The sequence below is a fragment of the Mytilus californianus genome, unplaced genomic scaffold, assembly GCF_021869535.1.
Source record: "Mytilus californianus isolate M0D057914Y unplaced genomic scaffold, xbMytCali1.0.p SCAF_7, whole genome shotgun sequence".
In the NCBI taxonomy this organism is placed as follows: Eukaryota; Metazoa; Mollusca; class Bivalvia; order Mytilida; family Mytilidae; genus Mytilus; species Mytilus californianus.
Window position 1 is genome coordinate 43041094 of NW_026262723.1, and position 72089 is coordinate 43113182.

The 72089-nt window shown below is 31.8% G+C and overlaps 2 protein-coding genes across 2 annotated transcripts; one reads left to right on the forward strand and one right to left on the reverse strand.

Moving 5' to 3' along the window:
• Positions 1 to 3953: 3953 nt before the first annotated feature.
• LOC127709435 (cysteine and tyrosine-rich protein 1-like) lies at positions 3954 to 32860 on the reverse strand. The gene is made up of 4 exons (XM_052214977.1): positions 32735 to 32860; positions 28537 to 28678; positions 26926 to 27101; positions 3954 to 4345 (listed from the first exon to the last, which is right to left on the reverse strand). Exons 1-4 carry the CDS (start codon positions 32769 to 32771, stop codon positions 4239 to 4241), a joined length of 462 nt encoding a protein of 153 aa, XP_052070937.1. The 5' UTR covers positions 32772 to 32860; the 3' UTR covers positions 3954 to 4238.
• Positions 32861 to 42187: 9327 nt separating this feature from the next.
• On the forward strand, positions 42188 to 58273 carry LOC127708424 (uncharacterized). Its single transcript, XM_052213294.1, has 9 exons — positions 42188 to 42312; positions 43309 to 43569; positions 45704 to 45847; positions 46937 to 47290; positions 47914 to 48231; positions 51101 to 51283; positions 51675 to 51731; positions 52576 to 52645; positions 55162 to 58273. The coding sequence occupies exons 1-9, from the start codon at positions 42258 to 42260 to the stop codon at positions 55904 to 55906; spliced, it is 2187 nt and encodes a 728-aa protein (XP_052069254.1). The 5' UTR covers positions 42188 to 42257; the 3' UTR covers positions 55907 to 58273.
• Positions 58274 to 72089: the final 13816 nt, after the last annotated feature.

Here is a 72089-nt window from a genome sequence, read left to right on the forward strand (position 1 = left end):
TGGCAAAATAAAAAAAAACCAAACACATCAAACGAATGGATAACAACTGTCATATTCCTGACTTGGTACAGGCATTTTCTTATGTAGAAAATGGTGGATTGAACCTGGTTTTATAGCTGGCTAAACCTCTCACTTGTATGACAGTCGCATCTAATTCCATTATATTGACAACGATGCGTGAACAAAACAAACAGACACAATAGGTAAAAATGTCAAAAATAGGGATACAGCAGTCAACATTGTGTTATCATTTTAATCACTATAAATACAAACAAATGTAACGAAGAAGCACAAAAAGGCATACATCAAATTTAAAATCCTCATTTTGCTTATATTATAGTGTATCTGATCGGAGAGATTTTCATTTGATGTTTTGTCAGAAGCATTCAGGAAATTGATACACTTAGTTATTTAAAATCAAAATTGAAAATTATGTTCAAGTGACATGATAGTGACAATTAAATAAAGAAACAAAAACAAGTTCATGAATTAAATTATAAAGATTTAAAAAAAAAAAACTCGACTAAACCATCACGAAACAAAGATTTCGAATAAAATCGAGGATCAAAACCATAAGTGTTGAAAAGTTATTACATCTTCTTTAAGATAAAGTCGTCTTTCTTTTTCTTTCTGGAAGCTACACATTTTCAGATACACAAATACTCGCTCTCGTAAAATATATGATACCCTAAATTGAAATTACATAGATTGTAACGAGAGAAAAAATAGATTTGTATTATAGGAATCTACTATACAAATCGTTGGAAAAACCAAACAAAGAGTTTCTTTTCAAATTGAATGAGAACTGTCAATTTTGACATTACATTTTGACAAGACAAAACCCTATCCGTATATAATTAAAAACATCAATCGAAAGAGAATTTCACGAAGAATGTCCACATAGATATACGTTTTGAGAAAAGGCTTACTCACTCTCACTTCATTTTACGTTGAATTTTGGTATCCTTCACTTAAATTAAACAGATGGTATTGGGAAAAAATCCAAAAGAAGGGCTTTCAATAGTCAATTTCGAAAATAATTTTGACGAGACTAAATGAATAATTCTGCGGGATACAAGTTATCGCACATGCATATATTATTACTGTCGCATTTTCCCTATAATGTCCTGCGCCCAAAGTATCAGACGGACGCGTTCATTTTTATAATACATGTAATTTATCGTACATAGAAAACAATATGTATTTGTGTGAGGCAAACAAAAATAGTTGTAAAAACAAAAAACAAAATACAAACTATATCTTACAAAAGACATACACTAAAATGACCATAGTATATAATAAATGACAGAATGTGTCTAGATGGCTATATAGAAATAAAAAGATGAGGTATGATTGCCAATGAGACAACTCTCCACCAGAGGTCAAATAACGTAGAAGTTAGCAACTATAGGTCACTGTACGTCCTCCGACAATGAGCAAAACCCATACTGCATATCAATCGATAAAAGGTCCCGAAATGACAAACGTAAAACAATCAAAACAAGAAAACTAACGGCCTGATTTATGTACAAGACAATAAATGAAAAATAAATGTGGTATACATCAACAAACAACAACCACTGAAACACATGTACAAGAAATAGGGTTATGATCTGTAAATCGGTTTGTATCAACGGTTTTTGATAACGGAAAAGGTATGATCTGACAGATCCTGTTTGGCCTTTAAAGTTCAACATCAATACGTGTCCAATGCCAATTGAATAATATTCTTCAGAAGTTTACAAATCATTTGCCATTTAATCCACCATTTTCTACATAAGGCAATGTCTGTACCAAGTCAGGAATATGACAGTTGTTTTCCATTCGTTTGATGTGTTTGATGTGTTTGAGCTTTTGATTTTGACATTAATTTTGTTTAGGGACTTTCCGTTTTGAATTTTCCTTGGCGTTCGATATTTTTGTTATTTTACTTTTTAGATGCGACTTTATCCAAAATGATATTTTTCTAATATGTCTTATCAACCTATCTACTTATCTTTAAAACTCACATGATTTTGAATTATATCGTAGATGGCATTTTTGCTGTTTCGCAATTACGTGGACCCAATAATGGCTGTTATATAACATTCTTTTTATTTTAAGATATTAATACTACTAGTAGAATGAACACTATTTTTAACATCCCTTAATGGCATAGTATGTAGAACCACGAACAGTTTATGCAAATAGATGGAATAATAACTTGCAATAATAAATTTTATTTATCAAAATGTCACATATTGATTGTCATAAAACATCTACAAAATTTGTAATATTTACACATAAAACAATCAATATCCAGCCATAAAAATTTAACTTATGAGACACTAACAATATAAAACTTTATACAATAATGATCAAAGTTAAAACAACTAAACATTTCTAATTAAAAGTGTTTCTTATATCTGTAAAATTGTTAAAAAAAAAAAAGAAAAAAAAAGAGAAAGTTATAAAAAATCTAAATATATAAAAATGTCTTGACTATGGTTGAACTAGACGTATAACAAGTTTTAAAATTACTGTCTGTAATTAAAAATTTCTACGGATAAAAAATATTTGCGTTTAAGAACAGTTATAAATTCTGAATAAAATATATACTATAAAATAACTCTCTGCGAATAAAAAACTTATGTAATATTTTACCAAAATAGTGTTGGATATTTGAACAGTTCATGATTTTTATAAATTTATCGTCCATATTAAGGTTGTTAAAGTGATCGATATATTTAGAGCATTCGGAAAATAAATTATAAGGTGTCACCATACAGTTCGCATTCAAGAAGGAAATAATTTTCATTTTTTACACAACCAAGGTTGCAAAAAACACAGAATCTTTCTTCTACCGGGATTGGCGGCCTGGAGTACCTGCCAGTCTCATAGGCCAAGGGTAGTGTACCGGACCGAAACAGAGCCATAGTACGTATTTCAGGGCTGGCGAACATACGGTTCAGTTTTTACATTATCTTCAAACATTCTATTTGTGCGTAACTTATTTCCATTATGTATATTGCGCCGATCATTAAAAAGTTCTCTGTGCCATACTGTATTGTCGAGTTCTACCAACTTTTCAATAACAGTTCCCATAACAGTTTTTGTGGAAAACGACAAGTCGTATACAATATCTCTAAAGTTTAAACTATTCACAATTTTGTCAACTTCAAAAGACCAACCTTTTTTCCTCCTAGATGTCCATTTTAATATTTTATAAAATATTCTATTTTGTTCGGTACGAAGAAGTCTACACAATAGCCTACAGTAATGTATTCGTTGTTTTGTATGACAAGATGTCCATCCCATATCACCACGAGTAGCTACATTCGAGGTCAGTTTTCCAACGGAAAGAAACTGTTTTGTACAGCTGAAATGGCACTAAACGATTCAGTGCCCCACATGGCACTACCGTATAGTAATATCGGTTCGACCGTAGCTGTATAACGTTTGGTGTACATCCTATGAGTCATTCCTCCTGCTAATATCACTTTCGTCATTAAACTACCCAGAGCACGGCTAGCTACCTTTGCGTATTATTAAACTAGTTATTTTTCTGTGTCACCATAATATATTTAAAAAAATCGATAAAAAGTATACACAAACGAGGCAGGGCCAATTTACCCTGTATATGTTTCACTCGCAGAGTCAAGAATTTAAAAGTAAGGCAAATCTTTTTGGAATTTGAATGCAAAGAAGCTATAATACCATTTATTTAAAAAAACATTTTGAACAAATTTTTTACCTAGACACAAACCGTCGGTTAACCACAACTACTACCAGTATGTAAAAAGTAAAAATAAGAAGATGTGGTATGACTGCCAATGAGACAACTTTCCAAAGGTGACAAATGACGTAGCCGTTAGAAACTATAGATCACCGTACGACCTTCAACAATGAAAAAAACCCAAACCGCCTTGCAAGCTATAAAAGGCCACGATAGGGAAAATGTAAAACAAATCAAACAAGAAAACTAACGGTCTGATTTATATAAACAAAGATAAAAAAAAACAATAAACGAAAAACAAATATGATATACAGCAACACTATGTCATTATATAGATATAAGAAGATGTGGTATGAGTGCCAATGAGACAACTCTCCATCCAAGTCAAAAGTTATAAAAGTATAGTCTATTTTGATATTTGACATATAGATAAATCTGTATGATTAGCATTAATTTCAAAATACTCAAAGCAATTTTAAAATGTCATTATACTATGCTTATATAATATTTAATAATTAAATAGTTAACTGGGATGCTGGCCAGGCATAGCTGCTTGATTATATGCCGGTGGTGGGACAAATCCACTGTTGTCATTGACACCATACGGCTGACTGAACCCTGCTTGCATACCTGAAATGACATAAAATCTGCTTATACAATAACTTAATACGCATGCATAAGTTTGTGAACGATAAAAATGATTAAAACAGTCCTAACGTACACATATTGTGTGATATGCACAAAATATTGTCCATGTAAAGCACTGACTATTCATCTTTTCTTCTTCTTTTGTAAAAAAAGGGGGGGTCAAGGTTTTTTTTCTCAGGACAAACATTTTTTTATCTACTTCAATAATAAGCAATTTTTTTTAATAAAATACAGATTCAAGATTCAATATAATTACAAACAATAATACTTAACGAGACAGGACAGACAAAACACAAATATATAATATGGTTTAAAAGACATTTGATTAGATTAGACCGTTGGTTTTCTCGTTTGAATGGTTTTACACTAGTAATCTTTGGGGCCCTTTATAGCTTACTGTTCGGTGTGAGCCAAGGCTCCGTGTTGAAGACCGTACTGTGACATATAATGGTTTACTTTTATAAATTTTGACTTGGATAGAGAGTTGTCTCATCGGCACTCATACCACATCTTCTTATATCTATTTGGTATTTCATAATTTCCTTTACGAAAATTGATAATTTCTTTTGCACTTATGCGTAACATAAAGACAGCAGACAAGTAAATTTGTCCATGCATGGATTAACACGCATTGATTAATGTTCAAAATAACGTGAATTGAATGATTTCCAAACAAACCCCTTTGAATCTATAGTATTTTTTGAATTTACACATGGTATTGCATAACGTCACACGTGTAATATACCACTCTGAACATGATTGTCTATCGTGCACAATACCAGTAACCCGAGTAACAATATTGTCACTTGAAACCTTCCCAAAACCCCTTGGATTCAAAACTTTAAACTTGAAACTTTTATTTCTCAAGACTCCATTAGGAGTGTGTGACTATTAACAGTAATAATAACAATAACATAATTACAAAACAATGAAATGATTGAAATGACATGGTTACATATACAATGGTATAAAGTGCATGTTCTATGAAATCTACAGTGGGAGACAAACCTACTCTATAACAGACAAAACAATTTGGCAAAATTTTGCAAGTTTGACAAGTATGTTGTATAAGGACATCATTCGTAAATATAACTCAGCATACAGTCATCTTATACGTTCGGGTATTTCACATCCAATCTTTTATGGTAATATTCTTTACAAAGCACAAAAAATGTCAGTATTCACCTCAAAAGCTAACAAAACCTTTAAACAGACTTATTAAGAAGGGATATAGTTACGATACTGTTGTCAGGTCATTAGAGATTGCATATTTTGGCTTTAATATTGATTCACTTATATAGGGTTAAAAAATACAACATACAGAATTTCACAAAATCTGGTTTATCGCAGAGATTTTAAAGAATTTAACTCAAATATGAAGTTTTATAAATATTTCATGAAGATTGAGAAAATCCTGAGCCTTAACTATGATGACTCAGCATAAATTCACAGTTTACAGTATGCATGGTTTACTTAAGGCCCTGATTTCAAAATAAATTCATAATATATGCCTATTTGTGATTTAAATTGTTTAGAAGTGCTTATATTTAATGACATGTGAGGCCCCAGGCGGCAAAAAACAGAAAAAAAATGCCTACCCTGGGTCATAAAACAGATAATTTAACTTGTAAATGCTATGATTTTATTATTTTCAAGGTCTTTTGTAAACAAAACAATAACTGTGCTGGAAAGTTATGCAAAAATAAGATGTAAGCATTCTTTTCTATCAAGCTTTTATTGAATTTATGCACCAAACTGATATCTTCTTAAATACAATTTTGCAAATATGGCTTTGTTTAGACACTTCTAGTTCATACATTAACTAAATTATGTTAGTTATATGGTTAGAGATGAAACTGTTGTGACAAGAATTCTTAACTGACCATTTGAGACAGAAATTGTGAACTTTCATTGACAAATAGGCATACAGTAGGATGTGGACTGGAGACACAGGCAGGATTGGATACTTTGTATAATCTGGAATCATGTTGAAATGATTAACTACTAAACAATACATTTATAGTATTCTAAAATGCTTTCAATTTGTTATTAGAATAGTTTCAAACATGTTTTATACATTTCATGTCAGAAAACATGCACATAGGGTAAGCTGGCAATAATTAAAGTCTTGTTTTCAAATTCTTTAAAAAACTGAAACAGGGGTAGAGGTATGAAATGTACTGTAAATGGAAACTTAGAGTATATGCAGTGATTTCCTTAAGGCTACAATTCTGATAAATAAGTATTGTTGTGAGAAAAAGTGTTTTTAGAAGGTTTTCTATTTGAATAAATGTTTGTATAGGTTGCACTTTGTAAATACAGCTGTTTCTCAAACCACGCCTCTTTTGGGGAGATATATAATATTCATAGATATGTTAATTTGTTAATGTACTGGTTCCCATTTATGATCCCTGTGTTTCATGTCATAGAGACATCACTTGGGAATGTAACCAGTACAGAAAAACATGGTAGCGCCTAAATTTTAATTCTTAGGAGATCCAAATATGAAGGTAAGGGTTGTATAGCATTTTAGTATAAGTTTAAACTCATAGAAGTTCGGGTCATATAAATGTTGAAAATATGCCGCACAGCCCTATATTTTGACCTTTGAATAAAATAGTAGTGCATATAAACTTTCCGTTCTGGGATATTTTTTTTCACGAAACTTCATAGTAAAAGTGTCACAGTTTTAGCCGCAATGGGAGTTCCTATGGGAAATTGCATTGTCTATATTTACAGAATTGCAACCTATATAGGGTTAAAAAATAGAACATGCAGAATTTCACAAAATCTGGTTTATCGCAGAGATTTTAAAGAATTTAACTCAAATATGAAGTTTTATAAATATTTCATGAAGATTGAGAAAATCCTGAGCCTTAACTATGATGACTCAGCATAAATTCACAGTTTACAGTATGCATGGTTTACTTAAGGCCCTGAATTCAAAATAAATTCATAATATATGCCTATTTGTGATTTAAATTGTTTAGAAGTGCTTATATTTACTCTTCGCAGTCATTGCAACTCATTGATCCTTCCTAAATAATTTTGTTGGGTTATTTTTGTCCTGTCGATAACCCAAAAGTAAGCCGTAACACCTAAATATGTTTTTTTGTGACCGCAGCATTAAAAAGTACAAGCTAGAATTACAAAATGACCTCAATAAAACTTACAATAGTGTGTTCTATCCTAAATATATACTAAATATTCCACATTGCTAGAAACAGGGAAAATATTTAGGAAATGTGAGGCCCCAGGGGGCAAAAAACAGGAAAAAAATGCCTACCCTGGGTCATAAAACAGATAATATCACTTGTAAATGCTATGATTTTATTATTTTCAAGGTCTTTTGTAAACAAAACAATAACTGTGCTGGAAAGTTATGCAAAAATAAGATGAAAGCAGTCTTTTCTATCAAGCTTTTATTGAATTTATGCACCAAACTGATATCTTCTCAAATACAATTTTGCAAATATGGCTTTGTATAGACACTTCTAGTTCATACATTAACTAAATTATGTTAGTTATATGGTTAGAGATGAAACTGTTGTGACAAGAATTCTTAACTGACCATTTGAGACAGAAATTGTGAACTTTCATTGACAAATAGGCATACAGTAGGATGTGGACTGGAGACACAGGCAGGATTGGATACTTTGTATAATCTGGAATCATGTTGAAATGATTAACTACTAAACAATACATTTATAGTATTCTAAAATGCTTTCAATTTGTTATTAGAATAGTTTCAAACATGTTTTATACATTTCATGTCAGAAAACATGCACATAGGGTAAGCTGGCAATAATTAAAGTCTTGTTTTCAAATTCTTTAAAAAACTGAAACAGGGGTAGAGGTATGAAATGTACTGTAAATGGAAACTTAGAGTATATGCAGTGATTTCCTTAAGGCTACAATTCTGATAAATAAGTATTGTTGTGAGAAAAAGTGTTTTTAGAAGGTTTTCTATTTGAATAAATGTTTGTATAGGTTGCACTTTGTAAATACAGCTGTTTCTCAAACCACGCCTCTTTGGGGAGATATATAATATTCATAGATATGTTAATTTGTTAATGTACTGGTTCCCATTTATGATCTCTGTGTTTCATCTCATAGAGACATCACTTGGGAATGTAACCAGTACAGAAAAACATGGTAGCGCCTAAATTTTAATTCTTAGGAGATCCAAATATGAAGGTAAGGGTTGTATAGCATTTTAGTATAAGTTTAAACTCATAGAAGTTCGGGTCATATAAATGTTGAAAATATGCCGCACAGCCCTATATTTTGACCTTTGAATAAAATAGTAGTGCATATAAACTTTCCGTTCTGGGATATTTTTTTTCACGAAACTTCATAGTAAAAGTGTCACAGTTTTAGCCGCAAAGGGAGTTCCTATGGGAAATTGCATTGTCTATATTTACAGAATTGCAACCTATATAGGGTTAAAAAATAGAACATGCAGAATTTCACAAAATCTGGTTTATCGCAGAGATTTTAAAGAATTTAACTCAAATATGAAGTTTTATAAATATTTCATGAAGATTGAGAAAATCCTGAGCCTTAACTATGATGACTCAGCATAAATTCACAGTTTACAGTATGCATGGTTTACTTAAGGCCCTGAATTCAAAATAAATTCATAATATATGCCTATTTGTGATTTAAATTGTTTAGAAGTGCTTATATTTACTCTTCGCAGTCATTGCAACTCATTGATCCTTCCTAAATAATTTTGTTGGGTTATTTTTGTCCTGTCGATAACCCAAAAGTAAGCCGTAACACCTAAATATGTTTTTTTGTGACCGCAGCATTAAAAAGTACAAGCTAGAATTACAAAATGACCTCAATAAAACTTACAATAGTGTGTTCTATCCTAAATATATACTAAATATTCCACATTGCTAGAAACAGGGAAAATATTTAGGAAATGTGAGGCCCCAGGGGGCAAAAAACAGGAAAAAAATGCCTACCCTGGGTCATAAAACAGATAATATCACTTGTAAATGCTATGATTTTATTATTTTCAAGGTCTTTTGTAAACAAAACAATAACTGTGCTGGAAAGTTATGCAAAAATAAGATGAAAGCAGTCTTTTCTATCAAGCTTTTATTGAATTTATGCACCAAACTGATATCTTCTCAAATACAATTTTGCAAATATGGCTTTGTATAGACACTTCTAGTTCATACATTAACTAAATTATGTTAGTTATATGGTTAGAGATGAAACTGTTGTGACAAGAATTCTTAACTGACCATTTGAGACAGAAATTGTGAACTTTCATTGACAAATAGGCATACAGTAGGATGTGGACTGGAGACACAGGCAGGATTGGATACTTTGTATAATCTGGAATCATGTTGAAATGATTAACTACTAAACAATACATTTATAGTATTCTAAAATGCTTTCAATTTGTTATTAGAATAGTTTCAAACATGTTTTATACATTTCATGTCAGAAAACATGCACATAGGGTAAGCTGGCAATAATTAAAGTCTTGTTTTCAAATTCTTTAAAAAACTGAAACAGGGGTAGAGGTATGAAATGTACTGTAAATGGAAACTTAGAGTATATGCAGTGATTTCCTTAAGGCTACAATTCTGATAAATAAGTATTGTTGTGAGAAAAAGTGTTTTTAGAAGGTTTTCTATTTGAATAAATGTTTGTATAGGTTGCACTTTGTAAATACAGCTGTTTCTCAAACCACGCCTCTTTGGGGAGATATATAATATTCATAGATATGTTAATTTGTTAATGTACTGGTTCCCATTTATGATCTCTGTGTTTCATCTCATAGAGACATCACTTGGGAATGTAACCAGTACAGAAAAACATGGTAGCGCCTAAATTTTAATTCTTAGGAGATCCAAATATGAAGGTAAGGGTTGTATAGCATTTTAGTATAAGTTTAAACTCATAGAAGTTCGGGTCATATAAATGTTGAAAATATGCCGCACAGCCCTATATTTTGACCTTTGAATAAAATAGTAGTGCATATAAACTTTCCGTTCTGGGATATTTTTTTTCACGAAACTTCATAGTAAAAGTGTCACAGTTTTAGCCGCAAAGGGAGTTCCTATGGGAAATTGCATTGTCTATATTTACAGAATTGCAACCTATATAGGGTTAAAAAATAGAACATGCAGAATTTCACAAAATCTGGTTTATCGCAGAGATTTTAAAGAATTTAACTCAAATATGAAGTTTTATAAATATTTCATGAAGATTGAGAAAATCCTGAGCCTTAACTATGATGACTCAGCATAAATTCACAGTTTACAGTATGCATGGTTTACTTAAGGCCCTGAATTCAAAATAAATTCATAATATATGCCTATTTGTGATTTAAATTGTTTAGAAGTGCTTATATTTACTCTTCGCAGTCATTGCAACTCATTGATCCTTCCTAAATAATTTTGTTGGGTTATTTTTGTCCTGTCGATAACCCAAAAGTAAGCCGTAACACCTAAATATGTTTTTTTGTGACCGCAGCATTAAAAAGTACAAGCTAGAATTACAAAATGACCTCAATAAAACTTACAATAGTGTGTTCTATCCTAAATATATACTAAATATTCCACATTGCTAGAAACAGGGAAAATATTTAGGAAATGTGAGGCCCCAGGGGGCAAAAAACAGGAAAAAAATGCCTACCCTGGGTCATAAAACAGATAATATCACTTGTAAATGCTATGATTTTATTATTTTCAAGGTCTTTTGTAAACAAAACAATAACTGTGCTGGAAAGTTATGCAAAAATAAGATGAAAGCAGTCTTTTCTATCAAGCTTTTATTGAATTTATGCACCAAACTGATATCTTCTTAAATACAATTTTGCAAATATGGCTTTGTTTAGACACTTCTAGTTCATACATTAACTAAATTATGTTAGTTATATGGTTAGAGATGAAACTGTTGTGACAAGAATTCTTAACTGACCATTTGAGACAGAAATTGTGAACTTTCATTGACAAATAGGCATACAGTAGGATGTGGACTGGAGACACAGGCAGGATTGGATACTTTGTATAATCTGGAATCATGTTGAAATGATTAACTACTAAACAATACATTTATAGTATTCTAAAATGCTTTCAATTTGTTATTAGAATAGTTTCAAACATGTTTTATACATTTCATGTCAGAAAACATGCACATAGGGTAAGCTGGCAATAATTAAAGTCTTGTTTTCAAATTCTTTAAAAAACTGAAACAGGGGTAGAGGTATGAAATGTACTGTAAATGGAAACTTAGAGTATATGCAGTGATTTCCTTAAGGCTACAATTCTGATAAATAAGTATTGTTGTGAGAAAAAGTGTTTTTAGAAGGTTTTCTATTTGAATAAATGTTTGTATAGGTTGCACTTTGTAAATACAGCTGTTTCTCAAACCACGCCTCTTTTGGGGAGATATATAATATTCATAGATATGTTAATTTGTTAATGTACTGGTTCCCATTTATGATCCCTGTGTTTCATCTCATAGAGACATCACTTGGGAATGTAACCAGTACAGAAAAACATGGTAGCGCCTAAATTTTAATTCTTAGGAGGTCCAAATATGAAGGTAAGGGTTGTATAGCATTTTAGTATAAGTTTAAACTCATAGAAGTTCAGGTCATATAAATGTTGAAAATATGCCGCACAGCCCTATATTTTGACCTTTGAATAAAATAGTAGTGCATATAAACTTTCCGTTCTGGGATATTATTTTTCACGAAACTTCATAGTAAAAGTGTCACAGTTTTAGCCGCAAATGGAGTTCCTATGGGAAATTGCATTGTCTATATTTACAGAATTGCAACCTATAGGTTGCACTTTGTAAATACAGCTGTTTTTCGAACCACGCCTCTTTTGGGGAGATATATAATATTCATAGATATGTTAATTTGTTAATGTACTGGTTCCCATTTATGATCTCTGTGTTTCATATCATAGAGACATCACTTGGGAATGTAACCAGTACAGAAAAACATGGTAGCGCCTAAATTTTAATTCTTAGGAGGTCCAAATATGAAGGTAAGGGTTGTATAGCATTTTAGTATAAGTTTAAACTCATAAAAGTTCAGGTCATATAAATGTTGAAAATATGCCGCACAGCCCTATATTTTGACCTTTGAATAAAATAGTAGTGCATATAAACTTTCCGTTCTGGGATATTATTTTTCACGAAACTTCATAGTAAAAGTGTCACAGTTTTAGCCGCAAAGGGAGTTCCTATGGGAAATTGCATTGTCTATATTTACAGAATTGCAACCTATATAGGGTTAAAAAATAGAACATGCAGAATTTCACAAAATCTGGTTTATCGCAGAGATTTTAAAGAATTTAACTCAAATATGAAGTTTTATAAATATTTCATGAAGATTGAGAAAATCCTGAGCCTTAACTATGATGACTCAGCATAAATTCACAGTTTACAGTATGCATGGTTTACTTAAGGCCCTGAATTCAAAATAAATTCATAATATATGCCTATTTGTGATTTAAATTGTTTAGAAGTGCTTATATTTACTCTTCGCAGTCATTGCAACTCATTGATCCTTCCTAAATAATTTTGTTGGGTTATTTTTGTCCTGTCGATAACCCAAAAGTAAGCCGTAACACCTAAATATGTTTTTTTGTGACCGCAGCATTAAAAAGTACAAGCTAGAATTACAAAATGACCTCAATAAAACTTACAAAAGTGTGTTCTATCCTAAATATATACTAAATATTCCACATTGCTAGAAACAGGGAAAATATTTAGGAAATGTGAGGCCCCAGGGGGCAAAAAACAGGGAAAAAAATGCCTACCCTGGGTCATAAAACAGATAATAAAACTTGTAAATGCTATGATTTTATTATTTTCAAGGTCTTTTGTAAACAAAACAATAACTGTGCTGGAAAGTTATGCAAAAATAAGATGTAAGCAGTCTTTTCTATCAAGCTTTTATTGAATTTATGCACCAGACTGATATCTTCTTAAATACAATTTTGCAAATATGGCTTTGTTTAGACACTTCTAGTTCATACATTAACTAACCATTAACTAACTTATGTTAGTTATATGGTTAGAGATGAAACTGTTGTGACAAGAATTCTTAACTGACCATTTGAGACAGAAATTGTGAACTTTCATTGACAAATAGGCATACAGTAAGATGTGGACTGGAGACACAGGCAGGATTGGATACTTTGTATAATCTTGAATCATGTTGGAATGATTAACTACTAAACAATACATTTATAGTATTCTAAAATGCTTTCAATTTGTTATTAGAATAGTTTCAAACATGTTTTATACATTTCATGTCAGAAAACATGCACATAGGGTAAGCTGGCAATAATTAAAGTCTTGTTTTCAAATTCTTTAAAAAACTGAAACAGGGGTATGGGTATGAAATGTACTGTAAATGGAAACTTAGAGTATATGCAGTGATTTCCTTAAGGCTATAATTCTGATAAATAAGTATTGTTGTGAGAAAAAGTGTTTTTAGAAGGTTTTCTTTTTGAATAAATGTTTGTATATAGGGTTTAAAAATAGAACATGCAGAATTTCACAAAATCTAGTTTATCGCAGAGATTTTAAAGAATTTAACTCAAATATGAAGTTTTATAAATATTTCATGAAGATTGAGAAAATCCTGAGCCTTAACTATGATGACTCAGCATAAATTCACAGTTTACAGTATGCATGGTTTACTTAAGGCCCTGAATTCAAAATAAATTCATAATATATGCCTATTTGTGATTTAAATTGTTTAGAAGTGCTTATATTTACTCTTCGCAGTCATTGCAACTCATTGATCCTTCCTAAATAATTTTGTTGGGTTATTTTTGTCCTGTCGATAACCCAAAAGTAAGCCGTAACACCTAAATATGTTTTTTTGTGACCGCAGCATTAAAAAGTGCAAGCTAGAATTACAAAATGACCTCAATAAAACTTATTATAGTGTGTTCTTTCCTAAATATATACTAAATATTCCACATTGCTAGAAACAGGGAAAATATTTAGGAAATGTGAGGCCCCAGGGGACAAAAAACAGGGAAAAAAATGCCTACCCTTGGTCATAAAACAGATAATATAACTTGTAAATCCTATGATTTTATTATTTTCAAGGTCTTTTGTAAACAAAACAATAACTGTGCTGGAAAGTTATGCAAAAATAAGATGTAAGCAGTCTTTTCTATCAAGCTTTTATTGAATTTATGCACCAGACTGATATCTTCTTAAATACAATTTTGCAAATATGGCTTTGTATAGACACTTCTAGTTTATACATTAACTAACTTATGTTAGTTATATGGTTAGAGATGAAACTGTTGTGACAAGAATTTTTAACTGACCATTTGAGACAGAAATTGTGAACTTTCATTGACAAATAGGCATACAGTAAGATGTGGACTGGAGACACAGGCAGGATTGGATACTTTGTATAATCTGGAATCATGTTGGAATGATTAACTACTAAACAATACATTTATAGTATTCTAAAATGCTTTCAATTTGTTATTAGAATAGTTTCAAACATGTTTTATACATTTCATGTCAGAAAACATGCACATAGGATAAGCTGGCAATAATTAAAGTCTTGTTTTCAAATTCTTTAAAAAACTGAAACAGGGGTAGGGGTATGAAATGTACTGTAAATGAAAACTTAGAGTATATGCAGTGATTTCCTTAAGGCTATAATTCTGATAAATAAGTATTGTTGTGAGAAAAAGTGTTTTTAGAAGGTTTTCTATTTGAATAAATGTTTGTATAGGTTGCACTTTGTAAATACAGCTGTTTTTCAAACCACGCCTCTTTTGGGGAGATATATAATATTCATAGATATGTTAATTTGTTAATGTACTGGTTCCCATTTATGATCTCTGTGTTTCATATCATAGAGACATCACTTGGGAATGTAACCAGTACAGAAAAACATGGTAGCGCCTAAATTTTAATTCTTAGGAGGTCCAAATATGAAGGTAAGGGTTGTATAGCATTTTAGTATAAGTTTAAACTCATAAAAGTTCAGGTCATATAAATGTTGAAAATATGCCGCACAGCCCTATATTTTGACCTTTGAATAAAATAGTAGTGCATATAAACTTTCCGTTCTGGGATATTATTTTTCACGAAACTTCATAGTAAAAGTGTCACAGTTTTAGCCGCAAAGGGAGTTCCTATGGGAAATTGCATTGTCTATATTTACAGAATTGCAACCTATATAGGGTTAAAAAATAGAACATGCAGAATTTCACAAAATCTGGTTTATCGCAGAGATTTTAAAGAATTTAACTCAAATATGAAGTTTTATAAATATTTCATGAAGATTGAGAAAATCCTGAGCCTTAACTATGATGACTCAGCATAAATTCACAGTTTACAGTATGCATGGTTTACTTAAGGCCCTGAATTCAAAATAAATTCATAATATATGCCTATTTGTGATTTAAATTGTTTAGAAGTGCTTATATTTACTCTTCGCAGTCATTGCAACTCATTGATCCTTCCTAAATAATTTTGTTGGGTTATTTTTGTCCTGTCGATAACCCAAAAGTAAGCCGTAACACCTAAATATGTTTTTTTGTGACCGCAGCATTAAAAAGTACAAGCTAGAATTACAAAATGACCTCAATAAAACTTACAAAAGTGTGTTCTATCCTAAATATATACTAAATATTCCACATTGCTAGAAACAGGGAAAATATTTAGGAAATGTGAGGCCCCAGGGGGCAAAAAACAGGAAAAAAAATGCCTACCCTGGGTCATAAAACAGATAATAAAACTTGTAAATGCTATGATTTTATTATTTTCAAGGTCTTTTGTAAACAAAACAATAACTGTGCTGGAAAGTTATGCAAAAATAAGATGTAAGCAGTCTTTTCTATCAAGCTTTTATTGAATTTATGCACCAGACTGATATCTTCTTAAATACAATTTTGCAAATATGGCTTTGTTTAGACACTTCTAGTTCATACATTAACTAACCATTAACTAACTTATGTTAGTTATATGGTTAGAGATGAAACTGTTGTGACAAGAATTCTTAACTGACCATTTGAGACAGAAATTGTGAACCTTCATTGACAAATAGGCATACAGTAAGATATGGACTGGAGACACAGGCAGGATTGGATACTTTGTATAATCTGGAATCATGTTGGAATGATTAACTACTAAACAATACATTTATAGTATTCTAAAATGCTTTCAATTTGTTATTAGAATAGTTTCAAACATGTTTTATACATTTCATGTCAGAAAACATGCACATAGGGTAAGCTGGCAATAATTAAAGTCTTGTTTTCAAATTCTTTAAAAAACTGAAACAGGGGTAGGGGTATGAAATGTACTGTAAATGGAAACTTAGAGTATATGCAGTGATTTCCTTAAGGCTATAATTCTGATAAATAAGTATTGTTGTGAGAAAAAGTGTTTTTAGAAAGTTTTCTTTTTGAATAAATGTTTGTATATAGGGTTTAAAAATAGAACATGCAGAATTTCACAAAATCTGGTTTATCGCAGAGATTTTAAAGAATTTAACTCAAATATGAAGTTTTATAAATATTTCATGAAGATTGAGAAAATCCTGAGCCTTAACTATGATGACTCAGCATAAATTCACAGTTTACAGTATGCATGGTTTACTTAAGGCCCTGAATTCAAAATAAATTCATAATATATGCCTATTTGTGATTTAAATTGTTTAGAAGTGCTTATATTTACTCTTCGCAGTCATTGCAACTCATTGATCCTTCCTAAATAATTTTGTTGGGTTATTTTTGTCCTGTCGATAACCCAAAAGTAAGCCGTAACACCTAAATATGTTTTTTTGTGACCGCAGCATTAAAAAGTACAAGCTAGAATTACAAAATGTCCTCAATAAAACTTATTATAGTGTGTTCTTTCCTAAATATATACTAAATATTCCTCATTGCTAGAAACAGGGAAAATATTTAGGAAATGTGAGGCCCAAGGGGGCAAAAAACAGGGAAAAAAATGCCTACCCTTGGTCATAAAACAGATAATATAACTTGTAAATGCTATGATTTTATTATTTTCAAGGTCTTTTGTAAACAAACCAATAACTGTGCTGGAAAGTTATGCAAAAATAAGATGTAAGCAGTCTTTTCTATCAAGCTTTTATTGAATTTATGCACCAGACTGATATCTTCTTAAATACAATTTTGCAAATATGGCTTTGTATAGACACTTCTAGTTCATACATTAACTAACTTATGTTAGTTATATGGTTAGAGATGAAACTGTTGTGACAAGAATTCTTAACTGACCATTTGAGACAGAAATTGTGAACTTTCACTGACAAATAGGCATACAGTAAGATGTGGACTGGAGACACAGGCAGGATTGGATACTTTGTATAATCTGGAATCATGTTGGAATGATTAACTACTAAACAATACATTTATAGTATTCTAAAATGCTTTCAATTTGTTATTAGAATAGTTTCAAACATGTTTTATACATTTCATGTCAGAAAACATGCACATAGGGTAAGCTGGCAATAATTAAAGTCTTGTTTTCAAATTCTTTAAAAAACTGAAACAGGGGTAGGGGTATGAAATGTACTGTAAATGGAAACTTAGAGTATATGCAGTGATTTCATTAAGGCTATAATTCTGATAAATAAGTATTGTTGTGAGAAAAAGTGTTTTTAGAAGGTTTTCTATTTGAATAAATGTTTGTATATAGGGTTAAAAAATAGAACATGCAGAATTTCACAAAATCTGGTTTATCGCAGAGATTTTAAAGAATTTAACTCAAATATGAAGTTTTATAAATATTTCATGAAGATTGAGAAAATCCTGAGCCTTAACTATGATGACTCAGCATAAATTCACAGTTTACAGTATGCATGGTTTACTTAAGGCCCTGAATTCAAAATAAATTCATAATATATGCCTATTTGTGATTTAAATTGTTTAGAAGTGCTTATATTTACTCTTCGCAGTCATTGCAACTCATTGGTCCTTCCTAAATAATTTTGTTGGGTTATTTTTGTCCTGTCGATAACCCAAAAGTAAGCCGTAACACCTAAATATGTTTTTTTTTGTGACCGCAGCATTAAAAAGTACAAGCTAGAATTACAAAATGACCTCAATAAAACTTACAATAGAGTGTTCTATCCTAAATATATACTACATATTCCACATTGCTAGAAACAGGGAAAATATTTAGGAAATGTGAGGCCCCAGGGGGCAAAAAACAGAAAAAAAAAATGCCTACCCTGGGTTATAAAACAGATAATTTAACTTGTAAATGCGATGATTTTATTATTTTCAAGGTCTTTTGTAAACAAAACAATAACTGTGCTGGAAAGTTATGCAAAAATAAGATGTAAGCAGTCTTTTCTATCAAGCTTTTATTGAATTTATGCACCAGACTAATATCTTCTTAAATACAATTTTGCAAATATGGCTTTGTTTAGACACTTCTAGTTCATACATTAACTAACTTATGTTAGTTATATGGTTAGAGATGAAACTGTTGTGACAAGAATTCTTAACTGACCATTTGAGACAGAAATTGTGAACTTTCATTGACAAATAGGCATACAGTAAGATGTGGACTGGAGACACAGGCAGGATTGGATACTTTGTATAATCTTGAATCATGTTGGAATGATTAACTACTAAACAATACATTTATAGTATTCTAAAATGCTTTCAATTTGTTATTAGAATAGTTTAAAACATGTTTTATACATTTCATGTCAGAAAACATGCACATAGGGTAAGCTGGCAATAATTAAAGTCTTGTTTTCAAATTCTTTAAAAAACTGAAACAGGGGTAGGGGTATGAAATGTACTGTAAATGGAAACTTAGAGTATATGCAGTGATTTCCTTAAGGCTATAATTCTGATAAATAAGTATTGTTGTGAGAAAAAGTGTTTTTAGAAGGTTTTCTATTTGAATAAATGTTTGTATAGGCTGCACTTTGTAAATACAGCTGTTTCTCAAACCACGCCTCTTTTGGGGAGATATATAATATTCATAGATATGTTAATTTGTTAATGTACTGTTTCCCAATTATGATCTCTGTGTTTTATCTCATAGAGACATCACTTGGGAATGTAACCAGTACAGAAAAACATGGTAGCGCCTAAATTTTAATTCTTAGGAGGTCCAAATATGAAGGTAAGGGTTGTATAGCATTTTAGTATAAGTTTTAACTCATAGAAGTTCAGGTCATATAAATGTTGAAATATGCCGCACAGCCCTATATTTTGACCTTTGAATAAAATATTAGTGCATATAAACTTTCCGTTCTGGGATATTATTTTTCACGAAACTTCATAGTAAAAGTGTCACAGTTTTAGCCGCAAAGGGAGTTCCTATGGGAAATTGCATTGTCTATATTTACAGAATTGCAACCTATATAGGGTTAAAAAATAGAACATGCAGAATTTCACAAAATCTGATTTATCGCAGAGATTTTAAAAGAATTTAACTCAAATATGAAGTTTTATAAATATTTCATGAAGATTGAGAAAATCCTGAGCCTTAACTATGATGACTCAGCATAAATTCACAGTTTACAGTATGCATGGTTTACTTAAGGCCCTGAATTCAAAATAAATTCATAATATATGCCTATTTGTGATTTAAATTGTTTAGAAGTGCTTATATTTACTCTTCGCAGTCATTGCAACTCATTGATCCTTCCTAAATAATTTTGTTGGGTTATTTTTGTCCTGTCGATAACCCAAAAGTAAGCCGTAACACCTAAATATGTTTTTTTGTGACCGCAGCATTAAAAAGTACAAGCTAGAATTACAAAATGACCTCAAAAAAACTTACAATAGTGTGTTCTATCCTAAATATATATTAAATATTCCACATTGCTAGAAACAGGAAAATATTTAGGAAATGTGGGGCCCCAGGGGGCAAAAAATTGAAAAAAAAATGCCTACCCTGGGTCATAAAACAGATAATTTAACTTGTAAATGCTATGATTTTATTATTTTCGAGGTCTTTTGTAAACAAAACAATAACTGTGCTGGAAAGTTATGCAAAAATAAGATGTAAGCAGTCTTTTCTATCAAGCTTTTATTGAATTTATGCACCAGACTGATATCTTCTTAAATACAATTTTGCAAATATGGCTTTGTTTAGACACTTCTAGTTCATACATTAACTAACTTATGTTAGTTATATGGTTAGAGATGAAACTGTTGTGACAAGAATTCTTAACTGACCATTTGAGACAGAAATTGTGAACCTTCATTGACAAATAGGCATACAGTAAGATGTGGACTGGAGACACAGGCAGGATTGGATACTTTGTATAATCTTGAATCATGTTGGAATGATTAACTACTAAACAATACATTTATAGTATTCTAAAATGCTTTCAATTTGTTATTAGAATAGTTTAAAACATGTTTTATACATTTCATGTCAGAAAACATGCACATAGGGTAAGCTGGCAATAATTAAAGTCTTGTTTTCAAATTCTTTAAAAAACTGAAACAGGGGTAGGGGTATGACATGTACTGTAAATGGAAACTTAGAGTATATGCAGTGATTTCCTTAAGGCTATAATTCTGATAAATAAGTATTGTTGTGAGAAAAAGTGTTTTTAGAAGGTTTTCTATTTGAATAAATGTTTGTATATAGGGTTAAAAAATACAACATACAGAATTTCACAAAATCTGGTTTATCGCAGAGACTTTAAAGAATTTAACTCAAATATGAAGTTTTATAAATATTTCATGAAGATTGAGAAAATCCTGAGCCTTAACTATGATGACTCAGCATAAATTCACAGTTTACAGTATGCATGGTTTACTTAAGGCCCTGAATTCAAAATAAATTCATAATATATGCCTATTTGTGATTTTAATTGTTTAGAAGTGCTTATATTTACTCTTCGCAGTCATTGCAACTCATTGATTCTTCCTAAATAATTTTGTTGGGTTATTTTTGTCCTGTCGATAACCCAAAAGTAAGCCGTAACACTTAAATATGTTTTTTTGTGACCGCAGCATTAAAAAGTACAAGCTAGAATTACAAAAAGACCTCAATAAAACTTACAATGGTGTGTTCTATCCTAAATATATGTAGGACTCGGAGGTGCGATGGGGACGCTGAAGTGCGATGGTCACGCTGAAGTGCGATGGTCTACGCCGAAGTGCGATGGTCTGTTCGCTGACGTGCGATGGTCTATATATGTCATCTGTCACAGTTCCATACTAAATGAGAAATCGTTCTCTTTAAATTTGCTGCATGTGAACATTATTCTGCGCTAACAGTTTATCTTTACTTTCTACCTCTCATCTGAGATAACTATAATTATGTCTTAAAGTAATCTCAGCTTCCAGCTCTCATGATTTCCACGTTTACCGTAATATCATAATACGGAGAGTCTGTCTGCGGAATCATGTGTAGTTAGAGAATTCCAAGCTCCATCGTACGTAAAAAACTCATGTAGATTTCAAAAAGAGGATCTGCTACAGATGCTAATTTCCCCCCGTCTACTAATTATTCACCGTTCCGGTGGTATTAAAAATTAATTTATTTGTATTCATCTTAAATATGAAAAAAACTTTCCATTTTTTTTTTCTGTCGCAATAAAAACCACCGACGGTGATAAGTTTATTGGGACCTTATCATATTAAAATTGAGAATGGAAATGGGGAATTGCATTTTAAACAGCTATCACATTTTTAGTCACTGGTTTTTATGGAAAATAACCATTGCATGTGAACATGAAAAACATTGAAGATATAGTTTACGTAATCCATCGCACTTCAGCGTAACCACCATCGCACTTCGGCGTAGCTATCAACAATATAGCGTCACAATGCCACCATCGCATTTCAGCGTGTTTAAAAACGCAATTCATCGTCAAACCATCGCACATCAGCGTGACCATCGCGGTTCGGAGTACCATCGCGGTTCGGAGTCCTACATATATACTAAATATTCCACATTGCTAGAAACAGGGAAAATATTTAGTAAATGTGAGGCCTCAGGGGCAAAAAACAGAAAAAAAATGCCTCCCCTGGGTCATAAAACAGATAATTTAACTTGTAAATGCTATGATTTTATTATTTTCAAGGTCTGTTGTAAACAAAACAATAACTGTGCTGGAAAGTTATGCAAAAATAAGATGTAAGCAGTCTTTTCTATCAAGCTTTTATTGAATTTATGCACCAGACTGATATCTTCTTAAATACAATTTTGCAAATATGGCTTTGTTTAGACACTTCTAGTTCATACATTACCTAACTTATGTTAGTTATATGGTTAGAGATGAAACTGTTGTGACAAGAATTCTTAACTGACCATTTGAGACAGAAATTGTGAACTTTCATTGACAAATAGGCATACAGTAAGATGTGGACTGGAGACACAGGCAGGATTGGATACTTTGTATAATCTTGAATGTTGGAATGATTAACTACTAAGCAATACATTTATAGTATACTAAAATGCTTTCAATTTGTTATTAGAATAGTTTCAAACATGTTTTATACATTTCATGTCAGAAACCATGCACATAGGGTAAGCTGGCAATAATTAAAGTCTTGTTTTCAAATTCATTAAAAAACTGAAACAGGGGTAGGGGTATGAAATGTACTGTAAATGGAAACTTAGAGTATATGCAGTGATTTCCTTAAGGCTATAATTCTGATAAATAAGTATTGTTGTGAGAAAAGTGTTTTTAGAAGGTTTTCTATTTGAATAAATGTTTGTATAGGTTGCACTTTGTAAATACAGCTGTTTCTCAAACCACGCCTCTTTTGGGGAGATATATAATATTCAGAGATATGTTAATTTGTTAATGTACTGGTTCCCATTTATGATCTCTGTGTTTCATCTCATAGAGACATCACTTGAGAATGTAACCAGTACAGAAAAACATGGTAGCGCCTAAATTTTAATTCTTAGGAGGTCCAAATATGAAGGTAAGGGTTGTATAGCATTTTAGTTTAAGTTTAAACTCATAGAAGTTCAGGTCATATAAATGTTGAAAATATGCCGCACAGCCCTATATTTTGACCTTTGAATAAAATAGTAGTGCATATAAACTTTCCGTTCTGGGATATTATTTTTCACGAAACTTCATAGTAAAAGTGTCACAGTTTTAGCCGCAAATGGAGTTCCTATGGGAAATTGCATTGTCTATATTTACAGAATTGCAACCTTTAGGGTCTTTGCATCGAAATTAAACATATTTTTCTGAAAACCAGTTGTTGGCATGACACGGGTTATGTTCTTCTCATATATTTTATGATGGTATAATACTAAACCCCTAAGAGGAGGGATTGTGCCTGATTTTCATATGATGAAGACATAGTCTTTCAATCAGTTCAATTGAGGTCTGGAGCTGGCATGTCAGTAACTGCTAGTAGTCTGTTGTTATTTATGTATTATTGTCATTTTGTTTATTTTCTTTTGTTTCCTATTCTGACATCGGACTCGGACTTCTCTTAAACTGAGTTTTACTGTGCGTACTGTTGTACGTATGTTTTTTCTACATTGGCTAGAGGTATAGGGGAGGGTTGAGATCTCAAAAAACATGTTTAACCCCGCCGCATTTGTGCGCCTGTCCCGAGTCAGGAGCCTCTGGCCTTTGTTAGTCTTGTATCATTTTTAATTTTAGTTTCTTGTGTATAATTTGGAGTTTAGTATGACGTCCATTATCACTGAACTAGTATACATATTTGTTTAGGGACCAGCTGAAGGACGCATCCGGGTGCGGGAGTTTCTCGCTGCATTGAAGACCCATTGTTGGCCTTCGGCTGTTGTCTGCTCTATGGTCGGGTTGCTTTCTCTTTGACACATTCCCCATTTCCATTCTCAATTTTATTGAAGTTATCAGAAGAAAATCGCAATACTTTATATTATAAGGCTAATTTTTCTTTCATTTCAGAAATAAATATATTTAAACAGATAGTGAAATTCATCCCCAATTTCATATGAATCAAATAAAAAGAACAAACACGCGTCCCTTTAGTAAAACCATTGGATGCCCGCTATTATAATCATGAGTTGAGTGTAAATATCATTAATTATTGATATTACCAGCAAGGACAAATTTTCTTACTGAAGCTGGCGAAAAAATTTTGTTTAAGTTTATTAAGATTGAAACAAGAATATATATTAATAACACCATGTCCCGCTCGCATTATTGCATTTTCATATTCAGTGAACCGAGAGATTTGTGTCAAAATCCTAATTTTACATATATAGCAAAGAGTTCATTAAGTTTTTACCCAAATAACTACAGTAACTAAATCGTTTAACAATTGATCTACTTTGGTGAAATGTTTTATATTACTTTTTCCATAGCATTTACAATAAGCATTAATGAACAATTTTGGATTTACCACATATCGTATATCTGGATAATGAATTTTCTCGATATTGGCAAAGATTAATGACTTCAAACTTGAATCTATGACAAACGTGAAGTCTTCAGCTTCCCAACTGTCAACTTAGTTATCTGGTCTTTGAATTTACCGATTGTTTACTTGTTTACTTTTCCCGATAGCGACACTTTTTTCTGGAAAAACTACAAGAACGAGCGTTCAGATTCATCTACAATGACTACAATAACTCATACGAAAAATTACTTGAACAATCTAAACTTCCAATGCTTAAAATCAGACGCATAGGAACCATGGCATTAGAAACTTAAAAATTGTGACAAAATCCAGTCCTGAGTTCTTACACAATATATCAAATTTTAAAGATAACTCATATTTGTTTAGATATAAACTCACAGTTAATTTACCACGACCAAGAACTACAAGGTAGGGCAAAAGGAGCTTTAGCTTTGAGGCAGCAAAGTTGTGGAACTCCCTGCCTAACCATGCACGGAGCCTCTCAACTTTTTTTTGTTATTTTTTTAGCTTGCTTGCTTTGTTTAATGCATGTTGCTTATCTATTATATTATGCATGTGTTTTATTTATATGTGTGCTGTGTATTCAGTCAAATGTGCTTATAATTTGTTATTTGTTTTGTAAATATCAAATCGGTTAAGAGCTCTAAATAAAATTTACTTACTAACTTACTTACTTTACTGGGTATCACATGGCGGGGTACATTTATGTATGCATAGAAGGAAACGCTTACACTGTCGGCGCACCCGTTCTCTCTCCTTTTGGAGATTATGCAGTTCACTCAGGTTTTATTTTTATCTTGATTTGTATCTTCTTAAGGTGGTACCAAACATCTTGACTAAAATTAATTTGGCTCGTTTAATTTTCATAAAATTTTGACAAAATATTTACTTTGACCCTTTGACAAATATATAAAAATTTAAAAAAATTGAACCACACACTATTTACCGGATTTGTAATAACATAAGCAACACGACGGGTGCCACATGTGGAGCAGGATCTGCTTACCCTTCCGGAGCACCTGAGATCACCCCCAGTTTTTGGTGGGATTCGTGTTGCTTAGTCTTCTATGTTGTGTCATCTGTACTATTATTTGTCTGTTTGTCTTTTTATTTTTGGCCATGGCGTTGTCAGTTTGTTTTCGATCTATGAGTTTGACTGTCCCTCTGGTATCTTTCGTCCCTCTTTTATCGGAAATATTTCATTGGATATATAGCAGTTTGACAAACACTAATTTTGATCATTGAGAATCTTAATATTTTTTTAACAATAGAATGTGATCAAAACGTTCAGCTGATTTTACAGAGTTATCTCCCTGTAGTGTTATGTACCACCTTAATTGATTTATGAGATTTGTACATCGATAAACTTCTGTTGCCTTTAGCTTGATATAAGGTATCTACAGAATAAGCTAAAAGGTCAGACTTTTTGTATCTATGGAAGAATTTAGTATAGATATTTAGTGTTTTTTTGGTAACGAGTTTCTGAATCAAATAATTTATCAGTTATACGTAAATAACGTTGATTGAAATCTAGAACATTAAATCAGACACGAGCATAGCGAACGGGTTTTAAAATATCCACACCACAAGAAGGAACATAAGGAAAAAAACACTGTCCAAAACATGAAAATTAACAATAGGAAACGAAAAATTACATCTTTAAAGGTAAATACTGAAATACTACAAAAGGAGAATGATTGTTGTTATTGAAAATTTACAGCTTTAATCATCTTGTCATAGTCAGAATATCTAGCCCGATAGATGACTACATGGGAATGTCAACATCGACACCAACCCTTGACCAACAGATCTTGGGTTTCGATCCGATATGGGAGTCTCGGGATTATACCAAGGTCGATGAGAAAAACGCAATGTCAAAATCTATAAGATATACATCTATATCCCAAATGAATCAATATTCCAGAGCTTGGATTCCCATCAGGATGTCATTGAGAGAAAATTACTGCTTATATAAAAGCTTCTACGGTCTGTTAGGATTCTATTTTGGAATTTCAAAGTTAAAGTCACAGTTTTGAACGTTTTATGGACAACATTATATCTTTTTACGGAATATGGGCATCATTAAAGAGATATATATATATATTCTATTCGTGGAAAACCATGTTTTTTGTAGTGTATCACCGAACGTTATATAAATAAATTATGCAACAGTTCATGATACAGAAAATAATCAAAATATTAAACCTGTTTGATTCGACGTAGCAACGTATGAAATATTCGGTTGTGCTTGTGTGATAATCTGTCCGTGAGCAGCTGGTCTTGATCTAGCACATGCACAACACAAACATACGGCAATCGTCACAACTGAACTTATGGCTACAATCACACCAATTACAATGCCAACAATTGCTCCGACCGATCTACAAATTTAACCAATATTATAGTATATATGTATTAGACGTCGACTCGATGTCTATAAAGACACGTCGTTGTATGAGTGTTATAATGATGTAACTTTCTTTTTTCCAAATGTTGGAAATTGAATATGAAGTTAAAGAGCACAACATCATAAATATTTGACTTAGATATAGAAAGTTATCCAATAATCTGATGTATAAATTTGAAGAACAACTCTTTGTTCCATTAACAAGCACCCTAAATGAACAAAGGACTATTTATTGTGAAGACAAAGCACTGCTATACAAAAAAAAGTGTTTTGTTTTTATAAGTAATTTCATATATTTGTATTCACCGTGTAGAACGCCACATGCAGGATGTTGGCTATGTTTGGCACGGGGTGGCAGTTTTGAAGCGAAGTAAAACGATGAATGTAAGTTAATGTATCAAAATATCTTTTTTAAGAATTGTTAGTACCAAATCATGTATTGCACGGAAGGAACCGAATCATAATCTATTTCCAGCAAGCAGAAGCAGACGTTTTCAGTGCTCAGTTTTCTCAAACACCTCTCCCTAGTTTTCCGTGTTGCAGATTTTGAGGCTTCATATGCAAGTTTACGGATAAAAAACTACTTTTGACGATTTTTCCCGTATGATTTATATAGACATGAATTCCTATCATGGAATTTAACCAAATACCAGCTTCTTAGTTTAAATTTATTTGTTTTAAAACTAATTTTTTCATCAAAATATAATGTGTCGCTCGTGGTGTCAGATTTTGCGTCTCAAGGAGTAGAAACATTTATTATTAAAATAATGATATAGTGTAAGTCATTGTCAACTTTTTAACTAGGGGCCCTGTTTTTTACTCCAAAAAGAAGAACAAATATAGAAAGAAAACAATAAAACAGAGGCAAAAGATACCAAAGGGACATTTAAATTCACAAGTCGAAAATTAACTGATAACGCTATGGCCAAAAAAAAAAAGAGACGATTACAAAAAGACAAAGAACAGTACACAAAACACAACGTAGAAAACTAAAGACTGAGCAACACGAACCCAACCAAAAACCGGGGTGATCTCAGGTGCTCTGGAAGGGTAGCAGATCCTGCTCAACATGTGGTACCCATGATTAATACGACTTTAACAAAAATATAAGTGAAACAATGTTTGGCGCCTCAACTGTCTGCTTTAGGCATATTTAAAATAAAATAACTGTATAAATTCTCGCAAAAAGTAAGTTTATGGTGTACCTTGCAGATCAGCTAGTGTTTTTCTGTCGTAATTAAAGGATGGTAATTTTATCGCATATCAAATTTAACATATATTGTACATAGTTTTCAAAGTAGATTTTAAACGTTACACTAGGATAAATGCACATGCCATACAAATTAGTAATCGTAAATTAATTAGTTTTATTAACATTGCCAAAATGCTTAAATGCATTATTCACTTACAGTGTAAGACTAGAATAGATATAACCATAGTTACTGTAACAGCACGGATCAGACGTTAATGAATAGCAGCATCCATCGATACAATATTTATAACTAGTGTAGCCATAGCTATAATAGGAACAGTATGACGCACTGGTAAATCCTGAGGATAGAAATATATGCTTTAATAGTACACGTATGTTAAACACATTCAATCTAATATACCTTTCCAACTAAATATGTATTGGCCTTTCCATTTTAATGTTAATGTAGTGTTCTTTGAATTTTAAGATACAGTGGCTGTCATGGTTTTAAGGATATTTCTATGAAATACATTTCTCAACTACTGACAACACTGTTTTATACAAGTGCAAAAGAATAACTTTAGTTATTATGAGTCTAAATACTATTTCGTAACTCCTCCTTATTCAAATAAGCGGTAGTATGGTTATTTCATGCTCAACCGGTAGAGTTATGTGTTGTGTTATTGATAATCTTTCATTTTAGTAAATCAGGAATGAGTGAATGAATGTTACTTTTATGAAGAAAAAGACGAAAATAAGTGCATAAGCAATTAGTTTCTGTTAATTCTCAATTATTTATTTTCTTTAAATTGAAAAATTATAAATATTAACGTACACCGTCCCTATGTCGTCACCGGCCTAAAGCCGTCGTCCGGAAATCACGCGTTATTCTCGCTTAATACAACACAAGGCAAAGTTCAGAAGCGGTTTATTTTGAAGCCATAAGTATCTATTTTTATTCCTTATTATTGCTTTATTATAATTAAGCTTCATGTAGCCTCCATTGTCGGATGTTTGGGGCCTTGGTAAAATGGTATTGATGGCATGCTGGGCGACGCATTCCTGACATTTTGTATGTTTTGGGCGATGGTACCGTACGATGCCATTTTGAAACGTGACGTCATTCTTCTAAGTTCATTCTATCCAAAAATAGTTTGTCTTGAATTAGAACAAAATCGGAATTCCCTAACATCATCGAACAAGCCAAAAATAGACGGAAACTGAGGTGACGACTTTAAGACGATACTGACGACTTAAAGTCTGCCAATTATTTCCAATAGTTATGTCCAACAATTCGTCACAAATATACAAGAAAATAGTCAAATAACGTCTTTTACTTCACATTATCGTTAAGAAGCTTTTCCTAAGTCAACAGTCCGTCTGTTCGTCTTGTAGAGGAAATATTTGTTAAACCTGTTTTCCCCAAAAAATTAAAGGAACTTTATTACTACGCCGGAAACAGGCTTTGTTTTAGGATCTGTTTTTACCATGTGTTATTTTTCAGAATCGTTACCAAAATGTATTGTGTTATCTTAGTTGAAAACAGTTCAAACAAAACATTAATATATGATTATTATAATGTTCGTCATGCCTTAACCATTTACTGTAAATGAGTTTGAGTAAAAAAAATATTGCCTATTGTCTAGTGTCTATGATATTTGCCGTATGCGCCGATATCAAACACCAGACATGCCGGAAAACGGTTTATGTCTTGCTTATCATTAAACTTAGTTCTTTATTGATTTGTTCGGAGGATATTTTCGTTAAACTGTCATACAGTTTTTTTAAAGTCGTTTACGTTCAACTAAAACTGTCCCAGGCCTATGATTGGGCTTTTCTCGTTGCCTTTAGTTTTATTTCCTTGGTTGTGTTGTTTCTTTGGCATATCCCCCCATTTTGGATCCCAAACTCACGTACCTAGAATGACTCTCTCCGATAGAGTAAAGGGAAAAGTTGCAATGGATGCTAAAATGGGTGCATCTACGGTTTTGACGTCAGAAGATGAAATATCACTCGTTAATTACATCAAATACATGGCACAACGAGGATTCCTTCTGTCGGTATCTCAGGTCCTAGGATTTGCTTGGTACATCGCTAAAGAGCATCCCGGGGCAAGAGTCTTCAATGAGTCTGGACCCACAGAGGAATGGTGGAGTGCGTTTCTATAATTGCTTCATAATTAACTATGTTTACTGGATTTAAAGTGTACTGTTTCATGAAAATTGTATTTACTTTGTAAAATAATTGCTGCAAAACTTAGTTTGTGAATAATGAACAATAATAAGAGTTCATTTGATTTTGTGTTGACTATTTGTTTTAAAAAAGAAATGAGTTGACGACCTAAAGATGGGCTAATATTATATGACGACCAATGGACGTGATATGTGACGACTTATAGACGTGACCGTCCGGGTGTCGTCTGGCTTTCCCCTGTGTAGTTTAGACGATAAGTTACCATATTTCCGAATGTTTGACGGCCTCATACTAAAGAAATATCGAATCCTGAATATTTTTTCTGCATTATTACCTATTTACATTGCGTCTTAAGGTCGTCATGTCATTACATTGTATTAGAAAGTGCGGACCCATGACGACTTCGGGACGGTTACATTTTACCTAAAATACGAAATACTGGTATGATATTTCATGAGAATTTTTATATAAGACAAGGGAGAATTGCCATTGACTATTTGTATCATTGAAAATAGAACAGTATTGTAAATTTTACCTAATTTGGTTGTGAACTCATTTCTTTAAAACAACAAATGTAATTAAAAAAAAATCATTTTAACAATGTGATGTACTACATTTCGGAAAAAATGTAGAAAACTTCATTAGCACTCACTCAAAATATGGAAAATGTTATGTTAAAGGGGTCTTGAATTCAGTTCGACAGCTTCAGACAAACTAACTTTTTACCCTATTTCACCTTGACCAATCACTACTTTATCTTAAATTCAGTACCAAAATTTATGTATAATAGGATTTCATCGCCATACTGACTTTTTGAGGCATAAAACATGAAAAATAAACTGGTTAGGTGTATGAAAACTATTTACAATAATACACTGTCCACATTAGGGACTATATTCAAAGGACCATAACTGTGTTTCCGGATCTATAATTGGTGACAAAATATTTGGCAATCAATATCCGCTATGTGAGGGAAGATTAATTGTTGAATATCTGCTGTTTTGTTTCTTGGAAATTTCAAAGTCTATCTAAGCTAATGGTCAAACTTCAGGAGCAATCGGTTTTCAACCCACCCGCTTTTAAATAGGAGAAAATGTTCATCTTCAATCATTAGAATTGGTTTCAAAAGATTTCATCAAGAACAAACACTATTTTTCAACAGTAATATTAAAAACATGGACATGTATAAGAGAAAATGTTTGATTTTTTTAGTATGAAATATATATACGTTATCGTCACATTGGAAGACTGATTTACCTGTATAATACCCTGTTTTCTGTAAGATGGGGAGTAACTTTCGTTCCCTTACGTATATGTTATTCTGTTCCAACGCATAATGAAAATCATTTTGTCCCTTATGTTTGTTTTCTTCTATTTTATGTGTTGTTTTCCGCTGACCAATGGATAAATATGTCGGAGAGCTAATAGATTGCTTTGTACATTTAACTTTTAAAATTTCTTACCACATTATTCCTGTTAAATTTGATATACATTATCCCAGTACATGTAGTAGAGGAGATTTATAAAATGTGAATAGTAAACGGATATCGAATGCACATTTATGGAAATAGTTCACATTGCTACTAAGGAAAAGAAAGGCGAAGGACCAAAAGGACATTCAGGAAGTGATATATAGATATCTATTTGCTTTTTGTGTCATTTGTGTTGCCGTTCTTCATTATGTTAACATTCAAATTGTATTTATGAAGAGATTATGGGGCATATTATTCTCGTTCGCGTTCTTTTGAAATCCAGTATTGACTTGAACTGTCCCCCAGAGTTTCATACGGGTTTTCAGTACACACTTTTGCAATAACAAACATATGATTTATCCACTAATTTCAATCATGCCAATTAAATTGTCTACTTATGTAACAAATATTTGTGGGACTATATCAGTAACGCAGAAAATGGGTAAACGAAAATTAGTGGGTTATAGATCTTTATGGTTGTAACTGAATGGCATCATCATAGTTCATGTTATTTTAAAAGTCCACTTGTTAGGTTTTATTAAGTAGAGTAGCCATTCCTCTTTGTAGACACGAAAGAACTATACAGCGGTGGTTGGATTTTTTGTTATTCAGTACAAAACGTCATGTGCATGCTGGGTAACTAACTTCATCGTATACAATTCACACATAAAGAAAAAGTTGAAAGTTCATATTTAATCATTGAGTTTTAGATGTTCCTAGTGATTCCAAACTAAATAATGTTATAATTACCTAAAAGAACCTGGAATATGAAGACGTATCCTATCATTTCTGTTAATATATTCCTTTTCTTTCTAGATATATCCTTTAGAATAAAGTATCTTAAAAAACTCAAAAATCGATTTCTATTTACCTGTACTAAATTTAAAGTAAACCAAAGATAAAAACAAGGGACATGTATCGCGTGACAAAATAGATAACCACTAATAAACAAAAATGTGTTATCAGGAAAATATTATGTTATGTTGAAAAAGGTATTGAGGGGAGGGTTGAGATCTCAAAAAACATGTTTAACCCCGCCGCATTTTTGCGCCTGTCCCAAGTCAGAAGCCTCTGGCCTTTGTTAGTCTTGTATCATTTTTAATTTTAGTTTCTTGTGTATAATTTGGAGTTTAGTATGACGTCCATTATCACTTCAACTAGTATACATATTTGTTTAGTGGCCAGCTGAAGGACGTATCCGAGTGCCGGAATTTCTCGCTGCATTGAAGACCCATTGGTGGCCTTCGGCTGTTGTCTGCTCTATGGTCGGGTTGTTGTCTCTTTGACACATTCCCCATTTCCATTCTCAATTTTATTCTACGTATGAAATATAGGTTTCTCTAAATTTTCTCAAAACTAATGCAGCAAGAACGCATTATAAAAATCGCGATTATATTTTGTTGATTAATGTGATCGCTTGCTTTGAAATATTTCAAAAATGTTATTTCTAAAACGTTTTAAATTTTAAATATTTTGCAAATATTTAATACCGGTAAGGAGAGTTTGTCATTTCCTAGCGGTACACTTTGCGTTCACAAAATAATATATAACAACAAGTATGTACTTAACTGCAATCATTACAAAGGAAGAAACAATAGATTAAAAAGATCTTGTTGGACATCTAAGCTAAGCTGTATGCAGAACGAAGTTAAAAACAGAGTAAAAGAGCATTAAGATAAGGCAAAAATGAAATAAAGAGAATAAATTCCAAAACGCAGAAGGAAATAGTGTTGTTTTCTTTCTACTCCATGAAGCCTACATGTAGAAAATTAAAAGATAATATTACAAAAAGAAACCAAAAACATAAAAACTCATTGAAAGTAGAAAATGAAAACGGTTAAATGTATTTGATTTGTGCTAAGATAAGGTAACGTGGAAGGTCTGACGTCAGACAATGTTACATGGAAGAGTAATGTCCTATTAGCAATATTGCGATCCTGTTAAATATGAACGTGATTTTTGTAATAGATAAGTAAAAAAAGTTTGGCAAATCCTCCTGGAATTTGAATGCAAAGAGGCTATAACATTTACTTCTAAAAACCATTTTTGAATTTTTTTTTTACCTACACAAACTGTGGCTTACCGCAACTACTATATAAAGATAAAATTATGTGGTATGACTGCAAATGAAAACCATTCCAAATGAGACCAAAGACGCAGGAGTTGGCAATTATAGGTCATTGTGCGGACTTCAACATTGAGCAAAAGCTATACCGTTTTGCAAGCTACAACAGACCACGACAGGAAAAATGCAAAACAATTCCAACTAGAAAACTAACAGCCTGCTTTATATATAAAAAAAAAACAATATGATATACAGCAAAACATTATAGTAAATTTTCATATTTGAGATATACATAAATCTGTATGATTAACATTAATTTAAGAATATTCAAAGCAGCATACAAATGTAATGAAATATTATTCGGGTTATGATAAACCGCCATTATACTATGCTTAAATCATTAACTAGGATGATGGCCAGGCATGGCTGTTTGTTTATATGCTGGTGGTGGGACAAATCCACTGTTGTCATGGAAACCATATGGCTGACTAGCCCCTTGTATACCTGAAAGTACATACAAAAATGTAACACTCAGGAATGAGTTGATGAACGATAAAAATGCTAATAATAGTGTTAATGTGCTCATTTTGTGTGATATGCATAATTTGTGTCCTGGTAAGGCATTCATCTTCTCTTCTTTTTTTTAACGCAATGTTGTTATGTTGTTATTATTTTGTTTTTTAAATTTGAATGGAAACAAACCTTATATTTCACTTCTCTTTTGAAACAGGGCCCGTATGCATAAAGCTACTTAAGTTAAGATATCCAATCGTAATACTAATTTATCGTAGGACTTGTAGAAAAATCCGTCCGTTCGGAACAAATCTTAACTTAAGTAGCTTTATGCATACGGGCTTTGATATCTAGTATCAAGAATTGAAATTTAGTACCCCCCCCCCCCCCAAAAAAAAACACACATGTTTAATGTTCGGTGCCTAAGGCTATGTTGAAGTTTGTACAACGTTTTTAATTATTACAGATTAATAAAAAAAAAAAGCGTGATTAAGATGATTCATAATAATAAAATTCAGAATGGAAACTGGGAATGTGTCAAAACTGACAAAAGAGCAGAAAATTGACCAAGGCCACCAATGGGTCTTCAATACAGCGAGAAAATCCCGCAACCGGAGGCGGGCTTTAGCTGGCCCCTAAACAATAATGTATACTAGTTCAGCGAAAATGAACGTCAAACTAAAATCCGAAATATATAAATGAACAAAAATTTAAACAAAAACGTGCAACTTAAGACTGACAAAGGCAAGAGCGTCCTGACTTGGGACAGGCGCAAAAATGTGGCGGGGTTAAACTGTTTGAGAGATCTCAACTCTCCCCCTATACCTCTAGCCAAAGTGGAATAAACAAACACACGGTAAAACTCAGTTTAAAAGAAGTCCGAGTCCGGTGTTAGAATAGGTAACAGAAGAAACTAAGCAAAATGAGAATAATCAACATGCATTAACAAAGAACTACTAGCAGTTACTGACATGCCAGCTCCAGACTTCAATTAAATTGATTGAAAGATTATATCTCCATCATATAAAAATCAAGCACAATCCCTCTCGTAAGGGGTTTAGTATAATACCATCATAAAATATACAAGAAGACCATAACCCGTATGATTCATAATGAACATGTTTTCTAAGTTTATGTGACCGAAACTACCGTAAATCAACAGTTTGACCTACTTTGATGATCTTTACCCTGAAACGGAACGAACTGCAGACGGATACACAGACCGGAAACATTTACGTTTTATTATCGTAGAATGAACAGTAAATGAATTAAGAAGCGAAAATTTGAAATCGCATACAACGAGAAGAAACCCAACAATTCCAAAACTTTTATGAATTCTGATTCCATTATCGAGAAATACGTTACGTGGTAAACTCTGATTATCAGTTCATTTAAGCTTATGGTAAATGCTATGGAAAAAGTAATATAAACTAACGAAAAAGTGTAGTTTTTCCAATTTTATTAATTGTTAAACGCATCAGCAGTTGTTTGAGTATCCACTTTTTTCTTTTTATTCTAGCAAAATGTTTTCGTTTCAAGTATTTTTTTGAAAATTTAATGCACACATGGCCGTACGATTTTGTGAAATGATTTTAAAAAACTTCTTCCCAATTATTATCTCTATATCTTTTTTTTCTATTCACTTACATTTGTTTGTAATTTTTACAAAAAAAATGATTTATTCTACGCTCTACATAACAAAACTATTTTCCATGCTCAATTGACATACCGATTACTTTGTCTCATAAAACAGAGTTTTTCGACAAAAGCAGGAATTGTAGATACACATAGGTCAGAAATGTTCCTTTTCCGAGAACATACTGAATTCAGCAACAAGTACACTGAATATTATATAGTAAAAATGCAGGAATTTTTTAACGACTACACATTTGTTGAGTTTCGGGAATTGATATTTCAACAGACAGTCGGTATTTCGATAATTGTGCGTCCTGACCGGCTAGTTTTTGTTATCATACATGTAAGAAGCAAAATTTATACATATCCTCTTATGATTTTGGCCATATAATACAGGAGCTTGCACGTACATCGCTGTCAAGGAGATGATTTACAGCTTTGATCATCTCATCATACATGTAGTTAGTTTATTTAGTATATAGATCATTACATGAACATTTTCCACATCGACCCGTGTTACATCCTTTAACCAAATATATATCTTTGACTTTAGTCCTCGCGCTGATATGGTTGTCTCGGGATGATACCAGGGTTGATAAGGATTGATTCAATGATTATTATTGTTAAACGCAACTTTCAGAACTATTGGATATATCCTATCGGCCAGTTTTTATTGGTTGAGGAAGCCGGATTACCAAGAGAGAACCACATACCTTGGGCAGGATATCTGGCAATCCTTTTCGAATACATCTACTACGTGCGGGGTTCGAACTCAGAACCTCAGTATTGACAGATAAGTGATTCAGTAGATAAACTTCTTAGACCACTCGGACATTAATGCCTCTTTAGCGATAAGGAAAATGCAATGTAAAATTCTATGAAATATACATCTATATCCCAAGTGATTTTGTATACCAAAATTTGAATTCATGGAAAGAAAGTTGATGTTCATAACAAAATCTTCTAAAGCCAGTTAGGGTTTTTAAAAGTAAAGTTGAAGTCATTTTTTAACGATAAATGGACATAAACGTGCCTTGGTTGACCGTAAGGAAATATCAGTATCATTAGCATAAATATAATTATTATTTAATTCGTGGAAGCCAAATTGCCGTCGCACGTTGATGGCGTATCACCGAAAGTGACTAATCATTGAAGTTATAAATTATTTAGCAGCAGTTCATTACAAAGAAATGTAAAAAACTGAACCTGTTTGATTTGAAGCAGCAACGTATGAAACCGTTGGTTGCGCTGTGGTGATAACGTGTCCTTGGGCAGCTGGCCTTGATCTATTGCATGCACAACACAAAAATATTGCAATCGTCACAATTGTACTTATGGCTACAATCACACCAATCACAATGCCGACAATTGCTCCAACCGATCTGCAATTTATTAGAACACTATAATACAAGGATAAGTCGTCGACATAAATGATTATCATATTTTGAATGGAAATCTATAAAACTTCTTCTCGTCTGGAATATTTGTCAAACGCGCAGTTAGCTAAAAGTTCTTTACAGCCCTTACAAACATTGTCCTTTTGAAACGTTTTAAAAGTTCACAAGCAGAGCTCTCTCTAGTTCACAAGTTTAATTTGGTTTCGTATAAATTTGTATTAACTATTAGTAACTTATATTTACTTTTATATGCACAAATTTCTTGTTTTGTACCTTATACATTTCTAATAAGAAGAAAATTAATAATATTTGAAAGCTCTGTGTTAAAATGTTTAATCATAATAATTAACTCACAGTGTAAGACCAGAATAGATATAATAAGAACAACATGGATCGGTTGAGACTGAACTGCAGCATCCTCTGTAACAATACTCTGACTCTCTATATCCAAAGGCGTTATAGTAATAACACGTTGAAGCACTGGCAAATCCTGTGGGTAGAATTATATGCTTTATATATCACACATTCGATTTATTCCGTATTTCCGACCATTGGTCTATTGGTCTATTGGTTTAATATTGACATAGTTTTCATTTAATTTTAAGATATATGTTATTAAAGATTTGTTCGGTGTAATACATTGAATATGCTATTGTAAGCACAGCTAGTTTTCGTTAAGTGCAAAATGAGTCTAAATATCTGTTACTTCCTCTTTTTTTCAAATATAGGCAATAAAATAGTTACCTCTGGTAGTCTTGGGACATGTGTTGTGTTCTAGAGAATATATCATTTCAGAAAATCAGATAATTTTAAGAAGAAAAAATGCGAAAGTAAGTGCATACTCAGCAATTTCTCTCTATTCTTAGTTAGTCAATCGTTTAAATAACTAATCTTTAAATTCGGCTGCTGAAAATTTTAAATGTAACGTTTTTACATTGGAGGAAACGTTTTTTTTATGCCAAATAACAGTTTATTTTACCAGAACTACGAAATATGTTATTTCTTAGTTCTTTTAAGACAAAGGAGAGTTGCCATTGGATAATTGTTTCCTTAAAAAGAGAACTCAATGTAAATCATACTTAATGTGGTTGTGCACTTTTCTCTTTGGTAGTAAATATTTGCCATATACGGGGAAATAAATTGTTGTATGTCTCAAATTTGTAAATTGGAAATTTCAAAGTAGATATAATACATTTAGGAAAGCAGTACATGATTGTCTTATTGGGAATGTTTACGAAATCGTTGATTTTTAAATAAAAACCAGAGCTTTGGATAAAATCTAAACTGATACGATGATCTACAGATGCCGAAGAAATTTAGAAATATTTTGCGAAAAAGTATTTACTTCTCGATTTAGTCGTATATCATGCATCAAACGTTATCGTCTACATTATATAATATTACAATCTTAATGATCTCCCCGATGTTCAACAATAACCAAAAAATAAACACAAACATCAAAGCAGGTTTAAAGTTTTTATTTGAATAGACGTTCTCGTATATCTGTTATCAATGCACAGGAAGTTATTTATTGTCTATAATCTAATATATATACTCCTACATACAAATGACATGTGTACTGATTCAAAATGTTGTGTCTATATGCAGCGCTTACTTGGGTAAACTTTAATTTAAAGTTCAAAATGCAAGGGTAGTCAGTCAACGAATTAATAGGACAAGGAATAACCAAATTTACGAAAAGTCTGTGTCATGTTAGATGGAGAAGTAAGAATTAAGGAGATGAACATTTGATATAAAAAAGGGGAAAGGGAAAGAGGGGGGGGGGGGGGGGAGGGGGGGTCAGAAGGACTTTTCTGCAGATTGACTATTCATGTATTTCCATCTGTCGCTATGAATGCTTATTTTTTTCGCGCATTTTGTGATGCAGTTATCTTCTTTTTTTATTCTGTCTTGTGCAAAGTTATTTATTTTAAGCTTTCAGGATTTATTTTCAGAGAATTCCAATACTTCAGTCTATCAAAATTAATGTGATTATGATAAATCATAGCTAGTGCCGAAGAGTAAATGACTTACTTTAAGATGCTCCTTCCAAGGGGATAGCTGTTAATGAACAGCGGTATCGATGATGAAAGTTGGCTGGCAAATCAAATGTATATTCATGACGGGAAAATGTTAATGAAATATGAATATTAACCCTGCTTTGTAGAAGACCGACACGATGAGCGGGATTTTTTAATGTGCTAGTGCACAAGGTAACAGTCCGTAGGGAGACATGCCACCCTACCCGAACACATTATTCTGACTCCGAGCCGACAAGTCTTTGATCTTACTCCTTAATGCCGCGTGCTTAGCGTGAAAGCAGCAAACACCAATTACCAATTTTAAAATCTTTGGTTTGACCGAGGCGTTTTAGCGGTGTCGACCCTGTAGTAGTTACTAGAAACATGAAAACACCAATTTTACATCGTTTGAAATATTATATATATTAGTATATAATTATAGCAACTTTTTTTTTACTTAATGACATTATAGCTTTTTATTATAAATTACTTGGCTGAGTATCTTCTTACTAAGTATTTAACCCAACAGATAATTTACTCTTCTGTTTCCACATGCATAACGCCACATGCCGAATGGTTGGCTATGTTTGACATGAGGTTTCGAAGCGAAGGAAATACAATCAAGGTTATCAAAAGTATCAAATTTTCTTTTTTGAGAATTATTAGCAACAAATAATGTATAATGCACGGAGTTTCCAGAGTTATTACTCTATGCACTATTGATAACGGTGATTGAAGAGATTACATGGCCGTACATTACATAGGTGTGGAGGAGGCAATTGCCAAAGTCTCCTACCAACAAAGATAAAGTGAAACTGAAATGTTTCATTCTCTGCTCTATTGTCAGTAAATATTCCTGTATCGTACATGCAATAAATAAAATTATACGATAAAGTCACATTAATGAAATACAATTTGACAAAGCACATAATTGTACTATTTATTTACCCTACAATCTTCTAAAAAAAAGTAAATCCTGAATATTTAAATGTTACTTCATTCTGCATCATTAGCACTTCTTCAAACACATCGTCTTGAACGTCACATGCAAGGTGTTGGCTATATTTGACATGGGATGGCGGCTTCGCGGCGTATAGAAAAACGAGGTAAGCAAACAGTACTTTGAAGAATGCCTAAGATCAGTTGCTACAAATAAAAATCTATAACAATCTTTTTATCTATCGTCAAACTCCTAAACGTTTTGTTGGCAGAATTAAGGATTCTTCCTTGCGGTGGTACTGGCTAATCGAGCTTGAGCAATATGACCTAATATCTCTCCGAATTTTATTATATGTCTTTCTATTCCCTGATTTTAAAGCACAATTCGTGATCCCTGTAATTAAATGAATACTAGCACTGTGTAAAAAATAAAATATCGGAGACGAAATATGAAAAAGCTACAAACGGATTGAAGACTAAAGTCCCCCCCCCCCCCCCCCCCCCCCATAAAAAAGCATTTCGAGGAAAAATTAACTATTAAACCAAGAAATTTTGACTAGGAAGCTGACATTAGATCAAACAAAATTCACCATGAAAAGCCATAGCCCCTTATATATTTAAGTCTTCTAAAATCTCAAATAGATATTGTTCTCCCATTTACACTATAACAACAGCAGTTTTTCCATAATTAGTTTACATAAAGTGCCATTATACATTTTTTTTCAAAACATAGCATTGTCGACAATGGGGCAAACATTTACTACGGGAAACAGAATAGTTAACATGAATCCGTAATTTGATTTTCTTTTGGAAAAAGAGGCTGTTTGAAATCTTTACACTGTGCATGGTAATTTCAGAACACATTAACATTAATATAACCCTTTGAGAAGCAACACATTAACTAGGTATCTACATTTAATATATTTCTAGTGAACATCGGTATTTTGGCTTATATTCAAATAAAAAAAAATGTAATTGCTTCTTCACGTAGTACATTATAAATCGACTGAATATTACTTTTCGGGGTAGTGTCACTTTCTGAAGAAGTCGATTAAAATATATAAATACTGAAACTTTAGTTTAGCAAGATATTTAGCACATGTATATGGTACATACTATAATAACACAACGTTGACTGCTGTACCGCATTTTTTGACATTTTGTAATTAATTTGTCTGTTTGTTTTGCTCATATATTGTTGTCAATATAATGAAATTCTATGAAATTCTATGTGACTGTCATACAAATGAGAGGTTTAGCTAGCTATAAAACCAGGTTTAATCCACATTTTTCTTCATAAGGAAATGCCTGTACCAAGTAAGGAATATGACAGTAGTTTTCCATTCGTGAGATACGTTTGAGTTTTTTCTTTTGCCATTTAATAAGGGACTTTCCGTTTTGAATTTTCCGTGGAGTTCGGTATTTTTGTTATTTTACTTTATACTTCAATGTCTTAAAACTACTAAACTATCATTTGTGTTTTATAATTTATCTTACATGTACTTGTAACATTGTGTATTACATTGTAACAAACCACAACTTTTTTTTTAAAACATGTACTTATACAGGAAATTGTATATTACAAAATTTTGTAAGGAGTTGCTTTATCTAACACATATTAATGTGTCAATTGACATGTAGCCACAATTGACGTTATTAAGCTAAGCTTTTGATTTTATAGCATTAGGAAAAGGAATAACAAGATGACGAATGTTTTGTTTTTCTTTTGTTTATCATGGATTACATTGGCAAATACAGGTATGCTACTTTTTATGAGTACATGTATTGAGTGGTTAACAATATTATACTTTATACGTAAATATTTCTGGGTGTGCTAATAAACTATGTCTTTCTTATTATTCTTGTCTTTAAATCAAATTTTACCAAAACATTTCCACATTTCAAAATTAATAATTTTAGTTCAAGTCAATTGCTGAAATGAAAAAAAAAAAATAGAGTTAATAATGACAAACTAATTGAAAAGAAAACTAAGTATGAGACTAGTGTTTCTATGTTTCATCTCCTTACCCACATTCAAAGTCATAAGTTTGAAAACTAGAATAGCGTGTATGTCAAAAGGCTTATAGAAGTTTGATTTTATTGGGTTTTTTTCGAGATTGAGTGGAAAAAAAAAGAAATAGCCAAACATACAAACATTGCTGCTTTCAAATCATACATGTACTGCCTTAACAAACCTACATCCGTTTAGATATTTTTATGAAGTAATATATATACATAATTATATAAAAGATTGGTAAATATACGAGAAACATACTTTTTTGTTTCAAACCAACACAATTGGAAAACGAATAGAAGCAAAACAGCCTACGACTAAAATAACATATAATAAGAACCTAAATTGATGCAAAAGTACTTAGTTTTTAAAAATTATGCCAGGACCAATAACTAAATACTGGACAGACAAGAGAAAGAAATCGGCAGTGGTGCCTCGTATGACAGATTAAAAATAAAACACAAATAACATGAAGTCAGCTTGATAACAATTAAGATAAACAAAGTTTTTAAAAGTTAAAATACTACAAAATATATGCACAATAATATTGTTTTCATGTCGGGGCCTTTTATAGCCGACTATCCGGTATGGAGTTTTCTCATTGTTGAAGGCCGTACGTTTACCCTATAATTGCTTTACATCCATTTCATTTGAACTTTGATTGATAGTTGTCACACCGACAATCATACCATATCCCCTTACTTTTATAAACTTGGATAAGTTGATTGTTTTATTTTCAGAAAAGAATTTGACTACTATTAATATTCCGTTCAACACTTCAATTCCTATCATATGTACTAGCAATTCAGTTATCAAAATATCAAACATATCAGTGGAGACAAATAGCAAATGTGCACCTAAAAATTGTAGCCTTTCAGAACAGGAAAATGTCAGAACACGAAGCACGTGTAATGGACAAAGCAGTTGCAATATTACTTCAAACATGCCAAATAGCTGTCTATTGGAACTCGGATTTTTCAGCTTGTCATATTCATGTCTAGGTAAATATTTTGAGCTGTCTAATTATAATAACCAAAAGATAGAATGATACAATATTGTATCATAAGTTTTGTGCAAGCAACGTCATAAATATTGTCACCACTTTTAATAATTTTAATAATAATTTCAATATGTTAATATTAGCATGACGATGTACATGCCAAACTGTAACAGTTTCTTGTATATCTAAAGAAAACAAACAGTTTTACAGCTGTTGGTGTCATTTTTGGTCTTGAAATATTGAGAAACCTTTATATTTTGTTTTTCGGCAGGGAAGCTCTACGGTTCCGTGAACTTTATTTATTTTCAAATAATTTCTTTAGTTTATTAAGAAACAAAACCTTTTATTTTGTAACGTCATAATTAACAATCCATTTTTGATTTAACAAAAGTTTTCCGTTAATTGGTTTTTTAGAAATATATGTACTATATATGTTGACATTTATATACGTAACGGTCATTCATATGCTGAAGGATAAGAACGTTCGGTTGTTAAAGTCGTAAATCCAAGCACTATATTGACATCAGCATTATTATATTCGATTGCAGGTTAAAACTATTTTCTAACAAATGGGAAAATAATGTTTGAAAACGCATTCTTTCCGAATGAAAAATAACTTTAAGTTGCTTTATGTACGTACTCATACAATGTACAACATCAAACAAAACAAGGTTATCGAATGTTTGTAGCCCCGTGGAGTTAAGATTCTGAGACACTAAATCTTAAAATTGAGAATGGAAATGGGGAATGTGTCAAAGAGACAACAACCCGACCATAGAGCAGACAACAGCCGAAGGCCACCAATGGGTCTTCAATGCAGCGAGAAACTCCCACACCCGGAGGCGTCCTTCAGCTGGCCCCTAAACAAATATGTATACTAGTTCAGTGATAATGGACGTCATACTAAACTCCAAATTATACACAAGAAACTAAAATTAAAAATGATATTGTATTGCTTCATAATGTCGTTTGTTCAAAGGCATATATGGGTGTTAATTCTTAATAAAAACGGGATATAACATTCCAGTTTTTACGCTGATGTTGTTTAGATAACCTGGAAATTTCGATACGACAAATGTAAACTAATTGATCCTTTGAATAAACGTTTTTTTTTAGAGGTTATCAATTTAACACAGCAGTAAAATCTTTAAATCTTGTTTTTATCGGTACTAACATTGATTTTGTTATTGAAATATATAGACATAACGAAATGTGTCTTGATATATGTGTACAATTATGACAACTCATGATCCTATATCCTGTCGATACTGCCAGTTTACTTATATTTTGGCTTTGCATTTTGCGTATTTCAGACTGTTTATGACGTCGTTACACTCAATCCGTTTTGCGTGTATTAATTGATACTTTAGTCTGAGAGAGCAAGATTTATTTATAAGCAGTAATTGGCTTTGATCTAGCTTTCAGTAACTGCGAGTACTTTTATATCGGTGCTTTTTGTCTATTGTTTTATGTTAATTGTTTTTGTGTCTCATACCGATCTTTTGAGTTAAACCAATTGCAACTGATTTTTACAATTTGTTCTTATATTGTGCTGTTACATAACCGGAGCACCTGAGATCCCCTGTTTTGTTATGATACAGGTCGTTAGTTTTCTCGTTTAAATTGTTTCACATTTTTCATATCGGGACCTTTTATATCCGACTTCTCATTGTTGAAGGCCGTATGGTGGGCTATAATTGCTTATATCCACTCCGGTGGACAATTGTCTTATTGGCAATCACATCAAATCTCCTTATTTTCATATGAATAGCAGATATTTAGTTAATTCTCACCTCTTGACTAGACTCGTCTAAGTCTTGTCCTCAACAATTAAGGATCTTTTATTTTCTTTGAAGGGGGGGGGGGGGGGGTCCGATCTTTGGTTGCCTTTTACTTTTTCATAGTTTGACAAGTACATTTGTATATTTATTTCATTTTAAAGTGAAAAAATAATATATATATATAAAAACCTCTTATAGTGGTTATCATCTAAATAAGTTTCTTTAATTCTAGAATTTCTGCGCCTTTGATCCAGTCAGATCTTTTAAGTTTGCAAGTTATTAGATGTGTTATATAAAATTAATTTTCTTTTCATGTAATTTTGTATTTAAAATGTTTTTAAATATATAATGCAGAAGTAGCACATAGTTGTAACTTTGATAATTCATGGTGCGGATGGATGCGTTTTCCAAAAGGTAAAGGTATATACAAATGGAAAAGAAAAAAAGGTGCAACGAAGACAAAATTTACAGGACCATCCAAGGACCACACTTCTGTCTGTAAGTAGATACAAATATTACAAATAAATAAATACGATCAAGTCAATTAAATTTAATTAAACGTCATTATAGCAGTCAGAAAAAGCCAGGCATGAGGTAAAAAAAAATAATGTCGCATAAATTGAAAACAGAGCATGCCAAGGTACACAAATATATGGTTATTAATGTTTACCAGTATTGGACGTCATACGCGAAATCTACCTATAGCAACCTCTCTACTACCAATCGACACACCAATGTTCCACTTCTGAAATTATACTTTTACCATATTTTTGTCTTTTTCTGATAGCCCCTCCCCTCTTACCGAAACAAAAATAGCTGTAAGTCCAAATTTGAAAGCAAGACTGGATTTGTCATAAGTAGGGTAAAATGTGTTGTGAAACGGGAAGAACCATGTTTTATAATTGGTAATGAGATTCCAACAAAATCATTGTGCACTTGACATAAAATTAATCAGCTCACTATAGGTGGTTTGATGAAGGTTCAAGTGTAGATTTGTCCGTTGAAAGAACTATTGTAGTCTATGAGGAATAACCGGACAGAAACAATTCCTTAATTAGATATAAGAAGATGTGGTATGAGTGCCAATGAGACAACTCTCCATCCAAGTCAAAATTTATAAAAGTAAACCATTATAGGTCACAGTAAGTCTGTTTATTACATCTATTCGGTGGATATAAGCATTTTTGTTGTTGAATAAAGTGGTAATTTTATTATACTGACCAATTTGATGCAGTGTACAAAAAATCAAACAAACAACAGCATAATGCATTTTTCATAAGAGGCACAGAAAATAAAAATGTATATTTCAATGATGCCTTTGATCTTTGACTATCATTGATTTTGAAAAAGACGTATTTATTAAAGATTTAAACAAAATGATCCTGTTATAGTATTTGATGATATAATGTTTATGTTGGGATCAAAGTATTCCGTCAAGGAACAAATCTGCAATGTAACAATATTGTAGTTTTTATTTATACTTTTAAAATAAGAAAATAGGAAATTGTCATCTGAAACTTTTTGAATGTTAATGAAATCAGCCGGAAATCCTTCTTCGAACCGTTTTACTTTTTTCTTACATTTTAGCTGTAACTGGTTTCTATGTGTACAGCAATGCAAAGAATGGAAATACAAGTGATATTGCACAGTTAACAAGTGGTCCAATAGTTTCAGGTCCTAAACAGTGTTTATCCTTTTGGTATCATATGTACGGGGATGATATTGGTAGCTTGAGAGTATTCCAATTGAACAATGTAAAAGGGAATGAAAAGCGTATCTTCCGTAAAAAGTCTAACCAAAGTGATGCATGGCATCAAGAGAAAATCGACTTAAAAAAAATTGTGGGAACTTACAAAATCAGATTTGAAGCTATCCATGGAAATGGTCCTAAAGGAGATATTGCTCTCGACGATATCAGTATTGTAAATAAAATGTGTTCAGGTACTGACCTTATATATTTACAACTACAAATATGTACATATATATTTTGTCAGGCAATAAGACAATTATCGAATATACGACAGGGTGCTAACACGCTTAATAACAATCTGTTCGATTAGTAAAAAAATATATACGATCTTGAAGCTAGATAAATAATATAAATAAATCAACAATTTTAAAAAAGAAAATACCATTAAAATATAATTTATGCATTTGAAAAAAATGCGTCAAAGATACCTGACTCACTACTTATTGGTATACCACAAGTAAGTTTCGTTAACATAAAACTCATCAGTGGCACTCGAATAGTTGGAAATTCAAATCAAATAAGAAGTTATTGAAATATTCTGAAAAGTAGTGCCAAGGGGGACTAAGACTTTCGTTAGAAGAACGTTAGTATTTCAAGCTGAACGGAAAATGGAAATAATACACATGTACAAGTATAATCATTGTTCTCAAGACACGTATATTTTGCCGAAAAGGAAATTACAATGATCGATATAACATAGGACTTATTTCAAATGTCAATGTGGCCACTTTTACTAAATGGAATTAATCTTAAATCATATCAATCAATAATTGAAGGATTTTTTTGACGTTTGTAAAAATCTTTAATTTTACAGATTTTAACAGTCAGTGCCGTTCAAGTCCTGGTGCATGTAAAGGGACTATCGATCATATAAAAAGCTGCCAACACGTGAATGAAACTATTGAACTTACTGAATGTTCAAATATTTATATGAACATTGACAAAAGCAGTTTGAGATTTGAACCCAAATTCATCCCAATTGCATGTTATGCTATTTATCAGCAAATAAATGATTCGTTATGTACAAATGTGTCGAGTTGGGATCTCTGTACACTTGACATGTCTAAATATATACAGGATCACCCAGAATGCTTTAACCGTTACACCATGAAGACAGAGTATGAATGTGAAGGTAAGTTGTGGTTGAGAAATAAATGCCTAAAATATTTTGAGAGTTTAGTTAAATTAGCTGTTTTAATTCGTTACACTCAATTTCTCTCTTACGTTTTGAAAATATAATTGAATCGTCTGAATCAAAGATCCTCAATTGTCCCATATCTGAGTAAATGTAACATTACAAATATTAGTAATGATAACTATTCATTTTCTTATATTATTACAAAATGAAATTTTAATACAAAGAAAAAAACCCTCCAATTCAAAAGACATTTTGTGATTTCTAATAATTACTGTATTTCAACATACTGAAAATACAGAAAACACAATTTATTGATAGAGGGTTGCTGCTCACAAGGAAGCTATTTAACCAAGCGCTCCAAGTGGTGAAGTTGAAATCATCCATTTGTAAATTTTACGGACGCCATCACGAGTTGGTTGACCGTTATGGAATATCCGTTTCACAGATGATAACGAATATGTTCCTAATATCGTAACTACAATCCCGTCCCCTTTTCACAAATATAACCTACCGAATTAGACTTTTTACCGGGTTTGTACTAACATGAGCAACACGACGGAAGAAACATGTGGAACAGGATCCTACCGAATTCGACTTTTTACCGGGTTTGTACTAACATGAGCAACACGACGGGTGAAACATGTGGAACAGGATCTGCTTACCCTCCCGGAGCACTCGAGATCACCCAAGTTTTTTGTGGGGTTCGTGTTGCCCAGTCTTTAGTTTACTGTACTTTTATTTGTCTTTTGTTTTTTTGTTATTTTTTAGCCATGGCGTTGTCTGTTTATTTTCGACTTATGAGAATGAATGTCCCTCTGGTATCTTTTGCCTCTCTTTTAATGCATTAGAGTTGTACCGAGTTGACTACAACTACAACTTTACATATTATATTAATAATTATCAACATTGTCCATCTTTCAGAACTTTCTTTTGTACATTGACTTTTTTCTCTAATGAGAAAGGTAAATATGCTAGATATACTTACTGGAGGTGTGATGAGATGATTGAAGCTGTTAATTTTCTCCTTGATAATATTTATGTACGTTTCGGCAACAAACTTTATCGAAAGGTTGTAGGTATTCCTATGGGCACTAATTGCGCCCCTTTAATAGCAGACTTGTTTTTGTACTGTTATGAATCACAGTTTATGACCAAACTCAGTAGAGACCCGTCTAATTGCATTTAATTAGACGGGTCTCTACTGAGTTTGGTCATAAACTCAGTAGAGACCCGTCTAATTGCATTTAATTGATAAATTCAACAACACTTGCCGTTATCTTGATGATATTTTTTCGTTGAATAATCAAGAATTTTCTAAATACACTGCCGAAATTTATCCAAAGGAACTTACTTTAAATAAATCAAATGTAAACGGTAATAACTGTCCTTTCTTAGGTTTAGATATTTCAGTTTTACACGGGAAACTCTACACTAAAATTTACGACAAAAGGGACGATTTTTCGTTCCCTATTGTTAATTTTCCTTTTTTGGATGGTGATGTTCACAACTCGTTCGCTTTGCCCGTGTCTGTGTGACGTTTTTGATTTTAATGAACGTAATCTATGTATTACTGGTAAATTATTAAGTCAGGGATTTCTTTACCACAAATTACTTAAAACCTTTACTAAATTCTTCCATAGATATAAAGATTTGGTTTTGAAGTTTGGTTGTACCTGTAGAAAACTTATTTCAAACGGGAGAGCACATCCTCATTTTAACGGAAATGTTGTTTACTGTGCCCGGAAATTTAGAAACGATCCTGTTAAACTTATCGGTCCTTTAAATAAACTTATTCTAAAAGGTTACCAATTCAACACTGTAATTAGATCTTTGAATGTTGTTTTTATTGGTATTAATATTGATTTTGTTATCAGTAAATTAAAAGCAAACTAAATATTATTGTTATATACATATGCACTTTCATGGATCTACAATATGTCGATACCTGTATCTTGGCATTGCACAAAGTCATGTTTTTCTCTGATTGTTTATGACATCTTTAGACTAAATCCATTGGATGTTGGATGTGTACTGATTGATAATGTAGTTTTAGATGCATGCTTTTTTTTATTAGTTGTTATTGGCTTTGAACTAGCTGTCAGTGACTGCGAGTACTCTCAGATCTGTACTTAGTGTCTTTTTGTTGTTGATGTACCCGGCCTAGTCCACTCTGTGTTGTTGTTAGATGTATTTCTATTTGTATCTATCTGATGAGTTAAGCCTTTTTCAACTGATTTTTATAGTTCGTTCTTATGTTGTACTGTTACATCACTGTTCCAGGTTAGGGGAGGGTTGGGATCCCGCTAACATGTTTTACCCCGCCACATTCTGTATGTATGTGCCTGTCTCAAGTCAGGAGCCTGTAATTCAGTGGTTGTCGTTTGTTGTTGTGTTACATATTTGTTTTTCATTCATTTTTTGTACATTTATAAGGCCGTTAGTTTTCTCGTTTGAATTGTTTTACATTTGTCATTTCGGGGCCTTTTATTGCTGACTATGCGGTATGGGCTTTGCTCATTGTTGAAGGCCGTACGGTGACCTATAGTTGTTAATTTCATTTGGTCTCTTGTTAAGAGTTGTCTCATTAGCAATCATACCACATCTTCTTTTTCATATTCACTCAGTAGATGGCATCTTAGTTGAATTCTTTATCAACGATTTTTCTAATATCAATTTAGAAATCGTAAGTCATAATCGCATGTTTGTTGTTGAAAATTAACCGATGTTTAAGACGAGGTCTGCGTACCATTTTTTTATTAATTTTATCCACTTTGGCTTTTGAATCATTTTATGTAAATAAATGGTTGAATAAAAACTGAATATATATATTGTTTATATTATATGGACAAGTATACCATTGTAGACCCACAAGAAACAGTTATGAACTCAACAAAATTCACTGAAACTACTCCTGCCTTGTTTGATATAACAGCACAGATGACAACTGAACAGCTCGAGACAACTTACCTTCATTTACAAACAACCGACAAAAGTCACATAACCGTCGCATTCATACCATTAACTTCAGAACCTTTACATGTAACAGGTATGCTCAAACAAACTACTTTGAGTTAAATATATAGTAAAGTCACTTTTGTTTATCGAAGACTGCAAGATTTTGTTTAAAGTTTGTTTGATTTCTAATTGACGTATACACAACAACTGGATGTTTAGTCCTTTTGCATGTTTGAATCATATGTTTAGACATAAAGGGTTGAAGTTATAATAAAAAAAAAATAAGAAGACAAACACGATCATATAATTCAAAGCACAATCTGATCTAAAAGAAACTGTCCTCTCTACACTAACAAGGGACTAGAACAAGTCCTTATATATTCAACATCCTACTTAATACCAGTAATAAGGTTAGGTAAAACGATATAGCTTATGAGTTTTACTTTGATAGTAAAAAAAAATTAACACATTCTATATTGTAGAATCATGGGCATCAAAATCGGAATCACAGCAATTATTAGATCGTTCCATAGTTGCAGGTACATGTCTATAAAGTAATTTTACCAGACAGTATTATTAAAAAAGTAAAATGAAAAGTAGAACTACAAAAACTTTGTGAAATTATTTTTGAAATTCGTGATCAAAGATCATTTACACAATTGTTCATCTTATTTTATGATTAATAAAAAAGACCTTTGAACATAGAAACTTTGGATTCATTGGTTGAACAATTTGTTGCTGATTTTTTTTTGGTTGCATGTGCTGTTACTATTAAATCGCTTTTTAATAAACACATTAGCATATAGAAAGAAGATATTGCGAACTACTACTTACACAGCTCTATAAGTCAAGATATAAATTAGAGGCAATAGAAGTTTCTCGATGTTCAAGTCTCATTTATCAATTTACAAGATACAAATTGAGTAAAACACCAAAATTTTGGGAAAATCGCATGAACTCCATAAAAACGTATGGAAACCAGTTTGGTCGACAGGGTAAGCTTTTCCTGTTATGCATGCATAACCCGTCATGCGAATCCACACTCAGTTAAAATTTCACAATTTGGAGAGAACATAATCGGTATAACGCATATCATTTTGGGGACGTTAAAAGAAATACACACATTAAGTTGGTATACGCTTGATTTTATCTTTAGTTTCATTTTCATATGTGACTTTCAGATTATACATGTATATATTTTGAGATTATTTCGAGAGCGGCTCATACATGTACCACAATCAAAAAAGTGATAGGATAAATACTATTAACGACATTTAGGCTTATCTGTTGGTTCTTACAGTCAAGAATTCCGAATCCATACGTATGCACAATCGATTACACAATTTTGATAGAATGCATCTTTGTAACTTTTGTCATTTAAAGGTTTAGCTGTTGGAGCTGTTGTGTGTTTTGGAATTATAATAGGACTGATCATCTTATATTGCAACAGAAGGTAAAATCGTATCTTTTGATATTTTTGTTTATTAGTAAAAAGATGAAGAGATGTACAATGGGAAACATCAATGACACAACAAATCCACATGTTATACTGTTATGATGCCAACACAAAAGTCAACACCTTAAACAAAACAGATATAAGTCCTTATAAAACTGGTCAACTTATAGCGGTAACCTTGAACTTTTAAACCAAAAATATACAAACGTCCCCGTTAGAACCCCCCTCTTTTTACTAGTCTTTTGTTGAAAAAATATACTGTATACAGAACAAAACTTAATTCAGGAGATATATAACTAGAGATGGCATTTCCTTACTTTTATCCTCTCTTATTACTAACGTTGCATCTGGTTTGAAAGAGTGAAAAATAAACAAATTAAACACAGAACTTTGAATGTCACTTGTATAATACATGAATCTAAAATTAATATGTATACATTTTTCCAATATCTTTTTGATTCTAGATAATATGAGTTAGACTATTATAGCTAGAGATTTATTATAATGCTTTTTACACACCTGTTCAAAATGCCTATATATGTCAGTTTACAAAATGAGGTACATACACATTAAAACGTGGAGTTAACGATAATGACATCATAATACATGTAGTTGTGACTTCATGAAACCTTAGATGCAAGTACCAATTACTATTATTACCTAAATGTGTGTCTTTTTGTTAATATTTATTAAGTGCTTTCAATTGTTTTGGAACTTCTATCTGGTCTTAAAATCGCATAAACTGACAGTTGAAAGTAAAAGTAATTTTACCTCCTAGACTGTTCTGAATTCGCAATATGCTTTGGAGTTTTTAAAATAGCATATTCTATACTGTTTGACATCATCAAATCTTGTTCATTACATAACAAATTAGAAACCATGCAAAAATAAATCAAGCGTATTATATCCGTTTTAGCTCTTGGAAACCGATTCACAAAGCACACTTGAGACCATATGTTTGTTCGTCGCCAATCACATAAAAAGTGTTGAGCACTAACATAAAAGTAGCAAATTTCTAGTTATATTTTCGTAAGATAATTTTACTGTAGTTTTGGTAGAATAACAGAAGTAATGATATAAACGTTACGATATTAAGTTGATTGCAGTGCGCATTATACATGTAGACCTAACAGATGAATTGATTGCTTCATTTCTTAAATTCTTTTATCGGTACACTGCATACCTTACAATATGTATAATTGGAAACAGACAGTCATTAAGAATTCGAAGCGACTACTGAACAGTAACAATATAAAATAAGAAGGATTAGGAACTCCAAACATTATTGGACAACAGCCATCACCAACGCGTGACTTTTCGGAGATATTAGACGTACAAAGAAACACAAACAACATCCATCAATTGATAATTCATAAAGCCCGCCTTAGTACTGCTTCAAAATATGGGTGGGTTAAATCCCTTTGCCCAACCAGACCATATGGCTTAAAATTAAACACGCTATAAAACAGGGAAAGTGCAGCTATGAACATGATAACCACTGACTTGCATGATGGACACATAATTTGGAACGCATGGTAAAAAAGTATCGTTATTACAAGCAGATACCTAATGTAGCCACAGCAAGTGATAAAAAGTAAAATCACAAAAATATTGCTGCCCAAGAAAACAACGCTTTTAGAAGGTTTCATGAAGTCTCATCTCATCTGGAACGAGACAACAGTTATTTCGTAGCATTTTTTCTAGACAATAAATGAAAATCAAAAAATCTCACCTGCGCTTTTTCAATAATATTTTTACAGTATGGTGTACTACTTTTGGGACAAATTCTATCAAAATTATAGAAAACTTCATCAGCTCTAACTCAAAATATGTACAATTTTATGTTCAGGGGGTTTTGAATTCTTTTGATTTCTTCAGACATACTAATTTGTAACCTTTTTCAGCTGGACCAAATCACTACTCTTCTTTAAAATTCATGAACAAATTTTTTTTACAGTGTAATGTCATCCCCCTACTCGCTGTTGGAGGCATAAAACAAAAATAAATATTGGAAGGGTTATGAAAAAATTTGCAACTAATACACTGTCCACAGTAGGGACTATATTTGTAGACAATGAAAATCAAAAGACGATAACCGGTTCCCGGACCATCTCATCACTCGTATTTCTTAAATTACCTTCATCCGTATGCTAATCTGTTACATCGGTGCAGTTTAAAGGGATACAGAACGCATAAGTGATTTAGCTCTTAAAAAACCAGATGAACGTTTTAATCACATACAATTTGTTAAGAGATATAAAGCTTCTCAATGAGCAAAATGAAAGTTCATCAAACTGCTGAGTATCCAATTAGATTATTCCTGTGAATTGTGAGGCTAAAATTTCTTGAAATTGTCATATCTTTGTCAAAATTTTATGAAATCTGAACGAGCCAAATCTGTTGTAGTCAAAGTGTTGGATACCCTTTTTAACATAACACAATACATTCTGATTACGTTTAATTATGTTTCAACATTCATACAACTATGATAAATCTTAATAATTCTTTTATAGATCAAATACTTATAAAAAAGGAAATGAACTCAAGTATAAAAGTGACAATGCTTTGAATCAAAAGATAAATTTACCTCCAATGAACAGCAATACCATCAATAAAGTTTTGTGTGATGCAGACCCTGACTACCAACACTATTATGAGATCAAGGATATAAAAAGATCTTTTGTAAACATGCAGACTGAAAATGATCTAGCTGACAATCAAAAATATAATATTCCAGATCAGAATAATATAACCGGAAAGAGACATGAAATAGGTAGGCATTTGAATAATTCTGACTACACTGTTACCGAAGAGAATGACATCGGTGAAACTGGTTTGCACTCTTTTAATGTATTAAAGCTACAGGGCAAACAAGACGGCAAAACAATTGACAAGAACAACAAGACGACAACACTATCTGGACGAGAGAACAATTACACCATTATTGATCAAAGTAGAATTGAACAAGACCATGAATACGACGTTATTAGTGCACATAATGATATATGTCATTCGTCTTTACCCGAAATTTCTGAATCAGCAACCTATGTTGTTTTAGATCCAAGGGAAACCGGATTCAATAGGTCAACTGATCATTTATTTAAAGATTGCAAAGATGTTCCAAATAAATTTGAGACCAGCTCACTTGTAAATATAAATGGAAACACAATGCGTCTGAAAACTGCAACATCAGCATCTAACGTCGCACTGGATCCAAAAGAAACGCGTTTCAACAGGACGAAAAGGTTAACGTTTTGAAGACAAACAGTTTTGAAAGTAAATAAAATAAGAAGAAAAACCACATGCGATTCAGTAGCATAAATAAAAAGGAAATATTTTATTTCGATATAAATATTGGACAATTTTAAAAAGGTACTTGCTTTTTGCTACATGGAGAGCGATGCAAAATATAATGATTTCTTCACTTCTTATTCAAAATATGTTTGTTCATCTACATTTATATTTTATGAGTTTACTTAGTTTAAAAAAAAAGTAAAATAACAAAAATACCGAACTCCGAGGAAAATTCTAAACGGAAAGTCCTTAAGCAAATGGCAAATTCAAAAGCTCAAACACATCAAACGAATGGATAACAACTGTCATATTCCTGACTTTGTACAGGCATTTTCTTATGTAGAAAATGGTGGATTAAACCTGGTTTTATAGCTAGCTAAACCTCTTACTTGTATGACAACTAATCTACAGTTAATGGTTTTATATTTGTACGTTCAGAACATACTTTTTTATATGATTAATATAGTCACCATCGTTTTTGGTTTGCTTTGTTTGTTTATTGTTAAATAAAGAACGAAAGAAGAGGATAAAGACTGCTATAAGTCAGGAAAAAGGTTTGAAACAGCCTCTAGAATCATGGTGATATTACGGGTATTTAATACTATATCTCGCTTATAATATTAAAAACATATTTATCAAGTTTTATCGGTATATGTGTATGTAATCTGATAACGGTAAATTTTTAAAAAGTGTAAATTTCAATAAGAACTATAGGATGTTCCATATTATAAAAAGTAAAATCACAAAAATACTGAACTCCGAGGAAAATTCAAAAAGGAAAGTTCCCAATCAAACGGCAAAATCAAAAAAACAAACACATCAAACGAATGGATAACAACTGTCATATTCCTGACTTGGTACAGGCATTTTCTTATGTAGAAAATGGTGGATTGATCCTGGTTTTAAAGCTAGCTAAACCTCTCACTTGTATGACAATCGCATCAAATTCCATTATATTGACAACGATGTGTGAACAAAACAAACAAAAACAATAGGTAAAAATGTCACAGATAGGGGTAAATAGTCTAATTCGGTAGGTCACATTCGTGAAAAGGGAACGGGATTGTAGTTACGACATAAGGAACATATCCGATATCATCTGTGAAACGGATATTCCATAACGGTTAACCAACTCGTGATGGCGTCCGTAAAATTTACAAAGTGATGATTTCAACTTCACCATTTGGAACTCTTGGTTTAAAAATGAAAATTCACAATTGGGAAGCTGAACTCATCTCTTTTGTCGTAAAGTTTTGTTTTCAACCGATCCTCATAGTCAATTTCTAGATATAAGTCATAATCAAATGGCAAAATCAAAAGTTATATTTCTTGGAGAATATTCAACAAGAAAAATGGTTAGCACTTAATTTTACTAGAAATGTCAGCGCTGTATTGCAGGCAAACAAATGTACACGACCATGAGGCAACAATTGACCTAGAATGCAGTTGAAAAAGACTTCTATTTATCTGACTTTATGGGAAAGGCATTTTTTAATTGCTCCTTCGTAAATGCATAGAAGATATTTTCTATACTTTCTTAGATATGAATTCAATTGATGGATTTCTTTTTTAAACCAAACTTGTTATGTTTTAATCAAAAATAGTTCTAACCCTGTATGATCCAATCAGGAGTAGCACAAGATTTACTAAGAGTACCAAATTTGCCGGAAAAATTTAAACAAATATTTTTGCTCTTGAGTGTATATAAGACTCTGAGGGTAAACTGCGAAAGATGTGAGTCATTTCGAATGGATAATAATAAATGGACGAGATAAATTTATAAAGATTATAAAGATATATTTTGCACATGTCAAATTGAAAGAGCCCCTCCCCATGTACTTTGTTTAAACCGGAGATGTTGTTAATTGACTTTTGTCAGACTGCGTGTATTTTTGCAATCTATCGGTAAACGGTCAGAAAGTCAAACGACAATAAGTAAGAGAACATATAAGCTGCACAATTGATTCGGCAAATCATTAGTTAATATATTATTGATTGTATATGGAACAGAACAGTCTAGAATTAATAGCTTGTTATACAAACAATCATTGTACAATGAAGGATCTTGTTAATTTACATTAATCAATAGATAATCATGCAAAAGATATATTAATTGGCACCAGGAACATGATAGAGTCAGCACGTTAAAAGAACGGACACTTTAAAAGCTTTTTTGTCTTTACAATGAGTTCATCATTATTTTATTTTTGATAAATTTTGTTTACAATGCTGTAAAAAATTTTTATGCATTCTTATTCACGAAAAATACACAAAAATTGTTTTTAAAGAAAAATCTTTTGTTTATCAAATAAAAATTATCTCAAAACTGAATTGTGAATTTTTGTCTGCGCCTTTTTGTTCGTGACTTTTTGTCCCGTTACTTTCTGTCCTAATAGTATATTCTTAACATCCAACTAATGAATATAAAGGACATGAATAACATATGATTTAATGAATCAATGATTGTAAATGGAAACAATCAGAATTTAAAATAAGTAGTTACTTTAAATTTGTAATTAAAGGATTGTCTCTATTGAAATGGTTTATATCTGGTATTTCTTTAATTACTCCAGTTATAAAAAGGAAAGGCATGAAATGACATTACTTTAACTGTTTGATGAAGGATTAGTAATGTATACGTGTTTTAGTTAAGTCCAGCTGAAATATTTATTCATATATTATTCAAGGTGAGAACAAGATTGTAATTTGTAAAAGAACACTTTGCTGTCTGAATTGAATTTTCGACATTCCCTATATCTCGTTGTCCTTCTTAATTATTAGTTGGTCACATTATTTCAACCCAAAAACCATCAAGAATATTCACTTATATTATCCCTTTATTTCTGAAAAAATACTGTGAACAAACGATAAAAACCGTTTTTCAAAGACTTTTGTTATACGTTTTTTTGCACGATATTCGTTCTTCAGAAGAAATTCATTTCTCCACAGTTGGTCTCCTAACAAACTTTAAATTGGATATATAAAAATAGTAGTGAAGAGTTCAAAATGATAAAGCCATAAAACCTCGACATGCCAGCAATCACAAGGTTTCTTGTGAAAAGGCCTCTACTAAGGCAGACATATGACAGTTGTTTTCATTTGTTCCATTGGTTGATATAGTCGAGCGTTTTATTTGGTCAGGATTGATGGGCTTCCCTCTTTTTGATTTTTTCCCTGTACGCTATTAAAGCAAATTCAGTTCACTAAACATAGACTTCCTACAAGTAACTTTCTTGTTTATTTCATTTTAACTGTATGTGTACTAGAAAATTGCATTGAAACTGATTTGTAACGGACATCCTTCCATATGTAAATATAACGGCAAACACTTAGTTATAGCATTAAATGTGTTAAAGGGGTTAACATTTAAAAAAAAAACAGCATTATCAGAAATGGACATAGTACTATGAAAAATCAAATTATTTTGTAAAAATTATTTCCGTACTCCTAACAACAAGATTATTATTATATTTACCTGTGTACGTTATTTTATTTAACGCCATTTTGTCCCAGGTTATAGTTGTCTTTTTGACATTGTTTTAAATATTGTATTTATTTTATGTCATAGATCAAATTTATTCGTTCAGTGTATGTTTACTTATTTTGTTAATATTTTCTTTTGATCGAGTTAAGCCATTTTAATTGATATTTTATAGTGTGTCTTTCTATGTTGTAATGTTATACCACTGTTTCTGGTTAGGGTGAAGGTTGGTGCCTGTTAAAACGTTTAAACCCGCTGCATTTGTTTTCACCTGTCCTAAGTCAGGAACCTGTTGTTCAGTGGTTGTCGTTTGTTGATGTGGTTCATAAGTGTTTATCGTTTCTCGTTTTTCTATATAAATGAGACCGTTGGTTTTCCTGTTTGAATTGTTTTACACTAGTCATTTCGGGGCCTTTTATATCTTTCTGTTCGGTGTGAGCCAAGGCTCCGTGTTGAAGGCCGTACTTTGACATATAATGGTTTACTTTTTACAAATTGTGACTTGGATGGAGAGTTGTCTCATTGGCACTTATACCACATCTTCTTATATCTATATATGATGCATTAAACAGTAATGTGAGTAAAAATAGTGATACTATAGTAATTCAAATTTCTGAATTTTCTTGAAATAAGCTATTATATATTCACTTTTGTTACCAAAAATCAGTAAATTGCTGAATTTGCATTTTTCAATTAATAATGAAGGTTCTTGCAAACGTGCCACTCTAAAAAGAAATAAAAAAACATGGATAATTTTAACACCTTTTTGATACACGGAAAGATATAAGTGTTGTTTTTCTTACTTGCTTTGAATAAATATATTATTAAAATCATATCAAAATACATTCAGTATAAACTAATAGATTAAGTTTTACATTTTTATGGTATTTATTGCCCTTCAAATAAAGACTTCCATTAAATTAATGTATATCAAATAATTAAATGTTGATCATTAAAAAAGCTACCTATAGATATAGATTCTACCATCGCATTAAGAATGAGACATTATTTCTCCACTTCAGCAATTACATTCGAAAATTAAACGCTAGGCTTGCCGAGTGATTTTGATATTTGAATAAAATTTAAATGTCGTCTACAGTGGATAATATCGTTTTGGATGCAATTCGGAGGTGACATCTGATTATCTGATGATTAATAGACGATATGGTGGCAAACTTTATCTGCCTCATTCAATAGTCTACCAAAACGATGTGTTCTGGCTACGCGACTTCATCAGACATGGTCGCATTTTTTTTGGTGACGTCATAATAGCAAGTCATAATTACACCGAATGACGTGACCAGTATGCCACCGTGACGGTTGTTCTTTGAATTTTGTGTTATTTAGATGTCCCGTGATTATTTGTATCTAGATGATGTCAAAATAGAGGCGTGTCAATTATCACACTAGTCTAATCTAATTTAAGAATAAAATATGCTTACTTAGACAGGACATTAACATATTCATATTATTGAAAGTATGCATATTTATACGAAAGGAAAATAATATAATTTTTTTATTATTTTTTGTTGCGAATTTTCCTTTTAAAGTTATGATTATTGTTAGGTAAAAACATTTTTTAATATATTATCCTGTTATGTTTTTCTAAAGACATGTATCTACCAATATCTATCAAAATTGCAGTTAATAGCATGTAACTTTTTAACGCTTTTTACTGTAATGAGAGAACTGTAAGTGAAGGCGGCCATACCTTTTTTAGACTATATAAATCGAACATTCAATGATACGCACAAAATCTTAGTTCGACTACTACAAAAACGATATATTTTGCATGTGAATAAAATATATTGAATTCTTTCTACATATATATCAAAATTAAAGAATACAGGATAATGTTTGCTGAAAAAAAATAAAGATATAAACCGGGGTAACAATCAGTGACGTACATCACAAATCTCATTTTACCCATTACTAAAGAAACCATGTTAAAAGGTCAAGTCAGATACTATTTCCTTATAGCTTTTAAATCATAATTTGTTTTTAAAAGGTTAATAAAACAACAAAGATTAATAAATATTTGATTTTAATTTATTGCGTATGTTTCCGTGTAAAAAAGCAACATTCAACCTTCCTGTTTATGGGCACCTTTTTGACAATGTCGGACATTACAACAAGGATTTTATATGTTTTTCATTTATGTTTGTTCGTGGTATTCTGCGAAGGTAAGATTTTATAATTGACCCATGATTTTGACCACGAAAAGATATATCTACCGCTTTTATAGACTTCTGGGTCATAATTTTGTTGTAACTTTATAGTTAGTGGTCAAGTTGTTTTTCTTTGTCAGAATGTGTACAGCTTATTATTTCTTAAATAACCAAAATACACCTGATTCTGGCTAACGATTTAAATATAAAGTCACCAAACAATATCTGAAGAAATTGAACTCATTGCAAAATTTATGTATAAGATGTATTAATGTTTGAAAACGAATCAATTGAATCAGTTATATTTGAAAGTATACTAATATTCTTAAGTTTGTATTGTGGTTTTCTTTACCAGTGTTAGTCCTTTGTTATCGTTTCAGAAATACAAAGAATAACTAATACTTGACTTAATTCAATGAATTATCAATCAAATGACAACAGCATGGTAGTTAATCAACTTAATGACAAACGTTAATCAAATGTTTTTTTAGTTCACAAGAATGTTACCACAATTTCAGAAGTCAGTGGTTGGGAACTGCCTTGAATTTAATGATACAGTTTATCTGTAAATTTCCAGGTCCTCAATTTTGTAGTTATACTCAAACTAATGTTGCTACGAATTCAGACAAATTTTACCCTGGAGGGATCTGGCTGTTCTTTTATATTTGTGTTGTTTTTTATAAGTCATGTGCATTATGTTAAATCTGTTTTTCTCAAGCGACCTGAATAAAATTATTACAGAAACATGTTTCGGTCACACAGAAATCAGTATCATAAGTTATCGTAACGAAATGAAATTCTACCATTTTGACCATTGATAACTCGATAACCGTTTGTCTTTGTAGGAAATTATACAGTAACCGTCCCCTTTAACACAACAGGCACAATAAACTGTACAGAGGATTCAGTAATCAAAATTGTAAACATCACAGTTAAAGAAAACAGCAAATGTAAACCAAAACATTTAAGGTTGTCAGGGGAGCAAATGAATAAAACAAAAGCTAATTGTGACGAACAGCGTACTTGCAACATTACATCAAATATACCAAACAGCTACCTACATGAACTCGGATTTCTCAACTTTTCGTACAAATGTAAAGGTAATAAAAAGGGAACAAGAAATGTACCAAACTTTTGCAAATAATCAAGATTATCATTTATATAGATTATGTTAACAATGCACATTCTTTATTTCAAACAATAATCGACGACCGTAGGTTTTTTAGGAACGAATTCAAATGTTTCTTTCATATTATATACATACGATTGTACTGATTTTGTAAATTTAATACAGTATTATATAACTCGAGGCATTTAACCATTTTAATGTTTTTATTAAAGCGAAAGTTAGCTCCGTAAAGTTAATAATAATTTTCAATATTGTGCAATTTAAAACATAACTGTATTCGTACAAAATGAAAATATAATATACGACAAAAGAGACGATTTCAATTTTGTCATAACCTTCCTGTTTTAGAGCGATTTTCCTTTTCCCAGATCTTTATTTTATATTGTAATTCCAACTGTTTCCGCGAAGTATTCACACGGAATTGGGTGCTCTGTGAAATAAGAAGAATAATTTAATTTATATTAAAGCCATATTGTTATTTATCTTACCTCCTATACATTTCTAGGAATATGATTGGTTAAAAGCAACCGCGTGGAGACCGTGTATATTTATATGGGGTTAGTCGGCGTGGTTTATTTCAATTCATGGTTAGTACTGGTGTTACCTCCCTTTGTAAAAACAACTCGGTGTTGAGAAAAAATCTGAAAGATTTCAACAGACGAAAAATTTGATGATGAACGATTGAAATCAATCCATGAAACACATTAAAAGCTTACAAGTTTTTATTGTTGGCATTTGTTTTTGCATAGACCAATGTTAGTAGGTTCTAATTATTGAAGACTTGATCACTTTGATAGGCCACTAGTCTAAATACCACATGTTAAGATAATCAGTAAGATAAATTCGTTACACAGTGTGCTAGTGACATAATAAGATACATATGGGGTCAGTAAATTCCATATGTGGATTCGAGCTTCGCTCTCACCCCATATAGAATTTACTGACTCAGACCCCATATTTATCGTACTAGGTCACTTAGTCTAGCACATGATGTAACTAATAATATTGTTTTTGAACTATACCAATGTTCAAAACAGAATGTTTATGCTAAATTAATAATGTGGCAAACAATTCTAAATCGACAACACTTCTGTCTTCATTTTTTCCTTTCATAATCAAATATGATTTACCGCCTCAATTCCATAAACCATACTTTAGACATATATTGCACGTGTTATCATACCCGAAAGAGGTAGGGCCATCTCCTTAATTTGACACCAGTGCCATTTTCTCAAATTCCTACTACCATTGTTTTAAATGTGTACCCTAAGGTTTAAAAAAAACAAATTTTGGTGTATTTTCGAACATAAGACCTAATGACAAATACCTTTAGATGGCATGAAACTGCACTCTTGACATATTTTGAGTATTTATTTAAAAGATTGATAACTAGTAAAACAAAAGCAACATTCTACGGAAAGTATAGAGTTATATTGTCCTTCGAATACAAGTTAATTCATTTTGGTTAAGGATGTCATTTGTAGAAAATTTTGAAAATTCGTAGTATTGTCTTTGAATTAAGTGAAATAAATATGCAGCACTGAAAAACATTTTTATTTATTTGAAATATGTGAAAATGATAATACTGTCTGCGAAAATATTATATAGACTGTTTAATATTATAATACTGGTTGGTCTTAACAATTTTCAGACTTGGAGCATGCGCGGCCAAAAATAAAAGGGGGAAACTGGCCCGACCTCTCTATACATTTTGATAAATGAAATAAAAAATACTATTGTAAATCTATCATCTATTTTCGTATAACAAAAATTAGGGTGTGTTATGGTGTTTAAAAAACTTCCCTTTCAAAAGTAAATTTTGTCGATTAATTATCATTATCAGCTGGCAATATTTGAACATTGTGAAAGCAGAAACGAATTACTTTAAGGACATTGTCTCGAAATTCGTGTAAAATCATCGATTTACCACCAACAAATTCTTCACAACAATACAGTATTTCCTCATACTCAGTCGCAGAATATAAAAGGCATTCAGATTTTGAATGTTTGCCCCTAAAGGATACCTTGATTTATTTTGACTGGATAATAATACGATAACTAGTTGTAATGGAATGCATCTAGTTTATAATGTATATAGTATTCAGTAAGTCTCTTTAGAATTAAATAAATAATGATTATTGCAAATTCAAATACAACTCAAATGAAATGAAATTAAATCAACAGCCTATAAACAATTCCAAAAATATTATGAGCATGACGAATGTTCTGGAACAATTCGAGAGCGTTTCAATTATTGCAATGTAAATTAATTTGAAAGCAAAAGGTTTAAAAGCGCAATATGTAATATAATCGATTATTATGATAAAATAGAAAAAGAAGAACATGAGCATGAAACTTAAACATGCAGGTATTGCTCATTCTTGCAATTTCGAAACCAGTAATTGGTGCAAATGGGATAGATCACCAAGTGCATCCGATGAATTCCGATGGAAACGAAAGACAGGTCCAACAAATACCACTACATTTGATCTGAAAAACCAATGTAAGTTAATACATGCAACCTTGTGAGCACATCTAAGTAATGTTTTAAAACTTTTATAAATGACAATATCATTACATTTGGGGAAGAAAATGTATTGGCATACATAGATGTACATGTAAGTTCAATAAAATCCAGACAGAAGTCGACATTTTAAGCAATCCAAAAAAGTAATAATTACATAGGACGTTTGCAATTTAGATTCAAAGTTCAGTCTGAAATAACGATTCGAGATTCTGAATTACATATACAGAATATATAGTTAGAAAAAAGCTTAGTATAGTTATTATAACAATATTTCAAACGGAAAAATAAATGTCTTGGAAATGTCCTTACACGAAAAAGAAATGTCTGGAAAATGTTCCAACTTGGCCTTTAATTTTTACCTTCTTTAATAAAGAGTCCCATTTCTTTTGTTTAATTTCAAATGGGTAACAGCCCGTATATCAATCAACGGAACGAATGGAAAACAACTGATTTAATACACGCATTGTCCATATAAAATTGTGGGTAAAAGCTTGTTTTATGGCTAGCTAAACCTCTCACTTATATGACAGTTGTTTATAGTTTATAGACAAAATAAGGTGAGCATCCCAACAAACTGACATACTCGGTAAAAGTAATTATCAATAAGTGTTACAATGGTTTTTGCCCAACTATTGAATGACAGGGAAAAACCAACGTATAAAATTTCGATCGATGTGTTTAAAAAAAAAACGACTCTTTTTAAACCACATGGCTATATTTTGACCTTTGTTTACTTAGAATGATTCTAGATTTCAGTTGCTTCATGCTTTACATAAATTCTTTACATTTGTAAATGGGAAAGGTGAAAATAAATTAATTTTGTTCAAAATAGTTATGTTTGATAATTGTAAGTAAGAAGGTTGGTTGTATTTGCATTACTCTTTTTGTATCAAAATAAACAATTTGTATGTATCACAAATATTGATTTTTTTTTTCATTTTGCTTCAACACATGTAGTTCATTCCATGTTAAAAGTCCCTCACATTTTGATATAAGATATTTATTTTGTGGTTCCTTGCAGAAAAAATATACGGTCTTCTTTCTACCTTCACCAAAATTCGGAGAAATTATTTTGTTATAAAAAAAAATTAAAATATATGTGCTTGAATTGTCAAAAATTTCTGTATTTGTGTTTGATTTATCATTTTTAAGGGTTTTTTGTTTTGGCTCATATTGCACAACAGATATTTCTAACAACAAGTTCAAAAACTGCATATTATTATACACGTGTAGATGGTAGCTATGCGTTTACAGAAGCTAAAGACGGATGGAAAAATGATATTGCTTCATTGAAAAGTCCTGGTATAACGTCTAGTCCTTTCCAGTGTCTTTCATTTCACTATTATATGGATGGGAGCTCGAGGGACGTTGAATCGCTTAAAGTGTTTCAGTATAATAATGTTAATACTACCAAGTCCAAGAAAACACTCCGTTGGGAGGCACCTAAGAAGAAAGACAAATGGATTTATCAATATATCCGCCTAATGTACAATAAAGATATCTACAAGATTCACTTTGAAAGCAAGTTAAACGGAAATGGCAAACAAGGTGTTATTTGTGTTGCCATGATAACTATTTCAAACAATATATGTAAAGGTAAGTACACAATTAAATTTGGTATAATGTCAACCCAAGAAATAAACTACCTTAGCTGTATTTGGTTAAACCTTTTGAAATTCTGGTCTTCAATTCCATTCAACTTCGTACTTTGCTTGGCCCTGCTAACATTTTTTATTCGAGCGTCACTGATGCGTCTTTTGAAAGGAGAAACGCGCGTCTGGCGTAAACAATTGTAATACTGCATGTATGATGTGTTTATTTAGAAACTTTTTTTTCATTTTATATTGTGAAACCTTCAATTGTTTGATTTTGCTGAAGCAAATATTGCAATCCCTCAGGCAAAGATAACCACTTAAAGTTGAAGCCTATTTGGTTTATTTCTCCAAGTATACAAAATTATTAGCATGTAGCCATGTTTGAGATACTAAATTTTATTCATGCGTCTTTAAAATCATATCATATTAACTAGGTTATGTGGAAAATTATTCTATTTACTGAGGAATTTAATTAAAATATTGCATTTTAAAATTAAGACATAGCATTTTTTGTAATCAAAACAGCCATTCTCTCCCAAAAAACACAACTTTCCAGAACGAAATACGTCTTAAAGAGTAAAGCATAGAACATGTAGAAAAAGATACACTGTGTGTGATGTAAACATATAAATACACGATTAACATTATAGCTGATGATCATTATAAAAATTTAGATGTAATTTAAGACACTCTTATATGGCATATGCTGTTCGTTTGAGGATATTTTACTAAAATGAGTTAATATTATAAAGTATTACTTACAACTTTGCACTTTTAAAGCCCAGATTTCAAAACACAAATCATCTTTTAACATCTTTGTTTTGATTATGAAAAGCCCGATTTCAACAAAACATTAGTTTTTATATACACGAGTAACACAAAAGGTGCCACTTAAGAAGCACAGGGAACTTAGATTCACCCCTGATTTTCAAATGTATATTATATTTCTATAAATCACGCTCCCGTCTATCCTATATCCAGGAAATGTTTTTCTTATTTCAATCTACCCTTTATGGTCATTATAAGGATAAGAAAGTATGTATGGAAGGTGTTTTGTGGACATTATTTTGTCTATTTGGTTGGTTTTGTTTTTATTCATTTGATTGTTTGTCTTTCTGCGAAATATTGTCGTTGATTGCTTCATTGATATCTTCCATCTTTTTTAACATTAGTGTACTTTATTTACATGTATTAATGATTTAAGACGTTAGTTATATCTTTGTGTTAGACCAGAGGCATTTTCAAATTTGATATCTTATCCACCAAACGTGTTTCATCATTTGATTTGAACAGGAGAAACGCGATCGGTGTCACATTTGTTGCACACTCTATTTTTTTTTATCATAATTAATTTTGTAGATTTGTTATTTATTTGTCTGCAATTTTTTTTGTTTTTTTTTTTAAATTATTTTGGTCATCGTGCTGTCAGTCTTTCTTTGACATATATAGTTCTTGATTTTTCCCTTGATATATTCCCCCTTTTCTAACATCAGTATTCGTTTTTGATATTTCATAGTACAGTAAAACACAATTAATTCCAGCTCTATATATAATTTGAAAGAGGAAGGTTCAATAAGTCCCTAATTTTGCCCCTATTTTTCATCTAATAATAGGAATTAGGATGAAATGATAATATCATAACGTACTCAATTTTTACAAATTACTAGAGATGATTAAGCTAGTATTTTTAAATAACGTATCAACTTTCTTTCAATCAATGATACAGGTCAGTTTCCTTTGGGTTTTTTTTTTGACAGGAAAATTTAAGCGCATGTTTCGACAAAAACATCTTTGTTATAACAAAAAAAAAACTATCAGACTTTTCATTTTAGTACACCCAGTTCTTTTTAAGGACACAATTTTGTTTTATTCAAGACGTTTTGTCAACTTAAGAATATAACTTATGATGCGGATTACCAGGGGTGTATCAAAAGATCAACAAACTCTTTTTAGGTCATTTTCTCACATATGTATGCATCAACTTGAAATAATGACAAATAGTGTCCTAATCTCACCTTCTTCTTTCAGAACATTTGCTTTGTATTTCTTTTCATTTGTTTTCATTTAGCATTTCTCAAAATATGTAAATCTATGATATTCAATTGATGTCATTTGTCATCAAGTTAGGTCGTACAATTTCTAAAAACATCTTTTAAATTATTCGCTTTTTTGCATGAAATATTTGTAAAATGTATCACGTGTATAACAAAGATTAAATAACCATACATTCGTGTTTATAGATTTAAGAAATCCACTAGACTACCAGGAGAACTGTCAAAAAGTTGAAGAACATTTCTCGTTTTCAAAATGCTCAAGAAAATATCTTAAAGATGAAAGTGTTGCTTTGAAATTTGATCCTGATTTTGATTTTGCTCGGGTATATATTCGAAAGTAAACAATTCACTATGCATAAATACAGACATCAAAGACATTTGTACAGTTGACCTCTATGAGGATACGCAAAATCATCCAGACTGTTTTAATCGGTATAGCATACTTATACAGTATACGTGTGAAGGTAAGATTGTATATATTACATGTAGACCACGAACATAAAAAAGAAGATGTGGTATAATTGCCAATGACACAACTCTTCACCAGAGATCAAATGACACAGAAATTAACAACTATAGGTCACCGTACGGCTTTCAACAATAACCAAAGCCCATACCGCATAGTCAGCTATAAAAGGCCCCGAAATGACAAATGTAAAACAATTCAAACGAGAAAACTAACGGCCGAATTTATTTACAAAATAATGAACGAAAAACAAATATGTAACACAGCAACAAACGACAACCACTGAATTACAGGCTCTTGACTTGGGACAAGCAAATACAGAATGTGGTGGGGTTAAACATGATAGCGGGCACCCAACCCCCCTAACCTGAAACAGTGGTGTAACAGTACAACATAAGAACAAACTATAAAAATCAGTTGAAAAAGGCTCCTCAAATGGATACAAATAGAAATACATCTAACAAAAAGACAGTGGACGTCGCCGGGTACTTGTAGATCCCAACAACAAAAAGACACTAAGTACAGATCTGAGAGTACTCGCAGTTACTGACAGCTAATAACAACTAATAACAACTAATAAAAAAATCATGCATCTAAGACTAGACGAAGTCCTTATAACAGTAAGAAAAAATTAAAAAATCAATTACTGATGAATCTTAAATCTCTCAATTTAAGTTTTCGTTTTCACAAATGCATAGTTATCCGTTTCGGCTTTCGTTGTTTATTTCGAGATAATTCTACAAATTTCATGAAGGGGCATTGGAGTTGTATCTGAGAACACGATAAACAGACGCAATACGGTTTCCCGTTTGTGTTTCTAATTGATAAAATTATGTTTGCATGCATTAGACAAATACAAAAACAAACAAAAAAAACAAAAAACAACAATACGTACAATTTCCCTCTCAATTGTTTCAATCCTCTCTTAACAAAACCGATTTTGAAATATCGATTGATAATCCAAACAATTCTGTCAGTCCACGTCCACTCTGTTTTTGTTAGTTGTATTTCTATTTGTATCCATCTAATGAGTTAAGCCATATTGAACAGACTTTTATAGTTTGTTCTTATGTTGTACTGTTACACCACTGTCCCAATTTAGGGGAAGGGGGGGGGGGGGGGGTTGATAGCTCACAAACATGTATAACCCCGCCATATTCTTTATGTGCCTGTTCCAAGTCAGGAGTCTGTAGTTCAGTGGTTGTCGTTGATTCATGTCTGTTTTATTTGTTTTTCGTAAATTGTTTTGTTATAAATTAGACCGTTAATTTTCTCAATTGAATTGTATCATAATTTTCATGTCGGGGTCTTCTATAGCCGACCATACCGTATGGGTTTTTCTCATTATTGAAGGCCGTATGGTTGCCTATAATTGCTTACATCCACTTTATTTGAACTTTGGTGGATAGCTGTCTTATTGGCAATCATACCACATCTCCTTATTTTTATAATAATACAAAAACTTCCTACAGTTCTTCCGGAAAGTGTACTCATTACTCGGGATTATTTGAGGCTGAGCTTGATGCTTGTTGCTTGGAACGAAATGGTAAACATTATAATCTTCCATATGGTACGAAATGGTATACATTATAATCTTCCATATGGACGAAATGGTCATGGTAACAGATGGTTATGGTACGCAATGCTTTTTGTTATGGTACGAAATGACTATGATTCCTTTGAATAAAACAAAATGTTAGATCATTTGAATTGATTCTTCTGTCTGTTTAATGATAAGCCAAATCGTTGATCAAAATACGATTTTATGGGCAAATGGCAAAATTTTGAATACTTTGCTAGTTTGTATAGTGGTCTATATTGACTTCATCTGGGCGACTGCCATTTATATTTGGCAAAAAATAAAAAGGGGAAATATGTAAGATTCAGATCGACATCCGGTCTTTAATCGACGTCCGTTCCTCAAATCGACGTCAAAATCTGACGTTATAATAAAATAAAGTTTCCAAATCGACGGTCAATGTTATGCCCCTCTAATCGACGTCCATTTTTTTACTTCTTTAATCGACGTCTGTTAATGTTGTGTTTCTGTTGTGTCGTAGTTCTCCTCTTATATTTGATGTGTTTCCCTCAGTTTTAGTTTGTAACCCGGATTTGTTTTTTTTTCTCAATCGATTTATGAATTTCGAACAGCGGTATACTACTGTTGCCTTTATTTATGGACTTGCTGCAATGACGTCATAACTTTATTTGAAGAAAACAACTGCCACATTCATGATTTTATAAAGGCAATTTCCGAATACAAATGGTTGGTTGAACATAAACTAAAAAAAGTGTTAAAAAGATCTTGCAGAGCCCAAGTAATAATACTTTAGAACAATTGACTATACTTCTTTATTCAGTCTATTGTTTGAGACTGTAAATTGCCCTCGGATGTCATTCGGTTTTTTTTATATTTTTGTTGCTGTCTAATTGTCTTATAACCACATATCCTTTATTTATATGAATATGAAAGGAATAAGACAACGTAGATCAAGTGTATTAACTTTTTTCGCCAATATATTAATATGCATGTACATGTAATATGATGTCGGTGTTTTTCTTATTGTTATTTACTAATGCTTGTCCTTTTATATAGATATAAGAAGATGTGGTATGAGTGCCAATGAGACAACTCTCCATCCAAGTCAAATTTATAAATGTAAACCATTATAGGTCAAAGTACGGTCTTCAACACGGAGCCTTGGCTCACACCGAACAGCAAGCTAT

Coding starts and splice junctions, on each gene's coding strand:
- LOC127708424 (XM_052213294.1), top strand. CDS start 42,258: ATGACGAATGTTTTGTTTTTCTTTTGTTTATCATGGATTACATTGGCA. Junction 43,570..45,703: donor CTTGTCATATTCATGTCTAG/GTAAATATTTTG, acceptor TATATAATGCAG/AAGTAGCACATAGTTGTAAC. Junction 45,848..46,936: donor CAAGGACCACACTTCTGTCT/GTAAGTAGATAC, acceptor CTTACATTTTAG/CTGTAACTGGTTTCTATGTG.
- LOC127709435 (XM_052214977.1), bottom strand. CDS start 32,771: ATGATAGGATACGTCTTCATATTCCAGGTTCTTTTAG. Junction 28,679..32,734: donor CATATTCCAGGTTCTTTTAG/GTAATTATAACA, acceptor TTCTATCCTCAG/GATTTACCAGTGCGTCATAC. Junction 27,102..28,536: donor ATCTATTCTAGTCTTACACT/GTAAGTGAATAA, acceptor TTAAATTTGTAG/ATCGGTCGGAGCAATTGTTG.